General features: G+C 39.8%; 1 protein-coding gene across 2 annotated transcripts; it reads right to left on the reverse strand.

Moving 5' to 3' along the window:
- Window positions 1-23,879: 23,879 nt before the first annotated feature.
- On the reverse strand, window positions 23,880-53,772 carry LOC119721918 (myotubularin-related protein 14-like). 2 transcript variants are annotated; one of them, XM_038191870.1, is made up of 20 exons: window positions 53,448-53,772; window positions 49,373-49,429; window positions 48,196-48,302; window positions 46,134-46,242; window positions 45,648-45,723; window positions 44,208-44,277; window positions 43,030-43,161; window positions 42,246-42,390; window positions 40,784-40,858; window positions 37,621-37,684; window positions 35,289-35,374; window positions 34,395-34,471; window positions 33,912-33,948; window positions 31,675-31,742; window positions 30,880-30,941; window positions 29,073-29,217; window positions 27,652-27,781; window positions 26,632-26,663; window positions 25,708-25,827; window positions 23,880-24,133 (listed from the first exon to the last, which is right to left on the reverse strand). In XM_038191870.1, exons 1-20 carry the CDS (start codon window positions 53,538-53,540, stop codon window positions 23,947-23,949), a joined length of 1,872 nt encoding a protein of 623 aa, XP_038047798.1. In that variant the 5' UTR covers window positions 53,541-53,772; the 3' UTR covers window positions 23,880-23,946. The 2 variants fall into 2 exon arrangements, with proteins under 2 accessions (XP_038047798.1, XP_038047797.1); XM_038191869.1 differs by having other exon boundaries at window positions 43,030-43,164.
- Window positions 53,773-60,567: the final 6,795 nt, after the last annotated feature.

The following is a 60,567-nucleotide window of genomic DNA, read 5'->3' on the forward strand; positions in this document are numbered from 1 at the left end:
GGCCAATTTTTATGAAAAATGTAAGGCTAACCCCTTGCAATTTTTGTCAATTTTTGTAAAAAAATGAAAATGCTCCAAACTTCCTGGAAAGACTCCCAAGGAACCTCGGAACACATTCCCACTCGATTTAGGATAAGATATATCATTAAAAAGAAATTCATATTTAGCCAATTTTTATGAAAACTGTAAGGCTATTAACCTCTTGCAATTTTTGTCAATTTTCGTCAAAAAATGAAATTGCTCCAAATTTCCTGGAAAGGCTCCTAAGGTCCCCTGGAACACATTCCATTGCGATTTAGGGACAGATATATCAATAAAAAGAAAATCATATTTTAGCCTCATTTTATGAAAAATGTAAGGCTAACCCCTTGCAATTTTTGTCAATTTTGGTCAAATAATGAAAATGCTCCAAACTTCCTGGAAAGACTCCTAAGGGACCCTCGAACACATTCCCACTCGATTTAGGGACAGATATACATGTATCATTAAAAAGAAATTCATATTTTAGCCAAATTTTATGAAAAATGTATGGCTAACCTCCTGCAATTTTTGTCAATTTTCTTCCAAAAATGAAAATGCTCCAAACTTTCTGGAAAGACTCGTAAAAGACCCTGGAACACATTCCAATTTGATTTAGGGACAGATATATCATTAAAAAGAAATTCATATTTTGGCCAATTTTTATGAAAAATCCCTGCCCCCCCCCCCCTCTTTAACTGATAAATCAAGAATTTGTTGAGAAATACAAGAATTTTTTGCCCCCCGTTAAAAAAAGTCTTGGCGACGCCCATGGAGCTGAGGCCCCCCCCCACCCCAAATCCGCGCCTGCACCTCCTTGTTGGTATTGCGCAACTCATGATAGAGTAGTGTGCAATGACACTCGGCCTCCGAAAATCAAAAGGTGGTAAAAGGGGGGGGGGGGGGGATCGCACTATACTTTCAATGGGGGCGCTGTTCAAATCCGATGATTTTTAACACTAGGCCTATATCACAGAATGTGCATACACCCCTAACAAAGCTGCCGATGTCCGTATTTTTGGGCAAAGTGGACATTATTACCAGCAAGCAGTTTTTCCGTGTCAGAGCAGTGGTGGGGTCGCATTTTTTGTATGGATTTCAATAGTTTTTATTTGTTTTTTGATAGAGCTGGGGTGGGGTTGACCCCAAACACCCACCCTGGATCCGTGCCTGCACCTCCTCGATCGTTTTGCGCAACACAATGATCGAGTTGGTGTGCAATGACATCGGAGGTGACCCTGCATTTCTTTAGAAGCTTTCGGCCGCAGCACGCACCTTCCGCCGCCGTCTTCTGCAGTGCTGTTTCGGCTCTGAAAGGGAGTATTTTTTTCGTGAGGCGTTAAATCTTAACCCTCTCGAACAAAGCTGATGAAACTCGCCCCATAAAATAATTTGTCGTGCCTTGTCGAAATGATATGAACGTTTAGTTTAATTCCATTGATAAACAACAGGGTTAATTAAGAATAAACAATAGGACATATTTTTGACATGTCGTACCAGAGTGAAAAAGTAAGGATGTTCATCGGACATTTTGAGATTTTTATATTTGTTTGCAAAGTTGGTGTATACGTGTTTTTGGGGTGTGGAATCTTGAGAGATAGATTTTCAAATTGATAATTTTCAAGCATTAAATTACTCTAATGAGCTTTCCTCCCCCCGCCAAAATACCTGGACCCGCACCTGCACGCCTGATGTTACATCTGTTGCAGGGTGGCAAATTGCAACAGATTTTAAGAGCGAGCCAGGCGGGGACGCTGAATGATAGCAGCAAAATCAGGGCGGCGACATCGGCCTGTTGGAAAAAAAGCGTGAACGTCAGACCACAGGGATGAAGAGCGCCGCCTACTGTCCGAGAGTGTCCATGAGTGTCCGCTTTTGACAGTGCCCCTATAGGGCCTGCAAATAAACTGCCATAGACCCCAATGATAAACGCCCCCACTTCAGAAAGTTAGGGAAAATACTCACAATTACTTTCCAAGGTGTTCGAGACACACATCAAAACTACAGCTTATTTTATCACCTTCCATTTTCTTTTCAATTTTCGGGGGTATTCTGATGACTTTTGGGAGAAAGTTCCATCCGAATATGATCACCCCTTCAAAAAGTCCTGAAGTCCATCGCCATTTCGGAAAAACGGTGCCTACACTTTATTGCAAAATAGAGCGCTTTAGTGCCCCAATTTCATCCAAATTGCACAGAAATACAAACTCTCTGTTCTGTGTACGGCTTCCACCCTCATTGTTTTAGAACTTCATGGCCTACAATTTGCTCAAATACTGAAGAATTGAGGGCATGCAAATAATCGTGATTTGGCCAGCGTAGGCAATTTCGGGCCGATTTACTGGCCTGCACCTGGACTGTTTCCCGGCCCATGCACCTAAATATATTTTTGAAGTCCAAAGAACAATGGGGTCTGGGGAACCGGACTAGCCTGCACCCTTTAAACAGCTTCAGAAGCTTTAATTATAGCTTTAGATATGGGCCACGATAAGTTACCCAGAATGCCACCCCCACTGTCCTTCACAAGATTCTGTGAAGCTCGTCAGCCCGCCCAGCGTCCTAGGCCCAAGTTGCAGGGCGGGGGTACGAGCGAAGCGCTATGCACATCGGTATCATGAACAGCGCCCTATGTGAAATGCGGTTCAATGATGTCCTGGTGTAATGTTGTCTACATTTCAATAGTCTTTTTTTTTGGAAATTAAGGATGAGAAATTTCAATCCATATTATTTTTCACGAAAATAATGTTTGATAACAGGCTGACGAAGGACTGTTGGGAACAGCGAACGGAATATGCATATAGGCCTGATATACAGTGTTAACAAACAAATCCGTAAAACAATCCTTGTCTTTTTTAAAGACGTCCGTACGATTTTAAAATAGGAGTAGGGGAGTTGAGAATCTGTGTATGTCAAAATACAAAGAGTAGAAGTCAGGCGCGGAACCCCTGAGAGAGGTTTGAACCCCCCCCCCCCCGCCAACCCCCCACCCACGTTCTGACGCACACAAAAAATGTACATCTATCACAATTATAATAATAATAAGGTCCACCTGTCCGCAACAATCGAATATAAACATATATCTCTAACGGGCCTGAACCCTCCCCCCGCCAAAATTCCTGGATCCGCCCCTGCACGCCTGACGTCATTTGTATTGTTGCGTAACGAAAAGTACGTTTAGCACACGTAGGCCTACGACTAACGAGGCTGCCGTATACAATTGTCCAATCAGTGGGCTGATTATTGCCCGAAATGTCAACTTCTTTTCGTCCATGGGAGCCCAAACAGATGGACCCACCATGTGCCACGTTTCTCCGCCTGTTATTTTTGAGAAGAACGCTAAGAAAGCCGAATGGCCTAGTGGTTAGATTGGCCGTCCACGCATCGCGCAGGGCACGGGTTCGAATCCCGTCGGTGTCTTTTTGGTTTTAATCGCACTCGTTCAGTCATTATATAAGATGTTTAATTTTCCGTCGTAAAACACCAACAGTACCTTAGCTTAACCGGTAAGCACTGCTGCTGGTACTGTCCGCGAGTTCCAGGTTGGCGCCTTCGTACAGGTTCAGGGCATTTGGTCCACTCGGAGGATCAAGGTTTAGGGCCGCCCTGTTCCTCCCTTAGCTCTTTGCTTTTACATGGTGCCTGGCCCTCCGGGGTTATATGGATGGACAGGGAAGGAAGTGTGTATTGGTCGGGGATGCCGAGACCCCGGAAGAGAACTAAGGGATTGGCTGGGGCATTGTTATGGCTCAGACCGATCCCTGAAAGCTTGACTAGCACATAACTTTTTGATTTTTTATTTATCCTCTATCTTTATACTTTGGTTTAGTTTGATATTTACATCTGCTCGGCAGATGTACGAAGCAGAGGTCTATGTCATGAATTAATCAATCATAACTGACTGTAATTAAAACGAAGTTTCGTTCGATCAATATGACTAACATTGTTAATGGCGCAATTTCCAATTTCACGTAAAAACGCCATATTATACCGGGGAAAAATAAAGATGTACATTGTAACATAAACATTATTTACATCTTTCAAATAACGTTTCTTTAATTGTGAACATTCCCAACAAATATAGTCATTCGCAAAATAGGGGGAAAACGCAAGATAACAAAGTCCATCACCCTTAAAACTGGAAATTCAAAATGAAAAACAAAGTCAAGTGGAATACAAGAATGTACATGAAGGGTTTAATGGGAAAACAATTGGTTGGAACCCCTTCCCTGCTCTGACACAAAAAAGCAAACCTATTATACAGCGGTTATTATCACTAGGCCTATATTACAGTATATGCATATACCCCCTAACAAAGCTGCCGATGTCCGTATTTTTGTGCAAAGTGGACATTATTACCAGTAAACAGTTTAAGCGTGTCAGAAAGGGGGAGGGGGGTGTTTCGCACTTTTTTTCACGGAATTCTATGAATGTTTTTTGGACAGAACTGGGCATGGGCATTGCAAGGGGGGCAAGGGGGGGGGGGCGCTTGCCCCCCCCCCCTCGGAAAAGTAAAAAAAAAAAAATAAAAAGAATGAGAAAAAAAAGAGAAAATGAGGCGCGAAGTCATAGTGGTGTAAATGTAATGAGTTGGGGGGGTGCAAAAATGTTCCTGCCACCCTCTTTAACTGATAAATCGAGAATTTGTTGAGAAATACAAGAATTTTGGGGGAAAATTTTTGCCTCCCTCTAGAAAAAGTCCTGGCGACGCCCATTGAGAGTGGGGGATTCCCCCCTCCCCCAGATCCGCGCCTGCACCTCTTCGACCGTTTTGCGCAACACATGATCGAGTAGTGTGCATTGACATCGGGGATGACCCTGCATTTCTTCAGACGCTTTCGGCAGCAGCACGTGCCTTCCGCCGCCGTCTCCTGTAAGGCTAACCCCTTGCATTTTTTGTCAATTTTCGTAAAAAAATGATATTGCTCCAAACTTCCTTGAATGACTCCTAAGGGACTCTGGAACGCATTCCAACTCGATCTAGGGACAGATATATCATGAAAAGAAATTCATATTTTAGCCAATTTTTATGAAAAATGTAAGGCTAACCCCTTGCAGTTTTTGTCAATTTTGTTAAACAAACGAAATTGCTCCAAACTTCCTGGAAAGACTCCTAAGGGACCCTCGAACACATTCCAACTCGATTCAGGAACAGATATATCATTAAAAAGAAATTCATATTTTAGCCTAATTTTATGAGAAATGTAAGGCTAACCCCGTGCAATTTTTGTCAATTTTAGTCAAAAAATGAAAATGCTCCAAACTTCCTGGAAAGACTCCCAAGGAACCTCGGAACACATTCCAACTCAATTGAGGGAAAGATATATCATTCAAAAGAAATTCATATTTAGCCAATTTTTATGAAAACTGTAAGGCTAACCTCTTGCAATTTTTGTCAATTTTCGTAAAAAAATGATATTGCTCCAAACTTCCTTGAATGACTCCTAAGGGACTCTGGAACGCATTCCAACTCGATCTAGGGACAGATATATCATGAAAGAAATTCATTTTTTTGCCAATTTTTATGAAAAATGTAAGGCTAACCCCTTGCAGTTTTTGTCAATTTTGTTAAAAAAACGAAATTGCTCCAAACTTCCTGGAAAGACTCCTAAGGGACCCTCGAACACATTCCAACTCAATTTTCAATTTCAATTTCAAGAACATTTATTTCCATCTTTTCACAACATTTGATTATAATACAAAATAATGAAAAATTATACTGATGGAGGCATGCTAAACTCGATTCAGGAACAGATATATCATTAAAAAGAAATTCATATTTTAGCCTAATTTTATGAGAAATGTAAGGCTAACCCCGTGCAATTTTTGTCAATTTTGGTTAAAAAATGAAATTGCTCCAAACTTCCTGGAAAGACTCGCAAGGGACCCGAAAACACATTCCCACTCGATTTAGGGACAGATATATCATTCAAAAGAAATTCATATTTTAGCCAATTTTTAAGAAAAATGTAAGGCTAACCACTTGCAAATTTTGTTAATTTTCGTCAAAAAATGCAATTGCTCCAAACTTCTTGGAAGGACTCCTAAGGGACCCTGGAATGCATTTCGAATCAATTGAGGGACATGTATATTATTAAAGAGAAATTCATATTTTAGCCAATTATTATGAAAAATGTAAGGCTAACCCCTTGCAATTTTTGTCAATTTTCGTAAAAAAATGATATTGCTCCAAACTTCCTTGAATGACTCCTAAGGGACTCTGGAACGCATTCCAACTCGATCTAGGGACAGATATATCATGAAAAGAAATTCATATTTTAGCCAATTTTTATGAAAAATGTAAGGCTAACACCTTGCAGTTTTTGTCAATTTTGTTAAAAAAACGAAATTGCTCCAAACTTCCTGGAAAGACTCCTAAGGGACCCTCGAACATATTCCAACTCGATTCAGGAACAGATATATCATTAAAAAGAAATTCATATTTTAGCCTAATTTTATGAGAAATGTAAAGCTAACCCCGTGCATTTTTTGTAAATTTTGGTTAAAAAATGAAATTGCTCCAAACTTCCTGGAAAGACTCGCAAGGGACCCGAAAACACATTCCCACTCGATTTAGGGACAGATATATCATTCAAAAGAAATTCATATTTTAGCCAATTTTTAAGAAAAATGTAAGGCTAACCACTCGCAATTTTTGTTAATTTTCGTCAAAAAATGCAATTGCTCCAAACTTCCTTGAATGACTCCTAAGGGACTCTAGAACGCATTCCAACTCGATCTAGGGACAGATATATCATGAAAAGAAATTCATATTTTAGCCAATTTTTATGAAAAATGTAAGGCTAACCCCTTGCAGTTTTTGTCAATTTTGTTAAAAAAACGAAATTGCTCCAAACTTCCTGGAAAGACTCCTAAGGGACCCTCGAACACATTCCAACTCGATTCAGGAACAGATATATCATTAAAAAGAAATTCATATTTTAGCCTAATTGTATGAGAAATGTAAGGCTAACCCCGTGCAATTTTTGTCAATTTTAGTCAAAAAATGAAAATGCTCCAAACTTCCTGGAAAGACTCCCAAGGAACCTCGGAACACATTCCAACTCAATTGAGGGAAAGATATATCATTCAAAAGAAATTCATATTTAGCCAATTTTTATGAAAACTGTAAGGCTGACCTCTTGCAATTTTTGTCAATTTTCGTAAAAAAATGATATTGCTCCAAACTTCCTTGAATGACTCCTAAGGGACTCTGGAACGCATTCCAACTCGATCTAGGGACAGATATATCATGAAAGAAATTCATTTTTTTGCCAATTTTTATGAAAAATGTAAGGCTAACCCCTTGCAGTTTTTGTCAATTTTGTTAAAAAAACGAAATTGCTCCAAACTTCCTGGAAAGACTCCTAAGGGACCCTCGAACATATTCCAACTCGATTCAGGAACAGATATATCATTAAAAAGAAATTCATATTTTAGCCTAATTTTATGAGAAATGTAAAGCTAACCCCGTGCATTTTTTGTAAATTTTGGTTAAAAATTGAAATTGCTCCAAACTTCCTGGAAAGACTCGCAAGGGACCCGAAAACACATTCCCACTCGATTTAGGGACAGATATATCATTCAAAAGAAATTCATATTTTAGCCAATTTTTAAGAAAAATGTAAGGCTAACCACTTGCAATTTTTGTTAATTTTCGTCAAAAAATGCAATTGCTCCAAACTTCCTGGAAGGACTCCTAAGGGACCCTGGAATGCATTTCGAATCAATTGAGGGACATGTATATTATTAAAGAGAAATTCATATTTTAGCCAATTATTATGAAAAATGTAAGGCTAACCCCGTGCAATTTTTGTCAATTTTCGTAAAAAAATGATATTGCTCCAAACTTCCTTGAATGACTCCTAAGGGACTCTGGAACGCATTCCAACTCGATCTAGGGACAGATATATCATGAAAAGAAATTCATATTTTAGCCAATTTTTATGAAAAATGTAAGGCTAACCCCTTGCAGTTTTTGTCAATTTTGTTAAAAAAAACGAAATTGCTCCAAACTTCCTGGAAAGACTCCTAAGGGACCCTCGAACACATTCCAACTCGATTCAGGAACAGATATATCATTAAAAAGGAATTCATATTTTAGCCTAATTTTATGAGAAATGTAAGGCTAACCCCGTGCAATTTTTGTCAATTTTAGTCAAAAAATGAAATTGCTCCAAACATCCTGGAAGGACTCCTAAGGGACCCTAGAACGCATTTCGAATCAATTGAGGGACATGTATATTATTAAAGAGAAATTCATATTTTAGCCAATTATTATGAAAAATGTAAGGCTAACCCCTTGCAATTTTTGTCAATTTTGTAAAAAAACCGAAATTGCTCCAAACTTACTGGAAAGACTCCTAAGGGACCCTCGAACACATTCCAATTCGATTTAGGGACAGATATATCATTAAAAAGAAATTCTTATTTTAGCCAATTGTTATGAAAAATGTAAGGCTAACCCCTTGCAATTTTTGTCAATTTTGTAAAATAAACGAAATTGCTCCAAACTTCCTGGAAAGACTCCTAAGGGACCCTCGAACACATTCCAACTCGATTCCAGGACAGATATATCATTAAAAAGAAATTCATATTTTAGCCTAATTTTATGAAAAATGTAAGGCTAACCCCCTGCAATTTTTGTCAATTTTATACCGGGAAAAAATAAAGATATACATTGTAACATAAACATTATTTACAGCTTTCAAATAACGTTTCTTTAATTGTGAAAATTCCCAACAAATATAGTAATTCGCAAAATAGGGGGGGAAACGCAAGATAACAAAGTCCATCACCTTTAAAACTGTAAATTCAAAATGAAAAACAAAGTCAAGTGGAATACAAGAATGTACATTAAGGGTTGAATTGGAAAAAATCCATTGCATGGGGCTTTATCTGACTTACTTTTTTACAGTCAGTAACATGCAGAAGCGGATCCTGAGCATTTTTTTTTGGGGGGGGGGGTTGGAACCCCTCCCCTGCTCTGACACAAAAAAGTAAACCTATTCTACAGCGGTTATTATCACTAGGCCTATATCAAAGTATAATATGCATATACCCCCTAACAAAGCTGCCGATGTCCGTATTTTTGTGCAAAGTGGACATTATTACCAGTAAACAGTTTAAGCGTGTCAGAAAGGGGAAGGGGGTTGTTTCGCACTTTTTTCACGGAATTCTATGAATTTCTTTTGGACAGAACTGGGCATGGGCATTGCAAGGGGGGCAAGGAGGGGGGGGGGGCGCTTGCCCCCCCCCCCCCATCGGAAAAGCCAAAAAAAAAAAAAAAAAAAAGAATGAGGAAAAAAAGAGAAAATGAGGCGCGAAGTCATAGGCCTAGTGGTGTAAATTTAATGAGTTGGGGGGGGTGCAAAATGTTTCTGCCACCCTCTTTAACTGATAAATCGAGAATTTGTTGAGAAATACAAGCATTTTGGGGGAAATTTTTTGCCTCCCTCTAGTAAATGTCCTGGCGGCGCCCATAGAGATGGGGGATTGCCCCCTCCACCAGATCCGCGCCTGCACCTCTTCGACCGTTTTGCGCAACGCATGATTGAGCAGTGTGCAATGACATCTGGGATGACCCTGCATTTCTTCAGACGCTTTCGGCAGCAGCACGTGCCTTCCGCCGCCGTCTCCTGTACGGCTAACCCCTTGCAATTTTTGTCAGTTTGGTCAAAAAATGATATTGCTCCAAACTTCCTTGAATGACTCCTAAGGGACCCTGGAACGCATTCCAACTCGATCTAGGGACAGATATATCATAAAAAGAAATTCATATTTTAGCCAATTTTTATGAAAAATGTAAGGCTAACCCCTTGCAATTTTTGTCAATTTTGTTAAAAAAACGAAATTGCTCCAAACTTCCTGCAAAGACTCCTAAGGGACCCTCGAACACATTCCAACTCGATTCAGGGACAGATATATCATTAAAAAGAAATTCATATTTTAGCCTAATTTTATGAGTAATGTAAGGCTAACCCCTTGCAATTTTTGTCAATTTTAGTCAAAAAATGAAAATGCTCCAAACTTCCTGGAAAGACTCCCAAGGAACCTCGGAACACATTCCAAATCGATTTAGGGAAAGATTATCATGAAAAAGAAATTCATATTTAGCCAATTTTTATGAAAACTGTGAGGCTAACCTCTTGCAATTTTTGTCAATTTTCGTTAAAAAATGAAATTGCTCCAAACTTCCTGGAAAGACTCCTAATGTCCCCTGGAACACATTCCATTGCTATTTAGGGACAGATATATCATTAAAAAGAAATTCATATTTTAGCCAATTTTTATAAAAAAAAAAAGTAAGGCTAACCCCTTGCAATTTTTGTCAATTTTGGTCAAAAAATGAAAATACTCCAAACTTCCTGGAAAGACTCCTATAAGGGACCCTCGAACACATTCCAACTCGATTCAAGGACAGATATATCATTAAAAAGAAAGTAATGTTTTAGGCTAATTTTATGAAAAATGTAAGGCTAACCCCTTGCAATTTTTGTCAATTTTGGTCAAAAAATGAAATTGCTTCAAACTTCCTGGAAAGACTCCCAAGGGACCCTCGAACACATTCCCACTCGATTTAGGGACAGATATATCATTAAAAAGAAATTCATATTTTAGCCAAATTTTATGAAAAATGTAAGGCTAACCCCTTGCAATTTTTGTCAATTTTGGTCAAAAAAAGGAAATGCTCCAAACTTCCTGCAAGGACTCCTAAGGGACCCTGGAACGCATTTCGACTCAGTTTAGGGACATATATATTATTAAAAAGAAATTCATATTTTAGCCAATTTTTAAGAAAAATGTAAGGTTAACCTCCTGCAATTTTTGTCAATTTTCTTCCAAAAATGAAAATGCTCCAAACTTTCTGGAAAGACTCGTAAAAGTCCCTGGAATACATTCCAATTCGATTTAGGGACAGATATATCATTAAAAAGAAATTCATATTTTGGCCAATTTTTATGAAAAATCCCTGCCCCCCCCCTCTTTAACTGATAAATCGAGAATTTGTTGAGAAATACAAGAATTATTTGTAGACACCCCCCCCCCCCGCCTGCACCTCCTTGTTGGTATTGCGCAACACATGATAGAGTAGTGTGCAATGACACTCGGCCTCCGAAAATCAAAAGGTGGTAAAAGATGTTTAATTTCCCGTCGTAAAATACCAACAGTACCTTAGCTTAATCGGTAAGCACTGCTGCTGGTACTGTCCGCGAGTTCCAGGTTGGCACCTTCGTACAGGTTCAGGGCATGTGGTCCACTCGGAGGATCAGGGCATTCCAACTCGATCTAGGGACAGATATATCATAAAAAGAAATTCATATTTTAGCCAATTTTTATGAAAAATGTAAGGCTAACCCCTTGCAATTTTTGTCAATTTTGTTAAAAAAACGAAATTGCTCCAAACTTCCTGGAAAGACTCCTAAGGGACCCTCGAACACATTCCAAATCGATTTAGGGAAAGATTATCATGAAAAAGAAATTCATATTTAGCCAATTTTTATGAAAACTGTGAGGCTAACCTCTTGCAATTTTTGTCAATTTTCGTCAAAAAATGAAATTGCTCCAAACTTCCTGGAAAGACTCCTAATGTCCCCTGGAACACATTCCATTGCTATTTAGGGACAGATATATCATTAAAAAGAAATTCATATTTTAGCCAATTTTTATAAAAAAAAAAAGTAAGGCTAACCCCTTGCAATTTTTGTCAATTTTGGTCAAGGACAGATATATCATTAAAAAGAAAGTAATGTTTTAGGCTAATTTTATGAAAAATGTAAGGCTAACCCCTTGCAATTTTTGTCAATTTTGGTCAAAAAATGAAATTGCTTCAAACTTCCTGGAAAGACTCCCAAGGGACCCTCGAACACATTCCCACTCGATTTAGGGACAGATATATCATTAAAAAGAAATTCATATTTTAGCCAAATTTTATGAAAAATGTAAGGCTAACCCCTTGCAATTTTTGTCAATTTTGGTCAAAAAATGAAAATGCTCCAAACTTCCTGCAAGGACTCCTAAGGGACCCTGGAACGCATTTCGACTCAGTTTAGGGACATATATATTATTAAAAAGAAATTCATATTTTAGCCAATTTTTAAGAAAAATGTAAGGTTAACCTCCTGCAATTTTTGTCAATTTTCTTCCAAAAATGAAAATGCTCCAAACTTTCTGGAAAGACTCGTAAAAGTCCCTGGAACACATTCCAATTCGATTTAGGGACAGATATATCATTAAAAAGAAATTCAGATTTTGGCCAATTTTTATGAAAAATCCCTGCCCCCCCCCCTCTTTAACTGATAAATCGAGAATTTGTTGAGAAATACAAGAATTATTTGTAGACACCCCCCCCCCCCCGCCTGCACCTCCTTGTTGGTATTGCGCAACACATGATAGAGTAGTGTGCAATGACACTCGGCCTCCGAAAATCAAAAGGTGGTAAAAGATGTTTAATTTCCCGTCGTAAAATACCAACAGTACCTTAGCTTAATCGGTAAGCACTGCTGCTGGTACTGTCCGCGAGTTCCAGGTTGGCGCCTTCGTACAGGTTCAGGGCATGTGGTCCACTCGGAGGATCAGGGCTTAGGGTGCCGCTCTGTTCCTCCCTTAGCTCTTTGCTTTTACATGGTGACTGGCCCTCCGGGGTTACATGGATGGACAGGGAAGGAAGTGTGTATTGGCCGGGACACCCGAGAGCCCAGAAGAGAACTAAGGGGTTGGTTGGGGCATTGTTATGGCTCAGACCGATCCCTGAATGCTTGGCTAGCACGTAACTTTTTGATTTTTTTTTTGCCTCTATTTTTTAAACCTTTGGTTTAATTAGTTTCTGCTCGGCAGGCCTATGGTAATATTAAAAATAAAACAAAGCTCCATGTAATAAATCAATGAATTTTTAATAATTGACTATAATCAAAACGAAGTTTTGTTCCATCAATATGACTTTGCCATTATTAATGTCGCAATTTCCAATGGAAGTAAGAAACGAAGTATGCAATATTGTACCGGGCCAAAATATAAATGTACATTGTTATATGTTTATTACATGTTTCAAAATAATAACGTTCCTTTAATTGTGAACATTCCCCTAATATACAGATATTCGCAAAATAGGAAAACGCAAGAAAACAAAGCCCCTCACCCTTAAAACTGGAAATACAAAATAGAAAAACAAAGTCAAGTGGAAAACCCCAATGTACCTTAAGGATTGAATTGGAAAATTCCATAACATGGGGCTTTTACAGACTTGCCTTTGACTGTCAGTGACATTCATTCACGGATCCAGAGGGGCGGGGGGGGGGGGGGGGTCGAACCCTTCTCCTGCTCTCACATAATAAAGTACGTACATGTGTATCTGAATCTGACGGGCCTGAACCATTCCCCCTCCTCCCAACCCATCCCCAGCAAAAGTTACTAGATCCACCTCTGACGTAAGTTGGTACATTGATATGAAATGTGATATCGACATCACTATTTTGACCCAAATGAAGTTGCTTTGGCTCATGTAGGTATGAAAATGAAATGGGGTAAGCAATTATTGTTGGAGTCCACAGAATGTGGGAAGGCCTGTGGGCCACGACCAAGCAGCTAGGCAGCAGGATATCAGCCGATGGCTCGTCCGTTCATAAGTTGCCTTTTGACACCTTGAAAAACTGCCGATGATGAATCAGCCAAAAGCGTGGAACCCAACAGGCGGCAGGGGCGGAACCAGACATTTTGGCAAGGGGGGGGGAGTCCATCAACCCCCCCAAAAATCTGCAATGTAGACAGGGTTTTTTTTCTCCGGACATTTTTGCCTCCGAAAAACATGGAGGGGGGGGGGGGCTCGCACCATACTATATGGGCGCGGTTCAAATTCGACGATTATTAATGCTATATTCTTACAGAATAGCGTACAAATATCCCACGACGAAGCTGCCTCTGTTGTCCGTATGTTGTGCACAGGCGGACGTTATTAGCAGTATAGATTTTTTTTGGGGTGTCACAGCGGGGGGGGGGGGGGGGGGGGGGGGTTCTGAGAATTTCTACGGAAAACAATTGTTTAACAGAGCTGGGGGTTGCAACACCCGCCCCCCCCCTCCCCCCTCCTGGATAGAGGCCTGGGCGACTCTTGTACAGTGCTAGAATTTGATAGTATCTGCCGGCGCGACGTCTTTCCATAGTCGTCGTGTCAAAAAAGTCTTACTTATGATCGTTAATAACTATGTTGTTTACAATTACAAATGGAATTAAATCCCCAAAATCGAAAATTTCAACGACCTTTCAAATGAGACATCGCACGAAAAAATCGGCCCATACCAAGCAATCAATTATTTAATTTCAACTTTCAAATTTAGAGCGGGACGTTCCTAATTCGTTTTGAATAGTGTGCGCAATTTCAGAACTGGAGCGCGTCAGTTAAAGCCAACTTTCAAATCTGAGCAAAGGCCTGCAAACTCAAACAAGCAGATTTATTTGTTTACAGGATATAATAGTTCCTTCATATTTCGTTCGGAAAAGAAAATTCATATTTTTTAAAAGGCACGTGGGCTCTATCTACAAACTTTTAAAAATGTCATACTTTATAAAAATGTGTGCGTGACGCGTCGATGAAGTATTTCGAAGATCTCTAAAAATGGATGCCGCTGCTTGATATTTGTTCTAAGTTTTGCTGACATTCTTAGCGCCGATAATACCCACCTCAGGGCAGTGTCATAATGGGGGTGGGGTGTTGTTGCAAATTGCAACCGGCGACAGATCTATGAGAGCGAGCCGGCAGGGGAGGGGGAGCGCGAAGGGGCCGGCGACATCATCGGAAAAAGCGAGTCACGTCAGTCGGCAGCGATGGAGAGCGCCACCTACTGTCCGAGAGCGTCCATATAAGGGCCTGCTTTTAACACTGTCCCTATATAGGTGCAATAAAGACCCCAATGATAAATGACCCCACTTCAGAAAGTCAGGAAACATACTCACAATTTACCCTCCAAGGTGTTCGAGACACAGATCAAGCTTAAAGCTTATTTCATGGTCTTTCTTTAACTTGATGAATTTTGGGAGAAATTTCCACCCGAATATAATCATCCCTTAAAATATAGTCCTGAAGCCCATCGCCATTTTGAAAAAACGGTGCCCACACTCCATTGCAAAAAAGAGCGCTTTTAGGTCCCCAATTTCATCCAAATTGTACAGAAATACAAGCTCACGTTTCAGTGCACGGCTCCCATCCTTATTTTGTACGAATCCTCAAGTTCATGTCCCACAGTGTGCTCAAATACTGAATAATTATGAGGGCATGTAAATCGTGATTCGGCCGGCGTAGGCAATTTCGGACCGATTTATTGGCCTGTACCTACAATCCTGGCCAAATCTCGCTGGGCCCCCACGCTCGCGATCCCCCGGCCCCCGTTCAATTTTGTCTCTCATTGTGCGGTGTGTGCTCCATCACCTGGGGAGAACAACACTGACCGGAGAGCGGGGGAGTGGGTGACCGTGGCAAGCTCAAGAAGTGTCCCAACCATTTTGGCCGGGATTGTAGCTGGCCTGCACCCATTCATGAACATGCAACCAATAGCAAAAAAAAAAATGGACTGAAAAAAAGGTACATTTTGAGCAGTAGTTGAAAAATAGTTGTATACAAGTATACCAGTTTCTTGAAAATGACTTCACATCAGGTGCCATAGTTTTACAGGATGCTTATTTAGACTGTCATTTACCAACATCCAAGGTATTTCGTAAAAACTTTGTAGGTTTATTTTTCGATGTTTAGTTGCAAATGTATATTCCCTTTAACTTGCTATAAACCTGCAACGCCTGAGTGTTGAAGTCTGAAGCACTAAATGACAAAATAAAATTAGTCACTCAATTAGTCATTGATACAATGTTCAGTTTCATTTATTTTGTCTTGAATATAAATTAACAGGGGGGCACAGTTGTTAACGTAATAGGTTGGCCAAATTAAGAAAAGAATCCTTTAAAAAGATGGCTGATGTAAAATATTCCCAATTATTAACGGTGTTTATTTATATAGAATTTTTTTTGATAATTCAGAGCATATACCTTTTGATTTCACCAATTATTGACCTGGTTACAGTGACAACACTAAGTTTACCAGTGGAGCAGACAATAGTATGCCTGCTGTGTTTACATTTTAAAGTCCTGCTGCGCAACAATTTTTGACCTTAATTTGCCAAAATGCCAAGCGATAACTACCTATGTAATAGACCACAGCGATCGATGCTGTGGTCTATGATATGTGAGCAGATTCGCTGAATAATTAGGCAAGACAACCGCCTCTTGACCTCTACATTTAACCAATCAGCGGTTGCTTTCTATCTTCGACCATTCACCCGTTGCGCGTCATAGACAATGGATACCAAAAAAAACCTGTGTCAAGCGCTCTGTATCATGTTACATGATAATGCGCCTGGCTGTTGTTGCATTTACAAAACAGTGCATTCAAAGTGACCAATCAAACCATTTAGTTCAGATTTGGGAATGAAATGACGTCACTATTTAGTAAGGTCGACTCCGATTGGCTGCGACTTGCATTATCTGCATGCTTGTCTAGTCATATCAGACATTACACAGTAGACTCTTGGCTCCGTAGATAACGGGTGATACTCAGACTAGCGATAACACTGCAGTGTTCGATTAGCCTCATTTCATGGCCTTTTAGCGTAAACACGGTGTATGCATGGGGAAGCTAATCGAACACACCCTTCTAGAATGAACTCGCTGATATTTTTGGTTGTCCAACAAGGGGGGGGGGGGGACACAGAATAATGAAGAGTGTCTGTGACTCATTGCAGGGAATCACTACATACTCACGAGGTCCCCTTCAATTTCATGGAGAAACCATTGCACACAATTATTGTACAAAGCAACTGCCTCGTGACTGATTATTGGAACAATGCTACAGTAGCACAATGCTTTCGCCATTCAAGGGGGCCTTCGTGATAGAATTGACTGCATGCCCGTGTTGGTCTAGATGCCAACTGATGTATGAAACCCTTTTTTGTGTTTCTGTTGCATGTACTTGTGCATGGTGTATTTTTGTGGGAATCAAAATGCCTGTCATTTAAATGTACGTGTAGAACCGTTATGCAAGACACTTGCTGTGCAATACAGTACCAGCAGTATTGGATGATGCCACACTCCTGTTGCCATGGTTTAACCAATCAGAATTCAGGATTCACATTCGCCTCAAGATCACACTTCTCGTATGAAATTATGCCATGCTTATAACTAGCATGTTCGATTACTTCCCCTGCGCTTACTCGTGCAAGCGCAACTGCCTTCAATTTAACTCCCCCGCGACTTCGCGCACTTACTCGAGCCTGGCCCGAGTAACCGACTCTCTCAGCCGGTTACTTGGGCAAGTATCCCTACTTTTTCATATTTAGTTATTCTGCATTTTCTTTGTAGTTGATTACACACCTGTGAAGGGGTACAAGCCTGCCAGACTGATTCTCTGACCTTACAATTCCTCAAAGTCTATACATTTTTCCATTTCATCTTAAGTGGGGTCAGGGAACTAGTATACAACATGTACAAGAATATGATTGGTTTTCATGGTTTTTCCTGCATCTACAAGCCCAAAAGGTGAAACAAGTTAGTTTAACAATATTTGCTATAACATACTAATCCTTCAAATTTATTTATATCTGAAAATTGCAGCAAAAGCAAATGTTGTACATTCCCTTTAAACAAAACGTAATTAATAACATTTTGTCTCAGGCATATTTAGAATGTTATGGACAAAAATCACTCTCATACTGTTGCAACAGGTCAATCCTGACACTGTTGAAGAGAAACAACAAGGAATGTTTAGAAACTTTCAAATCCAAAGTTACTCATTAAAACTTGTAGTAAACCCAACAAGGGAATAGTTTTGATTGTACTTGTGCAATAATTGGTTATTCAAACTTAAAAAAAAATATGCATTTACAGATATTTCCCTACTTACTCATAAAACGTCTTTTATATTTAATATTGTACAGTCTATTTGGTGAAAATAATATTTGTAAACTTAAAGCAGTAATTGTTTGTATTGTAATACATGTATCTACCTTAATGGTCTTACAGTTTTTCAACTGCATTAAATCTGAATAAATATTTTTGAGAGGTTTGTACAAGGCTTTTTTTCTGCTTTACAGGAACATAGAGAAATTCACAACTTGGACTATACAATGGAGTTACATGTGCCAAAATTTAAAACAAAATCAGGAATTTTGCGATAATTGCAGTTGGCAAGAATCAGATTTGAGGATCTGTGGGATTGGGTGCATCCAATTTAATGGAATGGCCTAGATACCGAGAATCAGTCAAATCATTCCAAACATGTGCACTATGGACACAAAAAGATATAGCATTCGGTTAAATTTGTCTTTGTGAATGCCGAATGCACAATATATTTGAGGACATAAGGTACATGTACAAGTAAGTCTGTTGCCAAAAAACAACCCCTGAATTTGATTCATTAAACTACTAGGTTAATAAGGGCATGAATAAGCTTTCATTTGGAACATTTCACAAGTATTTTGTTGCATTGTTATGTATGTTTCAGTCGGCCAAATTTTCATATTTCTTACAATGTTTCCATTTCAATATACAAGGGAAAAGCGAAAAAAAAAAAAAGAAAAAAAAGGGGAAGCAAATATATCAATATTTGCTTCAAATAATATTTCAATATCTACGACATTCAAAAAAGAAACTGCAACTGCAAATATGCAACAGCAGACTTGTCTACATGTAGCTGCAGAGAGGATCATTTTAATGGCAAAGTAATGGCTATTATACAATTATAACACGGTTTGACGGTGGATAGTCGATGTTATAAAACCTCACTCACAGATTCTGTATCCTGATTGGCCGAGAGAGTGTCATGTGACACCTGCTATTTTTACCACTTTTTACCGACACTCTAAAAAGACTATACCATGCAGCCTTCTTCTGGAAAAAGTACTATACCCATAGCAACACAGGTGCTATACCTGTAGCAACGAAACCACAAATGGAATTCAGATGTGTGTTTCCGCACGAAGCATAAACCTTCGTCTATCACTCTCGAACCCACTGAGCAAGGTGACTTACAAGAAGTTCAATTGGAAAAAAGAAAAAAAGAACTAAGATGCAAATAGTCAGGTGCCCTTTCCAAATGCAAATTCAACATGAGTTGTCCTACATTTGTACGTATACCCTAGCCTATGGCTATTACCAAGATCATCGTTCTCCATCTGAACGTCCAAGGGCTCAGTAGAGCTAAAGAGGGACCTTATCAGATACATCGCTGATCAAGAGGAGGTCAATGTCATCGCCCTCCAAGAAACCCATGTCGAAGATGAAACCAACTTATCCATCGAAGGTTTTAATCTAGTCAACTTCCTTCAACACAAGTACCATGGGATTGCAACATATGCCCACCATGGTTAGAAGTGGAAATCATCAACAAATCATCACTGAACAGTGAAACCCAATGGATAGTCTAGTGACCTAAATGCTAGGTATGCATGTTGCTAACATCTACAAACCACCAAAGACAGTGGTAAGGCACCAGTCCCTTCCTTTCGTCACAATTCCCTCGATCTTCTGTGGCGACTTCCAAGAGCCAGCCCACAATGTGGGGCTACAACGAAACCAACGCAGACAGAACTACTGTTGCTAGCTTGGCAGAGGTCCTGGGATTGTGTCTACAGTACGTGTGCAAAAGATCAAGCAAATGTATACCCCGTACCTCTTGACAAAATGGAGCGCACAAAACATCGATTCGCTCTTCTAAGGGACGAGGAATTGACAGAGTTCCTTGATTACACTGGTTCAAAGAACACCAAGAAAAGTGTGAGACACACCATGAAAATGTTCGAAAAATACCGCAAAGACAGAAACATGACATTGTCGGCAGTTGAGCAAATGAACAACATGGACATCGGTACTTTTTTGCGGAGGTTTTACATTGAAGTTCGTCAAGTCGATGGTAAGCAGTATAGCAAGAAGAGCATGCAGTCGATCAGACGATCAGATATGGTTTGCAGAAACATTTTAAGGACAGAGAAAGCAAGCCGGTCGACATTGTTAAGGATCAAGCATTTGAGAGATCGAATAGTTGTTTCAAAGTGGTCCTAGTGCACTTGAAATAAAAGTGGAAAGGGATATGTGAAACATAAAAAGCCTATTACTCCATGGGACATGGACAAAATAAATGCTTCGCCAGTAACAGATATCTCCACACCAGCTGGTCTTCCGAACAAGGTGTTCATAGACGTTATGATTTATTTCTGCAATCGAGGCAGGGAAAATGTAAGAAACATGAAAAAGAGTCGTATATCATGAAATGCGATCACCTTACAAAAAATATCAGGGAAAATGACAATGACAACAAGAGGCAAGCAGGTGTCATGTATGAAGTGCCAGGAATTACCCACTGTCCTATGAACACATTTCTCCTGTACACTCAGAAGCTGCATCCAAACTGTGAATTTCTTTGGCAAAGACCGACAGACAACTCTTGCACCAACTCAAACAAGTGGTATTGTAATGCTCCGTTTGTAAAAAAATTCTCTCAACAAATTGAAGGTAATTTCTGCGGAAGCCGGATGTGGTAAGATTTAATCACGCTGGGTTCAAATCCGGGGATATCATGACTGTTTCTGGACATCACTCTGAAACAAGCATCAAGAATTATAGCCAAACCAGTGAGAGCAAGAAAAATTACATGAGTGTTTTGAACTCTCAACAGTCTACTGTCGGACCATCATCTTCTCATACAGTCAAGAACCAGCAGCATTCGATTTCACAAAACTTAACGTAACGGCGCAAGTCCACTTGCACCACAATTTATTGCGTAGCAACATCAGTTATGGCAATTTCACGAAAGTTTCTTAGTGCGTAAGTCTGCGACTTGCGAAACAAATAATGGAGTAACTTGCGCTGTCATTTTAGTTGTAGTAAGTTGTGACGTAGTGACTGAAATGACCTATTTTACCAGCAAATCGTGATCGTCGTGGCTCCTGTCATTACACAAGTTATTAAGGTTGATACAAGACACTCGCAACAAAATGTTTACAGTTGCCGCACAATTCCAAAGAAAGTCGGACAAAACTACTCTCAAAATGGCAGGCTGAGGTGATTCAATGACTGTTTCTTGAACAAACATAATTATGCAAAGAGCAGCCGTCTGATCTAGTGAAGCAGGCGCAAGTACTCCTACACCTTGTAGAAGCAGAGTGAAGGTAGGACTCAGGCTCAACGCAAAGAAAACTGAGTATTCCACCTACAACACACCCGAACACACTCCATTGAAGACGCTGGAGGGAAGAGAGCTGAATGAGGTCCCTGACTTTAAGTACCTTGGCGCATGGATCAACTCTAGTGACCAGGACATCAAGGTCAGGAAAGGAAAGGCATGGAGGGCATTGGCTGACATGAAGAAAGTGTGGAGCTCCACCATGAGCTGCAACATAAAAATCTCATTCTTCTTAGCAACCATCAAGTCAGTGCTTCTCTATGGATGCGAAACATGGGACTCGCTCCGACGATGGAGAAGTCGTTCAATGCTACACACGCATGCTCCGAGTGGCGCTCAATATATCCTGGGAGGACCACTTAACCAATGGTGTCCTAGGGTCGGAGAAACAATCGCAGCCTGGCGGATGCAGTCAGCTGGAGGCACACAAAGTCACCGACACAGGAGAAGAGGGAGATAAAAGATGTCTTACACCAGGATGCTGCAAAAGGACACCGGTGTAGAATCGACAGACGAACTGGCCACCCTCACGCAGGGCCGAATCACTTCGAAAAGCCATACTCGAGCCCGCATGTGAACAAGTGAGTTTGAGTCAAGTTGAGCTGTCGTAAATGCTATTATTATCCTCATCCAAGATGTTTAGTTTATTTAAAATGTTGCGCAGCTATGCCAAGCTGCTTGCGCAGCTACGCCAAGTTGCGTGCGCAGCTACGGCAAGTTTCGTGCGCAGCTACGGCAAGTTTCGTGCGCAGCTACGCCAAGTTGCGTGCGCAGCTACGCCAAGTTGCGTGCGCAGCTACGCCAAGTTTTGTGCGCAGCTACGCCAAGTTTTGTGCGCAGCCACAACAAGTTTCCTGCGCAGCTGCGCAACAAATTTGTTGCATAAGTCCTACGCATGGTATAAGTTACCCGCTGTTTCGTGAAATCAGCTGCAGGACTCACTCACCACCGAACACACCAGTGGGTTAGTCTTCCCCATCTCAAGAGTCCCTCATTTTGATAGATATGTTCATAGACCAGTTTACCTAGGCAATACATGTACTACCTCATATTCAGTGGCTACAAATGTGAACATTAATGCTGATGCAACAAGCAACCGTACTTTCCATATTTGAAGGATGCACAGTTAATTTTCACAAATGAAATAGCCCTGCTGTTTTGCAGTCAGTTTGATACGATGAATACAGCATACTACGAGGAGTGGATTTTTTTTTCAATTCACTTTTGAAATTTGAAAGTTTAGTTGAGGTTTATTTGTTTAAGACTGTTTCAGGCATGAACATTTGAGCCTTTTTAAGGCATTCACCCAGCTACTATACTAGATTTTTTTTCCAATTTCTGTTTGCTGAAACTTGCAAAAGTGTTTGGATAGACATTGGTACTGAGAATATAGAAACTGTACAATGTATTGGCCAGTGAAAGTATTCAGTAAATACATGCCTTAAAAACATTGTTGTTCCAGTACAAGTTTTGAATTAAATTTTATGAAGATTCAGATTGATCAATGCATTCGAGCATTGGTGTCTTTTAATTAGTAGGTAGCTTATATTGTGCAGAATCTGTGGGAGAGGCGTTATAAAACAAATATCAGTGATCAATGGAGCATTCAATTTCGCCTCGCGAAAATAGAATGCTCCATAGATCACCTCAGGAGGCTAGTTTTACTATACCACTCGAAGCAGTCAATATTTGTATATTAGCTCCCCGAGGTATTGACAGATGAGGAACTAGTTTGTCTACTTCCAATACCGAGGGGAGCTAATATTGACTATCCACCCAAACTAAATCATGTTATATATGATTTACTATATCTCATACATATTCACAAAACTTTTGGCGGGTTTCAGCAAAACATTGCTGTGTGTAGGCTGCTGTCTTTTCAAGTAGCTAGGGTGATGTTTGCGCATTCATAGTAGATTATCGCACGGGTAACCCATGCGATAGTCATCTCCGCATGCATAAATACATTGTGCATGATTACTCAGCTACGTGCTTGGTAACAAAATAGCAGCTGACATGTGATGGTGAATGGACCATGAAGAAGCTGGCTCGCGTTAATGAAGATGTATGAGGTACAGTAACATTAAAAAAATACAAACATTTTGTGCAATACTGAAGCATCCAAGGACAAACAATCACGTTTGTTTTGTACTCTCAATAATCCCATCTTTATATATATATATATCCTCTGATGACAAAAAAAATTAAAACATGTACAACATGGCTCCTTTAAAGAGGTTGTGGAATGCTCAAAGACATTTCCGTCATTTTTCGGGTATATGTAGCCTAAGGTGTGATGAAATATAAACGACTATTGTGTCTGTCATGAAATGAGTACAAAAGGTACTTTTGAGAGCTGTTTTTCAGGTCCTGTTTCGACCCGAACGTGCAATTTGTGTAAAAGTTGTCGTTGGGGGCAGCAAACAAAACATAGTAAATCGTGACGTAATAAACAGGACTCCCGATGCAGCGTAGTATAAACGAGTCCTGTTTATTACGTCACAATTTACTATGTTTTGTTTGCTGCCCCCAACCCGACTTTTACACAAATTGCACGTTCGGGTCGATACAGGACCTGAAAAACAGCTCTCAAAAGTACCTTTTGTACTCATTTCATGACAGACACAATAGTCCTTTTTATGAAAAATGACGGAAATGTCTTCGAGCATTCCACAACCTCTTTAATTAAAAAAATGTCTAGAACTACCCGACCATTATACCGGTGTACCCCGGCCGGATCTGAACCCTACTTTGGACGCGATGGAGTCGATCATACTGGAAATGCCCCCGGATTCAACGGTGTAGCGGGAACCAATGATGGCACAGTAGAGCTTGTTGAAGGTAATCCGGACTTCGTCTAGCTTGCGTTTCCTCTCCGACTCTTCACAGATGCTGTCGAACCTACAGAGCATTAACAGTTATTATTGCACCTCATGCATATTCATGAGCTGAATGCAGTAGTTTCATTGGTGAATGTTTCAACAGGTCAGGGCAGTAGAGGTAGCTATCCCACACATGCAACGCACATATTATTGCCCAACTCGTTGCAAGTTAGGTTGCCAGTGGTACATACATGTACATTCAAAGGTTGCCAGAAATTCAGTTCTCTTTTGGTGTTTATTTGCTGATTTAGTTCATAACAATCAGTCAAAGAGCAAACTTTATGCAAACCTCAATCCAACTGTGGACACACATAAGCTTAAACACATTGGAATGTTAACAATCAATTGCTGTAACTTTTTACAAAATTAAGTCCAATGGGAACATGGCTTTAGAGGTATACAATGTAGTAGATTATTTGCAGCTATCCCAAAAAATAACCGACAAAATTATTGATGAAAAGCTTACTAAACTCCCTGTGAAATTATTCTTTCTGGCATGCTGTCAGTTTGAAGAAAACAATGAAAGAGGGTCACTTCCAACAATGCGTCAAGTGACGCATTGTCGGACATTTCCATTGGTAGCTGTGATTGGTGCGCGGAAGCGTTGACACGACACACACGTGCGCGCAGTTGCTATTATTCGTCAGTTCAGTGCATGACATCGCGTAGCTGCAATCGGATGAATGTGAACGTGTCCAGCTGCTGATTTCGGACGCAATTCAAAACATGACTAGGCAACTTTTGAATTGAAAACGAGATCCTAGAATACAAGGCGAGTCAAAAAATAAGAAACCCAAATGTCGGGACCATTGTTTTAGTGAAGTTTTGCATGTAGCCTTTTCAAAATCTAGGATACCAAAGCCCAATTCATAGGCTTTCTTTTAGTACAAGAATCGTTCAAATCACTCATGTACTTTTATGGAAGAAGGTAAGTGTTTTTTCAGCAAAATGAAAACAAATCACATAGGGATGTGTGTGAATTGTTTTCATTTTGCTGAAAGAACGCACACCTTTTTTGTGATCCGTGGACAGAACTTTAAAATGGTGGTTGTGTTTAAATTCCGTAACTTGACAAGTACATGAGTGATTTCAATTATTCTTTTACTAAAAGAAGGCTTATGAATTGGGTTTTCATATCATAGATTTACAAAGTGCTACACGCAGAACTTCACTAAAACAATAGTTCTGACATTTAGGTTTCGATTTTTTTGACTCACCCTGCATAGTTTTTTGCTAGGAATATACAGCATTCACAGAGCTAAAACTTCATCAGGTTAGTTGTTAAGCACCTTTCTTTAGGTTTTGAGCACTTTTGTTGCTTCAAACGAAAAAAATGCACAAATGACAAATGATCTACCCTACCTTTAAGAGGCATGCATTTGTCCAATCAAAGCTGTAATTGAACTACTAATTTTCATTTAAAATGCAGTGCAGCATGTGTTGTTGCCCATGCGTGCAGTGAGCAGAGCCTGATAGATATATGTCAATTCGAACGTGTTTTGTCGGTTGAAATTCCTTTCATGACCCGGTAAAGGCACCTTGTTTCCATATTTCAGTTTCTCTTCGATACACATTAAACAAATATGGACTTACACAGCCCCGGTGCTGGCTGTCCCACTCGAGCTACTGGACACATCGGAATGCACACTGAGTGGTGAGTCTCTGGATGACACGTGACCTTTGACACTGCCGGTTTGGGATACCAGTTGCCAACTGCAAAATGATATTCAAGTTATGAATGAGTACCAATGAATTATCAAAAGTCAGTAGGTATTGTAGTCGAGTCTATCACAAGTCTTGGACAAGTAAGTCAAGAGTTAATTCACAAGTCCAGCCATCCTTTGCGGGTAATTTGAAAAATTTGTAATAAAAAGCTGTGTTGTCTTTGAGTAATCTCCGTTTGCCATTTCCTGGGTTTGCAGCATTGCTAATGATGCTAGCATCTTGACTTAGGGCATGATCCCTGGCTACATGGCATATACGGGTTTATGGCTTCTGACTAGCGCCCCCTGAACAAAGACAATGACAAATAATAATTTGGGAGGCTAATCATCCTTACTCGCAGCTGGTATGCTGAATTGCAAAGGACGCGGCTACAACGTGGTCGGGCCGCTGGCACGTAAAGGCGCCTATGGCTGCCGGCCACATCGACCCATATATGACCACGGAGCACAGCCTGAGATCTTAAGTGTTTGATCTTTCCGGAGGGAGGGAAACCGGAGGGCCCAGAGAAAAACCCTCATGGCACAGGAGAGAACCAACGCACAGCTCTACTCACATGTGATCCGCGGCCAGGATTCGAACCGTGGCCACCTTGGTGAGAGGCGAGGGCTTTACACACAAGCCACCCATGCCACCCTAATGGGGGAACCACCAACATAGGGCTGGATAGCTCAGTTGGTAGAGCACCAGAACAGCAATCAGGAGGTCACAGGTTCAAACCCCACTCCGGTCAATTTCTTTGTTCAACTTTAAAAAAAATCAATTAAAAACCAACAGATAAAACAACATGCTCACCTTCCACATGTGGATGATGCTGCCGACTTGGCCTAGAAGATATCCAAAGGAAACGTGGTTTTCTTTTTAAAATTTGTATTTAAATTTCATTCTTTGATAAACCCATTACAACCATACAGTATTGGGGTAGTTTGTGGCAGGATAGGGACTAACAAGCAGGGCGGTTTGGGGCGGTAGAGGAAGTAAACAGTTAACCCTTTATCCATGTGCCACCCAAACCGTCCTTCCCGTCACGTGGGCTTCCGCCCAAAATTGCCCCAGTACTGTGTGGTATCATGGATTCTCACTTTACGGGGGCTTAATACAATGTACATGTAAACCAATGTGGTACCGATGCTAATGGGTCGAGGTGACAGAAAATAACAGCAGCAAAAGTTTGTGCGTAATTCCATGAGAAGGTGGAAATTGTTAAAAAAGGAAATTCGAAATTTTCAAAACTGTAAGCATTACAACCTCAAATGTGGTATCAAAATTAAGGGGACAAGACATTTTATTGAATGGTCTGCCAGCGAGATGGAATATGATGAATTTTCATGTTTTTTTTTTTGGGGGGGGGGGGTTATAAAACCTTTTGGGACTAAAATTATGGACTTCAGACATAATTTTGACACCTTGATTAAACATGCAAATGCAAGTGTTAATGCAAGTTTTTGCTTTTAAGGAAGAGAAAAAGGTTCATATTCTATGCCAAAAAAAGAGTTTTTTTGGTTTAATTATTAGTTTCTTATATCTCACACCCAAGACGGGCAGAAAGTCTGCAACACGAGTTACCGAAATATATCTCTCTAGAAATTAAGGATTGATTACTAAATTGAAATGGTAACATATAACTTACACCCAGAGATTTACAGGCATTACAAAGATTTTTCAATCAGAGCACAGTATGAGGGAAATGTTCAAATGCAGAGTGTTATCCTGCACATTTTATGGGTTAGCTCCATATGTGAGTTTACACCCAATCAGAGACAATGTACTACATATAGTCATGAATTATTCATGAATGAAGTCCTCTGTACTCACTGCTTCTCCTGAGGACCTCCTGATTTGTCGAGGCACGGCTACCGGACTCGTCGCTGAGGTGGCTGGTGGGGACCTGGGTGGTTCCCGGTGGGTTGGGGTGCGGGGTTTGCCATTATCCAAGGCGGGGGACCTGTCAAGTACATGTGGCAGAACTTTGTGAAAATACAGATGTGAAAGTTAAAGGGAATGTACATCATTGGCTTTTGCTGTAATTTTCAGAAATGAACTATTTGAGGGGTTAGTATAATTGATCAAATATTGTTACACTGACAGGTTTAAAGTTTTGTGTTCGAAAATGAGGGAAAAACCAAGAAAAACAAAAATGTTCAAGTAGTCTGGTTCCCTGACTCCACTAAAGATAAATTGGATCAATTTATAGATGCCGGAAAATTGTAAGGTAAGGGAACCAGTTTAGCTGGCCTGCACCCATTCATGAACATGTAACCAATAGCAAACAAACTTTGGACTGAAAAAAAAAGGTAAATCAGGAGCAGAAGTTGAAAAATAGTTAGGTTTTTCCCAACGGTGGTCGGCTGACCACCGTTGGGAAAAACGAAAGAAGGCCTTTCAACGAAAGAAGGCCTTTCCAAGGGTGCATCTTAAGATGCACCGTAGGAATATTTGAATTAGTAGTTCGTTTTGTTATTCGGCGCAGCGCGCGCAAGCATTGGTACGACGCACACACACGTGCGGTTGCTATAATTCGTCGGATCAGTGCGCAACATCGTGTATAGCTGCAATTCAAATAATTCAAAACATGATTCAGCAACGTTTGATTTGAAATTGAGATCCTAGAATGCTGTTTTTCTCGGAATATACAGCTGAAGCTGAACTGAAAATTCATCAGATTAGTTGTTCAGTATCCTCCATTAGATTTTGAACACTTTTGTTGCTTCAAACGAACAAAATGCACAAATTACAAATGATGGACTATATCTTTAATGCTCAAGGGCAAATGATTCCAATCCCCTAACCACATCAGTCTTTTGTTCACAACATGAAGGATTTTACACAGCCTTACATAAAACAGCACTGAAATTGATTAAGGCAAGGAACTTGATCACAGTGTCCAAAAATGTTGCTGTGATCAATTGAAAACTTTGCAGTGAGGCTTAAGGGAATTTAACGAAACTCATAGGGTTTAGGCCAAGGATAAGAGTATCTGCACAATAAAAATGTCAAAAATTACCTTGTGGATTTGTAGTTATTCAAAAATATTTAGACAAACACTTTTTGGGGGACATACTGAATATTTAAGCAAATGCGCGTACGTAAGGATTATATCTGGTCTGAGTGCCAACGTCCCAAGACTATTTTGTCGAAAATGCCCTCTTACTGCTACGGTCGCTTGACCGCGCTTGCTATGAACTGGCTACATTAGGGGAACGAAAACCCAAACTCAGTCCTGGATCGAGACTCACCCATAACACCTGAGGGAGCCGTTGGTGATATCTTCGTGGGGCCCTCCCGTGCAGATGAGGATGGGGGAACTAGTGCTGCTAAGACTGGTGACGCTGATGTTGCTGTTGAGACTGGAGTTACTACCAAGGCACTGTTTGTCCACGTCTGGACAAAAAAATATCCAATTTTAAAACCATTTAGGTTGTCAAGCGAGGAGCTGAGGAGGAGAGTGGGAGTGGAGGGGATCGGCATCGTATTGAGGAGGTACAGGCTGAGGTGGTTTGGTCATGTGGAGAGAAAGGAGGATGTCAACTGGGTCAAGAGGTGTACCAACGTAATTGTGGGTGGGCCCACACCCGTCGGCCGACCGCGCAAGACTTGGCAGAGCTCCGTGTCAGATGACATGCGACTGCTTGGAGTCAATGCGAGGGATGCGACGGACAGGGCCAAGTGGAGGAGAGCCATAGGGAGAAAGCAGGCCAACCCAAAACAGACTGGACAACAGCCTTAAAACCGACATGATGATGATTTAGGTGTTGGGAGTTGGAAGGGAACAGAAAACACATGTGAATTCAGGATAAGGTGTGGCAATTGGACACAAGTTCTATCAAGTGTTCAACAGGGGTGAGATTGGGAGAAAATGAAAAATTCACGAAATGATTAGCAGAGGGTTTTGTGAGCCACTGAGGGACCCAGAGCAATGTACCGGTAGGGTCTATATGTTTGTATTTGCCCTATGCTCTTAAAAAGTTCACTTAAGCTATTCTGCAAATTAAAATTTTGCTACCATTTTCAGGGATTGATTATTGCTACCAGTAAAAGTTTGCGTCCGTAAATGCAAATCTGGATATAACCAGAAGTCTTTAGTCTCCCCCCAAAAAAACCATGATGACATCACAGTAAAGATGTTCTAAAGCAGCCTTTTTGATGTACAGTGTACTTTTGGACAGGGAAGACAATTGACCCTCCTGCTATTTAAGCAGTCACAGGCAGTCAAAATTGGTTCCACTTCCCCTGCTATACTTTGAACAAAGGCTAGTCACAAGCAGTCAGATCATAAGTCAAGCAAATACTTTGTCTAGTCAAACTGGGTCAACAGACAAGGCAGGCAAGTTGTGGTCATAGCTCTCCTGGAGTCAAAGTATAGCTGTATCAAGTTACTTAACGAGGTTGTGGAATGCTCGAAGACATTTCCGTCATTTTTCGGGTGTATGTAGCCTAAGGTGTGATGAAATAAAAATGACTATTGTGTCTGTCATGAATGAGTACAAAGGGTACTTTTGAGAGCTATTTTTCAGGTCCTGTTTCGACCCCAACGTGCAATTTGTGTAAAAGTCGTCGTTGCGGGCAGCAAACAAAACACAGTAAATCGTGACGTAATAAACAGGACTCGTTTATGCTACTCTGCATCGGGAGTCCTGTTTATTACGTCACGATCTACTGTGTTTTGTTTGCTGCCCGCAACGATGACTTTTACACAAATTGCACGTTCGGGTCGAAACAGGCTTGATAGGACTTGAAAAACAGCTCTCAAAAGTACCTTTTGCACTCATTTTATGACAGAAACAATAGTCGTTTTTATTTCATCACACCTTAGGCTACATATACCCGAAAAATGACGGAAATGTCTTCAAGCATTCCACAACCTCTTTAAGCAGTCCAAGGCAGTCGATCCTGCTCTATGTGGGCTGGGAATTCTTGAGGGTTGAAAAACAGTCACTTGATTGATTTGGACTGCAAGGACAACTTGGCACAGAATGTATGTTTGCATAGAAGGGTTAACAACAAGAGTGGCAGTTTGGGTGAAAGTGATTGAAGAATTCTTACCTAGTAAGACCATGCCATCCATACAACTCTCTGAATCTGTTCTACTGACGGACCTCTTGTTTCTGTAGACACGAGCCAAAACACATGTATTGGTTAAATATTGCATTCATTTATCTTGAAAGCAGTAATGCTGCAATCAGTTAAAGAGGTTGTGGAATGCTCGAAGACATTTCCGTCATTTTTGGGGTACATGTAGCCTAAGGTGTGATGAAATAAAAACGACTCTTGTTTCTGTCATAAAATGAGTACAAAGGGTACTTTTAAGAGCTATTTTTCAGGTCCTGTTTCGACCCGAACGTGCAATTTGTGTAAAAGTCGTCGTTGCGGGCAGCAAACAAAACACAGTAAATCGTGATGTAATAAACAGGACTCGTTTATGCTACTCTGCATCGGGAGTCCTGTTTATTACGTCACGATTTACTGTGTTTTGTTTGCTGCCCGCAACGACGACTTTTACACAAATTGCACATTCGGGTCGAAACAGGCATGACAGTACTTGAAAAATAGCTCTCAAAAGTACCTTTTGTACTCATTTTATGACAAACAATAGTCGTTTTTATTTCATCACACCTTAGGCTACATGTACCCAAAAAATGACGGAAATGTCTTCGAGCATTCCACAACCTCTCTAAACCGTATGTCAATCACAAACCAAACCACAAATCATGTCAGAAAAACAGGTGTTAAACAGTTAAGACAAAATTGGCCGTTCGCACTATCCAAACATCTCCATGTTGAACCGTGTTGAAATCAAAGATTTCAGGGACTGTGCAAGTTGATGAACTATTATCCTACCGTTTAACAGCAACTGAGAACTCGTCCGAGGTTATGTGCTTCAGGAAGTTGAAACAAAAGAAGAAAATCTGTGGACAGAGGGAACAGGAAGAAGGGGAATCAATACAACTCGGATCTGACTGCAGAGTAAATACAATTAGAAAGAGCTTACAGTATCCTATTGTTTTGGACTTAACACCGCAAACAAAGAAAGTCCACAGGCATTGGAGGGGTAATATTATTAATCTTATCGTTTTATGTCATCATTTATACAGGGTGTTTAAAAAAAAAAAGGAAACCAAGCTTATTTTGTTGATTTCTTGGGTATGACTAATTATTTAGGAAAATGGTAACCACCATCTGTTACATAACCATGTCTTTTTTTTCTTGACACCACAAACTCTATTTTACCGTCACGGATGACTGAGCACCAAGTGATGTAACTGACATGCCAAAAATGGCCTTGTACCACATGCACCATAAGATCAATTGACAGTTTTCAGCATGTCGAAAATAACAAAACCCAGGACGTACATGATCAAAATCATTTATTCAATCCCAAAAAATTATCAAGGTTGATCACTTTCCCCGTTGATCCCACTGTCCTTCAACATGCCCCCATTCCTTTCAACGCAAATCTCTGCCCTGGTTCTCATTGCTGTGAACGCATTCCTGATAACATCTCTCTCTGATAACTGTCCATTGGTCTTATGGTGCATATGGTACAATGCCATTTTTGGCAGGTCAGTTACATCACTTGGTGCTCAGTCATCCGTGACGGTAAAATGGAGTCCGTGGTAGAAAATGAAGACATGGTTATACAGATGGTGGTTTCCATTTTCCTAAATATTTAGTCGTACTCGAGAAATCAACAAAAATAAGTTTGGTTTCCTTTTTTTTTGAAACACCCTATATAGACCTTTGGGGAATTTTGTCAACTACATTTTGCTACCCCATTTGCTACCAAAGACTGTAAATCGTCCAAGATTGACAACGGTGTATGAAAATCATACAGTTTGAAAAGCTGCAAATTTAAAGATTATGTGAGGAGAAATTGCTAAGCGTAGCCACACATGCCCGTAATTGGCCCCTATTGACCGCACAGTGCCCGAACAAAGCGCAGGTAATTCAGTTCACGTGCTAGCCTCCCATGCATGCAAGCACTGTGCGATCGGTATTCCCTGCCGTTTGTTTTCGGGGAGTGTGAACGCGCACTCTTGAAATTTGCAACTTTTCAAATTGCATCACTTTTCATAAACCGTTGTCAATGTTGGACGATTTACAGTCTTTGGTAGCAAACAGGGTTTCAAAATGTAGCTAACAACATTCCCCAAAGGTCTATATAAATGACGTTATCATAAGACGATCAGATTCAAAATTACGACCCCTCCAATGAGAGTGACTTTCATTTTTTGTGGTTTATATTTCAAAACTCACTTCATCCACTTGTATTGCATTTTCAATAGCAACTTTCCTGAATTATTAACATCCACCAATGTCAGGGAAACCAAACTGAAAGGGACATGAAACCTAATGTAAATAACAGTGGCTACTGCTCTACCTTCCTCAATTGTGAAAAATCCTGCAAAAATCCAATAGTGGATTTTGACAGAATTGAGAATGTAATGCTACTATTGTTGTTGTCCCCAAACGTGGCACGGCCCCTAACATGGCACGCTTTGATTTTTCGCCTCTAGGCCTTCCTAGAGCAAAAGTTTTACCTAAAATCTCACAGAAAATGAAATTTCATCAGGCTGTTATTATTCCTGTTCATAAATCGTGACTTTATCTACCCGTTACAAAGTCAGCAGAGAAATTTATTTTGGCGTGATTTTATTTCGAAGTGCACAGTTAACCTTTTGAAATGCACCCAGGAATAAAAAAAATACATTTCTGACAAACTTCTAGCTGGGTATTGTGAGTAGAGGTAATAATTTATCTTGAAAGAAATTATGAAATGTTAACTTGCGATTTTCCAAGATTTATTCCAGTGTGCCACATTAGGGAACACTATTTTTTGCCCAGTTTCCGAGATGCCACCGTTTTTGAATTCGGAATAAATTTCATGACACTGAAATTGTTCACAAAGGTTCACCAGCAAGCATTGTTAAGGTAAAAGTACCAGTATTTAACTGAATGAATTTGAAGTTTGACAACAAAGAAGATTTGCAACACTGCAAAAGGAAAGTCGGGGGAAACGTCGAAGTGCGCCACGCCAGGGAACACCACTATAATGGACCAACAAACGTTTGACTTACGTCCTCTCCTTTGCCTATCCTGTCCGAAAGGTTGTGTCTGGGGATAAAACAAAAGAACAACATCAATGGGATTTATAAATGGCTGAGGCAGTTTACCCATTCCTATTGGTCGAGAGCCCATCACGTGGGTGGTTTTACAATGCCAGTAAAACACTGCTGCATTCTGCGCCACAGTATGCACCGCGTGTGCCGATTTCCATATAAGGAGATTTTTCAGCACTACGCGAGTGAAGCACATACCATAGACATGGCTAGAGGGGTGTTTCACAAAACATGAGGTAAAATGATGAACAAAACTCTACTGGGGTCCAACATGGGGTACACAGCAAGTCTGTGCCCAGATAAGTCTATAATCTCTTCTCAGAGTACTCAGTATACATGACGCGCTCTTGGCCAATCAAGAAAACAAAATCTGTGGGTGAGGTGTAAGAATGACAAATACAGTGATACAAACAGACACAGATAGATAGATGTTAATCCTACCCAAACAGCATCCAATCGTAGGCAATGGTGAGATACAGGATTTCAGCTGCATTGAGATTCCTATGGGCCACCCCATCCTGTCAAGAATATAAAGAAAATTTATCAATACAATTTTTACATTGTGGCATGGATACTGTTACTGTTAAGCAAATAAGGGCACTGAAATGACGCAGTGTAGGGGTTCAAGTTCAAGGTTTCGCATCCTAACAACCAGAGTGTTGTTTTGCATTGTGTAGCATACACATACACATGGTTATCGGAACCATTACCAATAAAATAAGTACAGGGTATACTGTTCCACAAATCTTGAAAAATACCAGACATTATGCAACCGCATCTAACCCTAAATGGTAGAGTATCATTTGCAGCTTTCCACAAAGTAACTGACAAAATTATTGATGAAAAGTTTACTTGGTTTAACAAAACTCCCTGGGAAATGATTGCATGCTGTCATTTTGAAGAAAACAATAAAAGAAGGTCATTTCCAAAGATGCTTTTCAAGACGCATCTTTGGATATTTCTGTTAGCAGTTTGTTTTTAAATCGGCAAAGCCGTGAATGGGTGTCCGCAAGCATTTACACGATGCACGCGCACACGTGGTTGCTATAATTCGTTGGTTCAGTGCTTAACATTGCGTAGCTTCAATCAGCTGAATGAGAATGTGTCCTGATGCTGATTTCGGGCGCAAATCCAAACATGACTCGGCAACTTTTGAAATGCAATTGAGATCCCAGATTATTGTTTTCTAGGAATAGACAGCACTCACTGAGCTAAAACTTCATCAGGATAGTTGTTCAGCACCTTCTTTAGATTTTGAGCACTTGTGTTGCTTTAAACGAAAAAAATTTTCACAAATGACATATGATATACTCTGCCGTTAACTAAAGCACTTACCGCCCATAATGTTAACCTGAGTAGTGACACAAAGAGAGGTGTGCGGTCCCAGCCAGAGATGCAGTGTACAAGAAGGCCTGTTTCTCCTGATATACAAATGCAAAACAAAATACTTTAAAAATTGACAAAACTAGCTTTTCATATTCTGATTACAGTTAAAGTCACTGATCTGCTATATAAATTGCATCTGATGAAGTAGTTGTAGCTACAAAAGCTTATGCAAACTTTTCGTTTTAATTTCTGTCAGTCATTTAAGTGCTGCAATACTTCCCCATAGATAAGTGTGATCAATATTTGTTACAATTTTAGGTATGTCACAAATGGCAGTTACGACATACATGTACTCTTTAAGAAATACTACCAAGAAATCTGTTTCAAATTAACAAAGTCATTTTTTCACTTTTTAAGCGTGTATGGATACACATGTACAATGAAATATTATCTGTCAGTTATTCTGGCAAAATGAGAACAAACCCCCCCCCCAAAAAAAAACACCCAGAATGGGGGATTTATTTTTCTTCGATTATCAGCTTTTTATTGATATTTGTAATCTTTCATACGTCTACTACACATATATTGAAGAAATCGTATAACAAATGTGAAATAAAGTGTTTTTGAGGAAAAATAAATTGGCATCTTTCATTTTCATGAATACAAAACTCGAAACTTTAAAGGCCTTTTTCTCAGTATTTTAGTTTTATGACATGTTGATACATATCAACTTGGAACAGCCATAACCTGTAAATGGAATGTCCAATTGAAGTGCAACAAACAGTATTGTAAGGAGAATTTGATTCTCTTTCCTTACACCCGCAAACTCTCTTTTCAACCTCTGCCCAGTTCTGTCTCATTATGCCAGAACGCCTCATGTATTTGAACCAGCACTCTGTACATTTGACGATACATCACTGTACAAACTGTAGACTTCTCTTTTTTGCAAAACCCTTCACTACGCATTAGTCTTAAAGGCCAATATTTCATAAAATTTCACACAAAGGCCCTGTAGAAACATTTCTATGTATGCGCTGACCTCAACATCCTCATATTGGGTGCATTCGTTTAGCTCACCCAGGTCGACCCAGGTCAGCCCCATGCCGTTCGATTAACTCTGACGTCATTCAGGGGGCTCAACCGGGTCAGCCACCACAGACCCTGCTTGCTCGTGGAGCAGAGTCAGTGGCGGAAATACATCACACACATGCGTTGTTCATTCCAAGAAATGCACAAAAATGGCAGCCGGACAGCGGTAATCTCAAGTCGACTTAAAAATTAAATTCATTTGAAGTCTAGAGGTAATTATTTAATGAGCTCATTGTGACTTTTTAGGCCACAATTCCAGCCAAACTTTTTTGAGTTTTGCAATCGACTGAAAAGCAGTATATCTCCAACTAAGACCTAATCTGAAACAAGCATTTTGTCAGTGGCTACGGCCACTGCTAAGGGCGTCACGTGAGGATCGTGATGGCCCGTGGTTTAGCTAGTGGTTAGTCGTGGCTAACCCGTCTGCCTTTACCCGAGTGGATCCAGGTGAGCTACTGGAATGCATCCATTGACACTACAAACATTCTCACTTGTGTTTAATATGGCAATACAAGGTGATGGTAATAAGGTGATGGTAATAAACACTGCACATGTTTGCATCATAGGCTACCACAAAAGGAAACTATACTTGAGATTTGAAGGTTTGCATGGTGGAAAGATACTAAGACAAGATAAGTTTGCGGTAGCACCATGTGAATAAATTTCATTTGTGAGTATGTGTGGTTCTGAAAAGAACCAGAGGGACTCAACGTTTCGAACAATATGCTCTGCCCGTCGTCAGGAGAATGAGGGATTCAAACAATGATGTGATGTTATAAGGATGGGTGCGGTGAGGCGTGAGAAGGGTGCAAACTGGTGAAGCTCGAAACTAGTGAAGCTGAGAAGGATGCAAGTTGACTGAGGGATGCTGGATGATCACTGGAGCGTGTCAGTACACAGTGGGGGGGGGGGGGGGGGGGGGGCAAAAGGGGAAGGAGCTCAGTGTGTAGGTGACCCACAGGTGAGAACTGAACCTAAGTTGTCCTAGGGTATAGGAGACCCATCGGACTTGGACTTGAGGATGGGGCGCCAGATGTCGCTGATATAGAAACCGATGTCTTGGGGCACAGTGTTATGTTTGATGATCTTGATGGTTTCTCTGATGAGTCCCTCCGGTTCATTTCAGAACCACACATACTCACAAAAGAGATTTATTCACATGGTGCTTCCGCAAACTTATCTTGTCTTAGAAACTATACTTGTTTATCTTTAGCTGAACTAAAACCCAAAATGAGACGTTCATCTGTTTTACCTTCTTTAACAACATGGAGGAAGAGCTTTAGGTAGTTCTGGGTGATTTTTACAAGGTCCCAAGACTGTGAATAAAAAAGAAAAACAAAGGTATTGTAAGCATAAACAATACAGGATTCTATTTTGAATGTTTAAACTTTTCATAGCAAGAAAAAAACAACTTAATGGACTTTTTTACTTAAAGGGAATGTACATCATTGGCTTTTGCTGTGATTTTCAGAAATGAACTATTTGAGAGGTTAGTATAATAAATAAAATATTGTTACACTGACATTTTTAAAGTTTTGTGTTCGACAAGGTTGGAAAAACCCAGAAAAACTCAACTGTTCAAGTAGTCTGGTTCCCTGACTCCACAAAAGATAAAATGGATCAATTTATAGATGATGGAAAATTGTAAGGCAAGGGAACCAGTCTAGCTGGCCTGCACCCGTTCATGAACATACAACCAATACCAAACAAAATTTGGACTGAAAAAATGGTAAATTTGGAGCAGTAGTTAAAAAATAGTTAGGTTTTTCCAACGCTGGTCGGCCGACCACCGTTGGAAATGTTTACAAAAATACCATTTTCTTGAAAATGACTTCACACCAGGTGCCATAATTTTACAAGATGCTTGAGACTGTCATTTACCAACATCCTTGTAAGGTATTTCGTAAAAACTTGGTAGTTTTATTTTTCGATGTTTGCAAATGTTGTATATTCCCTTTAAAGAAAATACATTTTATACAGCATTTGCTTTTGCTGTAATTTTCAGAAATGGACAGATTTGGGTGATAGTATTTTACGGAACATATTGTTGTGCTGACCCGTTTTAAGTTTTGTGTTAATGGAAAGTGAAAAAAAATTAAAAAAAATACTGTTTACAATGTACATGTATGTAGTCTGGTTCCCTGACCTCATGCTTTAGACGAAATAGAACAATTTATAGACGTCAGGGAATTGTTAGGTCAGGGAATGAGAACTGATTAAAAAATGAAAATCACGAGTACCTGAGACAATTTACCTACTCCTATCGGTCGAGAGCCCGTCACATGGGTGATTTTAAATCACTGATAAAACACTGGCTGCTTTTAAACACAATTCACCTTCGGCTTGGGCTATTATCAGTGACTAAACTAAGATTACGCAAGGAGAATTTACTAGGCGTAAACACACACGCCCGTAATTGACCCCGATCGAATGCGCTTTGCCCCAACAAAGCGCGGGTAATTCAATTCGCGTGCTCTTATGCAAACAAGCACTGTGCGATCCGTATTCCCTGTCGTTCGTTTCAGGCAGCGTAACATTGTCACGCAGCAATTTCCACTCGCGCACTCTTTAAATATGCAACTTTTTATTAAAACTGCTTCATTTTTCATAAACCGTTGTCAATGTTTGATGATTTACAGTCTTTGGTAGCAAACGGGGTATCAAAATGTAGCTACCAACATTCCCCAAATGTCTATATAAATGACGCTATCATAAGATGATCAGATTTAAAATTATGACCCTTCGAATGAGTGTGGACGTTCTTTTATTCACAAGTCCATTCACAAGGATGTCGCGCGCCGGCCCTTCATGTGGCTCGGGGTCGCTCCATATAATTTAAACTATTTGAGGGGTTAGTATAATAGATCAAATATTGTTACACTGACATGTTTGAAGTTTTGTGTTAAAAAATGCTGGAAAAACCAAGAAAAACAAAACTGTTTAAGTAGTCTGGTACCCTGACTGCACTAAATATAAAATGGATCAATTTACAGATGCCGGAAAATTTTAAGGTAAGGGTACCAGTCTAGCTGGCCTGCACCCGTTCATGAACATGTAACCAATAGCAAACAAAATTTGGACTGACCAAAAATGGTAAATTTGGAGCAGTAGTTGAAAAATAGGTTTTTTCAATGGTGGTCGGCCGACCACCGTTGGAAATTTTTACAAAAATACCATTTTCTTGAAAAGGACTTCACACCAGGTGCCATAATTTTACAGGATGCTTTAGACTGTCATTTACCAACATCCTATTAAAGGGAATATACAACATTTGCAAGCATCGAAAAATAAAACTACCAAGTTTTTACGGAATACCTTACTAGGATGTTGGTAAATGACAGTCTAAAGCATCCTGTAAAAATTTTTTGGTTGAAATTTACAACCGGGCAGTAATTGTGTGTCAATGCAACAGAAATCCATTATTTCTGTTAAAAGATGAAAATAATTAATCAATACGCCTAACAATTTTTACACTATATCTTCGCCGTCAAAAACATATATTTTATATAAGTCTGGAACACAAATTTGGCAAGATATTGGACGAGACTAAAAATCACGTTCTATAAATAACGAGCGAAAAACAAGGCCGATGCACTTAGCATCAAACTGTTGGTACGGTAAACAGTAGTAAGTAATATGGGAAAAGTGTGTTCTTCAAATTAAGGACCGACAAATTTATGACAATATAAGAATTAATTGAATAATAAAAGCGAAAAGGGGGGGGGGGGGGGGTCCATATCCGGTACAACAGGGGATGAACCAACAACAAAGGAATGCCTTCTTCAAAGTTCATGTGACTACATGTAGCCAGACCTGCCAACCTTTGGGATCGAAAAACTGTATTCTGAATCTCAAAAAGTTGTATTTTTCATTAAAAAAAATGTATTTTTCAAAAATATGCATATACGAGCTACAAATGTACATGAACATATAAATGTGGCTGCAATGCTCTAACTTTAATACATCTTTATTAAGTTATTAAAAAATATGACCTGAGGTCTCCCTGCGGGTGGTAAACCCAATCAAACAGTTAGAATGAATAAGGATATTGATCATATACCTCATTCATAAACAAACTTGCTTCATGCATTTGTACGTTGATTTAGCCGATTTTATCTAGCATAATCTACACTCACAGCCGCTTCGAACTTGGATTTTTTCAGGTGTGTCAAAATGGTCAAAACCCATATTTTATGGGGGGAAAACGTACGGTTGTATTTTCAACAAATTCCCATATGAAATACAGCAGAATCGTACTAGTTGGCAGGTCTGTGTAGCTTGTGTGTTGACCGGGGACTGGGTAACTTGTGATGGACTCGTGATGACTTGCGATTCCGTCGCAGGTACCTCGATCACAACGCTGTTCCTATTGATTTTACAGATTTTCACAAGTGAGGGTGAAGCATCAAACTTACCCTGTAACTTTTCCAGTCGATACCCAGCTTACTGGAAAGGTTCTCTGGAATGCTTAGTCCGGCATCAACAAAGTCCTACAACAAGATACATCAGTCAAAACACTGAAATGTACACACAACCATGTTTTACTATACTCTTGGGGGAAATAATAATAACAATAATACCGAAGTCTTATATAGCGCACGTATCTACCAACAATTAGGTAATCAAGGCGCTGGAAATTATGTCTAGTATTAGAGACAGGTAAATGAAGTACATGAGAAATATGAGACCCATTATGTAGCACCTTATAAGGGTTTACAAGGTGCTGCGGCGCATTAAGCAGCCACTGCCAGAAACACCGGGGTAAACCCTTTCTCTTAGCAATAAGTGTCACTGGGTTCTTTAACGTGCATTACACAACACACGGGACCTATGGCTTTACATCCCATCCGAAGGACGAAGCAATAATAGTCAAGTGCCTTGCTCAGGAGCGCAATCACCATGTTCCCACGGTCAGGATTCAAACCCATGTACCACAGCACACGAGTCGAACACCGTAACCATTGGACCACAGCACCCCAATGTGTCACTTGACATATATATTTGTGACCTGTTCTGTCAAAAGCAGACGCTTCTGGGCAGAGGTTGAAATCAAGATAGGGCAAACAAATGCTGTGGGGTGATTTTTTTTTGATTTTCTAATTCTTGCATATTTGTTATCCTGCACATGTCTAAAATATACAATGAAAGTTTTAAACAATAATTTGAACTCTAAATATAGTTTTTTTGATGATTGGCTAAGGTATATCAATTAAAGAAATTACTGTTTTGTGATGTTTGTGGCCATTTTCTCCGTTTTCTACTTTTCGACACAATGAACTTCAAAATAGCATAACTCTGCGCAGGAATGACTGGTTTCAAAACTTAAACCACCAGCAAAAGGCAAAAGAACTTTTTGAAACAATATGCAAAAATCTCATTTTTGACTTTATGCCCAGAAAAGTCTGATTTTGACAGAACAGGTCACATTTTGGAAATGGCTTTCTTTTAATGTTTTCTTCATAATGACAGCAATGACAGCATGCAAGAAAGAATAATTTCACAGGGAGTTTAGTGCCATTACTATCTTTAAACCACGTAGGCTTTTCCACAATAATTTGGTCAGTTTCTTTTTGGATAGCTGCAAATGATCTACTCTACCTTTAAGAGCCTTTATATAAGTGGTTCGGTAAAATAATTATTTGTTTATCGTAAAATCCTGCTCAAGGGCATCGACAAGGTTTTTGACAAAGACAGTGCTTCAGTGCTGGTCAGACTACAAGGATATTCAACTCAAGCAATGAAAATCATTCAGATAACTTTAAAAACTAAAAAGGCCTGGTGTGTTAATCCAAGCAGAAATTTTAAAAGAAATCTAATGGACTTCCTAATTGTGTTGGTGTAAAACGATAAACTTTCACAAAGTGAGTGTTCATGTACCTGACTCCAGTCGTAGTACAGCCCCTCAGCATTGAAGCCGTTTTCCCTGTAATCTCGGAAGAACTCACAGCCGGGGTAAGGCACAGACACAAGGTCGAAATCGGCATACCGATGTTCCTTGTCCACCTTCTCTGATGACGAAACACTGAGTAGCAGGGCAAAAAGTTTTTCCAAAACAGTCACACAATCATTTAATTAAAGACATAAACATTAGTCTCATCTTAAAGGGGCACTAGCCCTGAAATTTCATGTTTTGGATTGTTTACCTATCCTATTTCAAACACCTGGTTGAAAGGAAACCAACCTAATGTCTTACCGTTCGCGAGAAAAGACGGAAAAAACCTGGTTGTTTACATCGGACACGACGGAGTACGAATACATTTTTCCTGTCGTTCTCACTGCACGATATACACGTGTGTCTCAGGAACAGCAATGGCCAATCGCCAATGCACAAATTGTTGGTTTCTTTGATGTCCGCAAGAGTTGAACACTTTACGGATGAAATCACAACTAGCACACAAACAGCTCAAGTTTTTGGGGTCGCAAAAGTGGACCCCGAAATTCGTTCTTGCATGCATCATACAGGAATAACACAAAAACGCCCAGTTTTTAAAGGATAGTTGTGTGGATGTTTATATCCTACTTTTACATGTTCTTTCTGATTAACATCATCTCATTCAAAGTGCGTTTTGTAGCCCAATTGGGCTGTTCCAGGACCCAGTGTCCCTTTAAGTTGGAGGGCATACAGGCCTATTTAAAATTTTCTGAACTTTTCTAGACTTACTTCATACCAAACTTGACTTTCTTGTTTTCCACCATCAGATCAGAGATGCAGCCCACTGAGAGCATCTTCAGGAGTTTGATGTCCTGGCCTCGGAATCGGTCAAACAACGGCCACTCATTGCTGCCTGTACTACTGCTGGGGTTATCAATCACAAAATGACAACAGTTATAACCAAGTCATTTTTTTCCAAGTCAAAGCAAGTCCCAAGTCAAATATTAGCAAGTCAAGTCAAGTCAAGTCTCAAGTCCATTTTTTTCCAAGTCAAGTCAAGTCAAGTCCCAAGTCAATTTTTTTTAAACTCAAGTCTCGAGTCATTTTCAATGATACTAGATGCACATACTACGTACGGGAACCAGTTTATGTGTTCAACGACAGAGCTGGAGTAGAGTTTGGAATGGGGTTTATCAAAGCGTGCATCATGTAAGGAGTTCTAAACATTTCTTCATTCAGTAATCAGTTGTTCAATGTCACAATATAATTTTTTCTTGAAATGTATTCAAGAAACGATGTAAAACTTAAAACAGGCGCTAAAAATCACCCCATACAAAATGAATGGATTCGTCCATAACAATTTCAGCATCATTTTGACTGTTTTCGAAGAAAGTTACATTCGCAACTTGAATTTTGACGTTACAAATCAGCATCTGTTGCCACAAAGCAGCATTTGTAGCGCTCCAGTCGGACGACACACGGTGGGTTGCATACTCTCTCAAGTGCTGGGGGAAAATGTTATCATTGGCCGGCGCATGCTGCCGGGCCATGCATTAACTTTTAAGGCCGGGGACCGGACGGGGCAGCCGGCAGCAATTCCCGGCGTTTATTTCTCATCATCAATTTCCATATTTGTTTGTAAGAGTATCAACTGTGAATGATTTGATATAACTTTTGTGGCCCTTTTTATAGCTTTCGTAGTGTAAATGGAACTGGTTCAGAGCATTTTGACTAGAATTTGGAGGCCTTACAAAATTGAAACCGCTGCGGTCGGTGCGGCTTATACGCCGGTGCGGCTTATATGCCGACTTCAAATCTTAATTTGCAGATTTTTGCGTGCTGCGGCTTATACGCTGCGCGGCTTATGTTCCGAAAATTACGGTACATGTATGGGTTTATATATGGCTTCTCATAAGCTTTCACTTTTGTGATTATTTTAAATAAAAACTCCACAAATTGTATGATACCTGGTTGGTGCATTTTGTCTTGCCAACAAATCTTCGCTGTCGGTCGCTTGAGTTCCCAAACTCTCTCCACCTGGTAATAACAAAATTATAAGAAAAGATCCTGCTTGAAATGGGGTTCTAAATGCTGCAGAATGAGCTTCAACAATCTTCACTGAATGTTTTAACCCTAACCGCCCTGAATCCTTCAAATTTCTCTTTGCCAAAGTGGAGGAATTTGGAGGATTGAGGTTACATGGCAAAAGTGCGTCACTGATTTCACAGGATGCACTTTGTCAAGGTCTTGGGCTGGACCTTGTGTTGTTTTTGCTCAGCCATGTGTAAATATAGGCCTGGATTATGCTTGAAATCCTCCGTTCTGCTCCAGGATGTCACTGGACAAGCCTCAACATATTGACAGTCACTGCCGCATAATTTTGCAGGATTCAGGCAGTGGTCATCCCTCCACGGACCATATTCAAGAAATAATGGAGGAATTTGCAGGATTGAGGCTACATGTATATGCTATTTTTCCATGAGGCCAATTGGAGGATTAAGCTTATGCACATCCTAGCAAATAAGGCCTAAGGAGTTACATGTAGGTTAATAAGGGAAAACTGAATGCTTTGCATTTTAAACAATAGTTCTTGTACAGTTTTTCCAATGACGGTTGGCCGGCCATCATTGGAAATTGACACAAAAATTTCAATTTTCTTGAAAGTGACAGCACACCAGGTGCCATGATTTCACAGGATGCTTGAGACTATTATTCACTTGCAGTCAAGTAAGGTATTTCATACTAATTTGGTAGGTTTGTTTATTGATGTTTGCAAATGTTGTATATTATCTTTAAAACAGTTTCAAATAAAGCGCAATTGTAGTTAGTCAGTACGGTTTAATAGTCAGTGTGTTTTTGTTTTTCGAAGAATAATTTTAATAATGCAAGTCTACATTGCCTGACATGTATGTAATAGCAGCGTTGAATAGTCCTAGCCCTGATTGACAAAACAAAAATGTGTTTAAACAAATGGACAAAACCACATCAAACATAAGACCCCCCCAAAAAAGTCTCCGGTTTCTGGTATGCGCGCGCGTCGCCGTAGCCATGCGCGTCGGCAAAATGAAAAAGGTTTTTTTTCAATGAAAGATGATGTCTCAAAACCGCCAAACTCACTGGTATGACTGGAATCCTGCTACTGCACAATTTTAACGTGTTTTTAGATGGGGTTATGATCGAGAATAAGCTTTATGTGGCCTCTCTGGACTCCCATATATTTGCACTAAGTTAAGTCGGGCACCATTTGCAGTCATCAGCCGACATTTGAAGCAAAAAAGTCAGGAAAAAAAAAAAAGAAGCCGCGTCGCCGCACCACTTTTTGGACAAGCTCCATACCAGAAACCGGAGACTTATTTTTTTTGGCCTAACAGCCCAACGGCACATATAAAACACACTGAAATGCTGACCTGAAAAGAAATAATCCAGCCCAGACCGGCCGTAGATTTCTGGTCCACCCGACAGCGTCGCCGATCTACAGATGTGCTACAAAAACAATAAAGAAGTTTCATCTTCAAGCAAACCAGCAATGTTTCTGTCTAGTATCAACGTAAGTTACATGTAAGTCAGCATTTATGTCTGGTTTCCTTGATATAGGATACCTCCATATTGAAAAAGTTTGGGGATTTCGATGGATTCAGGACAGCAAGCCTAGCGGTACTGCAGAATTTGATGGATTCAGGGTACCTCCATATTGAGCAGTTGGGGGACTTTGATGAATTCAGGATCTCAACAGATTTACTCCTGGCTAACTGGTGGATTCCGATGGACTCACTGGCCACCACAATTTTGTTTGCATGGCAAAATTGATGGATTTTGGCGGATTCAGGATACTTTCTAGTAAATATACCCAAGGGGTTAGGGTTAATACATGCCAGGCAGGACATTTACCGTACCTTTCCTTCATACATGATGATGGGGATGACAAAACGCTGCCTGCATCGGGCAAAACGCGACTTCAACATCAGCTCACGGATCTTCTGAATGTCATATAGAGGCTCAATGCTGGAACAGACAGAAAATAGGCTGTCAGTTTGTAAAAAAATAGCTAGAGGAAGCAACTCCATTTTCCCAAACCATCAGACAAGTCTATGAACATTTCACATGAACAAACTGGGGTCAAAGGTCATCATGGGGTCACTGGGGTCAAAAAGCTGATTTTTTTAAAACTCAAAACACTACTTCCAGAAATAACACAGCACAATCACGTGACTCATGCATGAACACGAATTCGTTGGCTCGCAGCTTCTCAGATCCGATCGAGGTTGTTTGGAATGTGAGAAAAGTTGGAGGACTTCTGTGAGCTGATGAACATTTTCAAATTGATCTTGCAACCAGCATGCATAGAGGATATATTTTTTTTTGACTTAAAGGGAATATACATCATTTGCTTTTGCTGTAATTTTCAGAAATGGATGGAATTGGGGGGTTGGAAAAATATAGCAAATATAGTTACACTGACTTTTTTGAGGTTTTGGGTTCGAAAATGCTATAAAAACGAGAAAAACAATCATTTTCCTGTAGTCTGGTTCCCTGACTCCATTTAAGAAGAAACAGAGCAGTTTACATATATTGGGGAATTGTAAGGTCAGGGAACTAGTCTAGCTGGCTTGTACCCGTTCATAGGTGTGTAATCGATTGCAAACAAGTGCGATGGTCAACTGGGGCCAGTATTAGAAAAAAAAGCCAGTTTTTTCCAACGCTGATCTGCCGATTAGCGTTGGAAATTGATACAAAAATACCACTTTTCTTGAAAATGACAGTATACATGTACCAGGTGCCATGATTTTACAGGATGCTTTACACTGTCATTCACTAACAGTCCAGCCAGGTATTTCAAAATGATTTGGTAGTTTTATTTTTTGATGTTTGCAAATGTTGTATTTTCCCTTTAAGACTTCACTGGTATGGATACCAGTGTAGGTACATAACTGAACTGCCTATAGCTTATTTGTTAGTTTTGTTTTAATTAAATACGCATTAATAAGGAAGTCAATTCCAGTTCCACTACAAGGTGGCGCCGGTGGGTGAATTAACTTGTCAACACACATTATAAACCACCTGTGGGCCTATTATGTAAGTGATTCTCAGAGAGCGGGAGTTTGAAAAAAAATTGTCTCCGTTGTTGACAATGCAAGGGCTGGTTTGTGCAGTTTTTGTTTCTAATTCACTTTATGATGTGATGTAGACCTCTGCCCAATATCAAAGATCCAATAAGCAGTAAACAGTGCTTAGCAAAGTTATGCAACTAGCAAAAATCAAGCTGGAAACCAGTTAGAAAAGTACAAGTAGTGTACATGTACATGTACATGACATTTCAGCTGGTAACTTAATTTTTGCTGAGCATATACATTGTATTTTCTGTGTTTTACAACTGTCTGTGTAGTCTAGGGGCTAGATGTTAGTATGGTTGATACGCAATAACCCGCTGCCGTAATAACCCGCCACCGCGAGAGGGCGTTATCATGACCAACCAATATCGCCCACGAACTCGTCAGTAGCAACGTCTAGGCCAAGTCCTAAAAACTAGTGTGCATGCGCGACTTCTGCAGGCAATTACGGTCCGTTTTCAGTCCCGAACATACTGCACACAACAAAAGAGCTGACCAGTGAAGTTGCACAAAACTCTTGCTGCATCTTTTATGTAACTGGAGGAAATTTGAGAGTTTGCTTCAAAACTACTATGAATTTTGTTGAATGCGCGCTGCATATATTAGGCCTAACAGGTGCGCGCGCATTACACAACCAATAGGAATTGACATAGACATTGTTCCTGACAGGCTCGTGGGTGATATTGGTTGGTCGTGATAATGCCCTCTCGCGGCAGCGGGTTATCGCTGTGGCGGGTTATCGCAGCGGCGGGTTATCGTGTATCAAACCGTAACAACGTCTAGCCCCTTGACTACTGTCTGTGCCCAACAGGTCATCAAGGTTAGGCAAATTTTGTCGTTGACGTACCTCTGTTGAGTTTTCTCGTCCTGTCCATTGCCCGACTGCATGTACTCTAGAATGACCAGTTTCTCTGGGTAGTGACCGCACAGCTCACCGTTGGAATTGTAGATCACCTGTCGCATTATTGGACAAATCACAAAACAGCTTAAAGCCTGGTTCATACTCTGCGCGAAAGCGAAAGCGAACGCGAATTTGTGACGTCGTGGCAAGTATTCGCGCTGCGAATTCATAAAAGTTGAACGTCTTTCAACTCGGGCGAATTTCGCAGCGAATGTTTTATGACGTCAAATTCGCTTCGCATTCGCTTTCGCATGAAGTATGAACCGGGCTTAATAAGTCTGTATAGCTAGATATCACCAAAAAGTACAGTTTGCCCCCCAAAATTATCGCGATGCAAAATCTTACACATCAAATGTACATGTATGTGCTACCGGTACTTGTACAATGTATGAACATGTATGCTAACTCCAGGGGAAAACACCCCCCCCCCCAAAAAAAAAAACACCAAAAAAGCAAGCAAAAGAACAAATTTCAAAGTCTTAACCCTAACCCCTTGAGTGAATTTACTAGGAACCTTCCTCACTCTTGCAAAATCCAACACCATATGGTAAGGTCTACACCCAAACTCTTGGACTCAAATTATGGTTGTATGCCTAACCCCAGTAAAGCATTTCAGTTTACCAATGCAGTACTCACTCCAACAGATTCCAAAAAAAGATATGCAGTTGGGTTTTGAAGGGTTGAGAATGGTTAGAGTTAAGGAACACACCAAATGTCTAAAGGAAGGGATATAAAAATAGGACGGGAAGCTCTCAAAAGTTTTGCTTTTTTATCAGGACAAAATTCCTTTAACAAACCCTTAGAACCCTCCCAGATCTATCAAAATCCATCAAGAGATTTGTAGGATCAAGCAACACATATTTATTGCTTAAAATAAAAATTCAAGGAAGTGGGTGTGCCATTGGTTCCTCCTAAGTGGAGGATTTCAAAGGGTTCAGACATTTCTGAATTTCAAACTACTTGACATTTCTGAACATGCTGAATATTCAGGTTTTCAAAATGCCTCAATGCAGTTTGAGAAAGTGCCATCATAAAAGAATCAAAATATAACACTTCTTTGTAATCCATTTATTATATCCTTTAATTACATTTGCAACTTTGAAAGAAGCCTACATGTACTTACGGTGTACTTGTAGTCCTTTCCAAACAGAGCCAGGCACTTTCTCTCAATCAACTCCACCTGAAAGAAAGTAACATGCCTTGAACACTTCAATGAAACCATGATACATGTAGGCCTACTGGTAAATCTCTAGCCATACATGTATATGTAAACAAAATCAGAGGATGTGGTCGGTCATTAAAATCAACTTAATGGTGAACTTCCTTTCATTCCAATCACACACAGGCCTTGAACTATACATGTATACATGTACTTCCGAGGATGATTTTGAATAGTTACAGACCTGCAGCCAATTTCACGAAACAGTGCGACAAATTTATTGTACAGCTGCGCAATAAAGTTAGATCGATTTCACAAAACTTGGCGTAGCTGCGCAACGTTTCAAGCATCTTGTGTGGGGATGATAACAGCATTTACGATGGCTCTTTTCTTATGATTTTGTTCATTTATGAAACAGTTATTGTATCACCTCCTCCCGCAATTTTGATAAAAAGTGTTGTCCAACTTTCTTTGGAATTGTGCGGCACCTCTAAATATTCTGTCACAACTAAAATAGCAATTCATTGACCTCAAGCACAAAACTGTGATTGTCTTGTATCAACCTTGATAAGTTGTGTAATGGCAAGCTCCACGACGATCACGATTTGCTAGTAAAACAATAAAGGTCATTTTCTGTCGCTACGCCACAACTTACGCCACCTAAAATGATACCGTGCAAGTTATGCCATAATTTGTTGTGCAAGCTGCAGACTTACGCACTAGGAATCTTTCGTGAAATTGTCCTGACTGAAATGTTGCTCAGTATGAGATGTTACACAACTTATGCAATAAATTGTGGTACAAGTGGACTTATGCCGTTTCGTAAAAATGGCTGCAGGCCCCCTACAATGCCTACACTAATCAATACTTTCGACTTACATACAAGGGACAGCAGACATGGGGTAAACCAGACATTTACCATCATCATACTTAGTTTCAATTTTTGTCTTTTTTCCCCCTACAATCCTATTTAGCGATTATGCAGTTATATGGGCCCCTATTTCATTTTAGTCAGGGGCATGTTTTACAGTGGTAACCCAAAACTGGTTTAAAAGTTTTTCAGCGTTTTAACATTTAAGCAACTTTGGAAAGTGCAGTTAATACACCTGGTCGTCTCCTATAGCGACCGTTCCAAACAATGTCTGGTTCCCAACTTCGCCGTGCAAAACATATGGGAGATTTAGGTGAACATTTTCCAGTTGAGATTTCTCAGACATTATAGAATAAATAAGACTGGAAATGGGACAGTGCTTCGTAGCTGACTGTAGTCATCCCTCAGAATGGCACGAATGCCGTTATTTTTATTTTCCAACGCGTGAAAAACGATGAAAAAGTGGGCCCATGCTATTGCTACATAAGTTCAGGTTTGTGTGGAACCGTCCTCCCGAGCAACGCGTAACCCGGCGGTGAATGACATTAGCACTTCTACGGCGTATTCACTTGTTATCCGCATACTTCACAACCAAGTTTCCCTAACTATCAACCAATGACAAACCAAGGCGATCGTTGTGTCTCTAAGTCTAAATGTTTTTTTGTTCCTTTTGAGATTAACGCTTGCTGTCTCCATGGTCTCTACCCCTGGAACTATGGGTCTTGCTACACAATACCCATAGACAGGCATATCAACGCAAACCATGCTGTATATTCTATCCTAGCCCCATAAATGTGACCTATTTACTGGACTGCCTCCGTAAACATAGGCCACATATCCACATGTACAAAAACGGGTCGCACTTTGCCAAATTTTGATTTTCGCATTTAGGCTTAGTTTGTAGGGTTTTTTGGCTTTAGAAGCATACTCACCCTCTTTATTGGCTAATCAGAAAGTGCTGCCTTTTTCAGATGTATATTTTCCGTGAAATTTCCAGATTCATTTTTACACGTTTGCGTATCAAAATTTCAACATGAAATTTCACAAAAATTAGACATCTGAAAAAGGCAGCACTTTCTGACTAGCCTATAAAGAGGGTGAGTATGCTTCTAAAGCAAAAAAATCCTATAAACTAAGCTAAATGTGAAAATCAAAATTTGGCAAAGTGCGACACGTTTTTGTACATGTGGATGTGTGGCCTATGTTTACGGAGGCAGTCTAGTAAATAGGCCACATTTATGGGGCTAACTCTATCCTTAATATACAGTCAACCTGGAGTTGAGGTTTGGAGCAGCCGCTGTATATTTTACCCCAAGACTATGCCAAGTACTTCTTGACATACTCACGTTCAGTTCACTAAAAGTATTTGGGTTGAATTGATCCCGATGGTGCAAAAAAATGATGAAAACAGTCCCATTTCAATACTGAAAGCATTCTAGTTGTCTTGCTTTCCGCGACAATGCACCAGACGAAAACTGAACCCACCTGCGGCGCCTGAAAGCGGTGTGGTACTCACATACATCGCGCGCGCAGATTTTTTTCAATGTCATCACGTGATGAATGCATTTACATAATCAACCAAACAAAATGGACGACAGCCGTTGGAACTGGACATTTTTTTAAGGACAAGCCACCGAAATCGTCAAGGTTTTTCACATTTGTTTTTTTTGCGGTCTGTTTCAAGTCGATCATTAGCTTCGTGAATGACTGCTGAATGTATGAGGTACAGGTATGTAAATGAAATCTGGGGTGGGATATTAGAGGTGACAAATTTGGGAGGCCATTCTGGAAGGGTCTCTTGCTACCACACTCTAGCTCCCTAGTTATGTCTCCAGCGCTACATGTGAATAAATATGAGCATGTCAGCTGGAGTTACTCTAGACCCGTGAACGTGGCGTTGTATACAACGCCACGTTCTTGTTTCATTTCGAACCTGGCGAAATCGATCCGACATACATAATTCCGTATGGGTGTTGAGTACTCACCTAGAAATCTAAATTTGCCCGTCCGATTGTTTAGGCTGTGTAATTTCGACGAAATTTGCCCATCAGTAAAGACCCATACGAACGTGTAGAAATTAGATTTTAACCTGACCCTGACAAATAACCCTGGACGCGTCTGAGTCGCTTGGACAGATTGACGGCTGTTTCATGTCGCAACCCCGAAAAAAAAAAACCCGCAGACGATTGGCTGCTCGGCTCATCTCGTGTACAATATGTGTGTGCACACACACGCAGGCGCACGTGCGACCGCGTGCGGTGCGGTGAGAGAGGAAAGGACTTGAAACTTGTCTAAGACGATGTCTGTTTTAGCTGCGACAGTAAACAGCCGTCGAATCATACGAAAATAAAACGCAATGCGCATGCGTCAGTTGGGAGAAAATGGCAGCTAGCAGTAGCGGACGTACTTCATGAACCGGGGCCAGAATTTTCCTCAATTTTCGTCAAATGCAAGTTTTGACGTACAAATAGAATTCAAGACAGCTTCATATGTGAGTACTTATTACATGGGCAAAATAACGTCCAGTGTGTGTAACGGAGGGAGTCAGAGGGACACGTTCGCCAGGTTCGAAAATAGACAACAGCGTGGCGTAGTTTACAAGCCACGTTCACGGGTCTAGAGTTACTCAAGCTATCCGCCAGTTACAAAACATGCAAAACAAGCAGACATTTCGCTGAACTGGATCGTGGGTAATGCACTTTGAGCGGTTTCCAAATTTCTTTTCCCCGACAATGAGGTGTTTCACCTTAATAATGCGCCATCTTGTTCACGGGTCAAACAGAACACACGTTGCTAGACGCGGATGTGCATTTTGGAATGACAGCATGATGTCTTGCAATTGGAAGCTCCAAAGTTTTCCATTGAAGATGCGTACACAACAACATGTGTAAAATTGCCCCGCGGGGAAGATGGGGCATATTTTTATTGAAACACCTTATTCAAGTTATTGCAAAATGATAGCCCTTCAAATTGGTGTAACTTGAAAGAAAATATTAAAAAAAAAAAAAAAAAAAAAAAAAACATGTTTGGTTACTGTTGAATTTATTTTTATTTAAACAAGTGTCCGGAATTGACGATGATCCGGAACTGTCGATGATCCGGAACTTAACTGTCGCCATGGTCGCACTGACTGTGGTGTAGGCTAGGCCTACATACATGTACCGGTACCTTGCTCGATGTCTCCCGTGCTTTGTAACCGGATTTACAGAAGATAAACAGCAGTTGCCGTAGTTCGGAATCGCTGACCAATCCCTCGCCCATACTCGCTGAAATGCGGCCCGTGTTTTCGTGAGCAAATTTAGTTTATGCTAACTTAACACAACCAATATTAAGTGACAGAAGGTTCTTGTTTTAGTGATGACTAGTAGTACTAATTAGTAAACAAATCGTTGATTCAATCCATCATTATCCAGTCATCATCTGGTGCTAGCTCTGCCCACCAAATCATGCAAATGCACTGCATCATACTCGTAAAGTGCACTACTGACTGGTACCAACACCGTTATCACATGATAACACGTTTAGATTATATTACAGGAGTGTAGGTCAAGACTTTCTGAGTTTGCCAATAGAGGGCGGGCTTTACTTTCTGACCAAATCACGTGCGAATCAAAACTTATCACTGTGGCGCGCTTCCGGTGTGGCAGGTAATTCTGTCCCCCCTGGTAAATGTGTCCCCCGGACAGATCTACCGGGTCGTGACCCGGTAAATCTGCCCGGGGGACACTTTTACCTAGGTAAACCTGCCCCCTCTAAATCTGTCCCCCTGCACGACGTTAAAGGTGTCCCCCCTGGTAAATGTGGGCCGTGCAACGTCACAAGTCTAGCACCCAGACTGTATATTAGTGAAGTTATTAACTGTTTTTGCGCGGCGCCTTGCTAAATTCGGGAATGGTGCTTACGTCAAAGCACAACTCCCGTCGCGTTTTGATGACGACTTAGCCTTTCGCCCAGGCCTTCGTGGCTTATTAGAGCGGCGGAGTTGCGAAGACCCGAAGCGACAGGAGCAAAGATTAAGTCAGCACGCACGAGTGGCAAAGCCACGAGGCCTTTTGCAACTTGATTTTGTTGAATTATTCATAGTTTTTATGCAAATAAGAAGCGTGCTGAAGGTTAACCAATCACAACGCGGATTTTGCCTAGTCGCTTCCATTTTTAAAAGAAGGGTGAGTAAGGAAACCGTAAGAGCAAATAACTGTAAGTTCAGATGAAAAATAAGTTCATACCCTCAAATAATTTGTTGAAATACCTTTATAAGTAAAGTTCAAATAAGATAATGTAATAACAATTACGCAGTCACGATCTCGTGGAAAACTAGACTCGCATTTTTTGTTTTTAAATTTTGTGCAAGCATCCGACGTGACGCGTCAACGCGTCCGCGTCGACGCGTCCGGGTGGTAGCCACGCACGCACGAAAAGGCTGATGATTGGTTGGAATTTTGCTACCCTGTTGGGGTAGCAAAAATCGAGATTATAAGGAAAAACATAAGAATTTCTCGACAAGTTGCAAAAGGCCCTCGTGGCTTCGCCACTCGCATGTGTGGTCTCCATCTCCAGTCGCTTCGCGTTCGCCGCTTTGAATGCGGGCAAGTTATAAAGCCACGATGGCGTTGGTGAAAGGCTAATGACGACTCGACTTCGGGAGCGAACGATTTGCATGGTGGGCGTGCGCGCGAGTGTACTGCACCTACGGGGGGCGCCAGGGCCGCGGCCGGGGACAACAGTGCACCAGCAGCAGGCCTGCGGCGCGGTGACTATGGCGTGTCAAACGTTGCAATATTCAATATTTTGCAATATATATGTTGGATGTTCAATATGTGTTTATTATCTTTTACATTTATGTGCGATGTTCAAAGTGTGCGATGTTTTTCATTATTTGCGCGATGTTTAATATATTTGTGCGATGTTTTACAATATATGTGCGATGTTCAATATATGTGTGCGATGTTTTACATTTATATGCGATTTTCAATTTATATGTGCGATGTTTTTGACGATATATATGTGCGATGTTTTCAATATTATGTTCGATTTTTGCATTAAATGTGTGATGTTTTTCGATACAATTGTGTGTGTTGTTTTACAATATATTTGCGATATTCTATATGTGAGCAAGGTTTTACACATATGTTTGACATTTCGAGCTATTTGTATTCGATGTTTCATCGGTATGTTTGCATTCGATCTTTTGCAATATGCATTTGATGTTTCCCTTTTCATTCGATGTTTCGTTAAGAGTCAAAGTCTGGTTACTAGACCGCGAAAGTCTGACTATTTTGCCTAAAGTCAGTGTATGAGACGTCAGGGGATCGCGTAAAGTGATTAGAGCCAGACCTAAACGGTAAAAACCGGAATTGTGGGTAATTCTTTAAGCATATGCAAAGCGTTCATCATTGTTTGGGCAGTACCCCCAGCTATGCCTGTACTACCCATAGTGTTGTGTGCATCATCTATGCATTGAGGAGTGCATGACACATGGTCTGAGCTCTAAGGCCGATGTGCACCTGTCCCGTTTAATGATCCAGTTACCTGATAATTTGTAAGCATAAGCTGATGTAAAATTGGGCAAAATTAGGTGTTTATGAAAAAAAATCAAATTGTAAGGGGTTGACCTTGCATTTTTTTAAAGCAAATTCGGGACAAATCAGATGTTTCTGGAAAATTGCAGATTGTATGGGGTGAGATGTTTATGAAACATTTCCAATTGTAAGGGGTGAACATTGCATATTTTAGCGAAATTGGGCAAAATCAGATGTTTCCGAAACATTTCAGATGTAAGGGATTTACCTTGCTTTTTTTTGTGAAATTTTGCAAAGTTAGATGTTACGAAAAAATTCAAATTGAAAGGGGTTAACCTCGCATTTTTTCAAAGCGAAAATGGGAAAAAATCAAATGATTCTGGAAAATTGCAGATTGTTAGGGCTTAACCTTGTATATCTAGCAAAATTGGGCAAAAAGAAATGTTTATGAAAAATTTTAAATTGTAAGAGGTGTACCTTGTATATTTAGTAAAATTTGATAAAATCAGATTTGTATTAAAAATCTAAAATGGTAGGGGTTAACCTTGCTTTTTTAGCAAAATTTGGAGCATATTTTACTAAAATTGGGCAAAATCAGATGCTTCTAAAAAATCCAGATGTAAAGTTTCCACAAAAACAGCTGTTGAAAAAGAGCCCAATGTTGAACTTTACTGAGTCTGAGGTCTATCGAGGGGACGATCCTTATTTCAACTCCCGGAGATTCGCTGACAGTCTCTATTTTTCTTTTTTAAGAAAGTCGAAATAGCTGAAGAGGGAGGTGAGAATCTATATGTGCCCAGATACAAAGAGAAGAAATCTACGCGTCTGCCTTTTGAAAATACACAATCGCGGTGTTCATTGTTGCGTAATGATCCGCCTAGCACAAGACTGTTTTGCACATTAGGCTGTGTTATGCAGCTTCCTAACAAACCAAACACACTGGGCTCATTATATTGACTTGTTTTTACCCATTAAGGTAAAGCAAATGGACCCAGTAATCTTCCTGGCGCGTTTGCTCACCTATAAAGACAACTTTTCTCAGTTTAAGGAAAATTCTAAGGTAACGAAATGGCCGAGTGGTTACGATTCGTCGTCCACGGTTAGCGGGGTCCCGGGTTCGAATCCCGCTGGTGTCTTTTTTGGTTTTTAACGTGTGAGTTCAATCATTTACTATAAGAGATTTAATTTCCCGTCGTAAAGTACCAACAGTACCTTAGCTTAATCGGTAAGCACTGCTGCTGGTACTGTCCGCGAGTTCCAGGTTGGCGCCTTCGTACAGGTTCAGGGCATGTGGTCCACTCGGAGGATCAGGGCTTAGGGGCCGCCCTGTTCCTCCCTTAGCTCTTTGCTTTTACATGGTGCCTGGCCCTCCGGGGTTATATGGATGGATAGGGAAGGAAGTGTGTATTGGTCGGGGACGCCGAGACCCCGGAAGAGAACTAAGGGATCGGCTGGGGCATTGTTATGGCTCAGACCGATCCCTGAAAGCTTGACTAGCACATAACTTTTTGATTTTTTTTACCCTCTATCTTTTATACTTTGGTTTAGTTTGATATCTACAGCTGCTCGGCAGGTCTACGGGTAGTATCAAAATTGAAACAAAGGTGTATATCATAAATCAATGAATATTTCATAATTGACTATAATCAAAACGGAGTTTCGTTTGATCAATTTGACTATCATTATATAATGACGCGATTGCCAATTGACGTAAGAAACGCCATAAATTATACCGGGAAAGAATAAAGATGTACATTGTAATATAAATATTATTGATACATCTTTCAAATAACGTGTCTTTAATTGTGAGCATTCCAAACAATACAGTAATTCGCAATATAGTAATAGAATGGTATATAGCACGATCATTGCGTCTCTATTAAATTTTAAAAAAATGATTTAGGCCCCTATGTGTGAAATATTCTTTGATTGACTATGAGCATTCCATACGAATGAATTAATTCGCAAAATATAGCAACAACAAAAGAGAAGGGAAAAAGAGAAAATTCCTAAAATTGGGGAAAATCAGATGTTTCTGGAAAATTGCAGCTTGTAAGGGGTTAACCTTGCATTTTTAGTAAAATTTAGATGTTTATGAAACATTTCAAATTGTAAGGGGTGAACCTTGCATTTTTTAGCGAAATTGGGCAAAATGAGATCTTTCTGGAAATTTTCAGATTGTAAGGGGTTAACCTCGCTTTTGTAGTAAAATTTGGCAAAATAAGATGTGTATGAAAAATTTCAAATTCTAAGGTGTTAACCATTGATTTTTTAGCAAAATAGGGCAAAATCAGGTGTTTATGGAAAATTTCAGATTGTAAGGGGTTAACTTTGCATTTTTTTAGCAAAATAGGGCAAAATCACAGGTTTCTAGAAAAGTTCAGATTGTAAGGGGATAACCTTGCATTTTTAGCAAAATTTGACCAAATCAAATTTAAATAAAAAATCAAAAATTGTAATGGATTAACCTTGCCAAACTAGGGCAAAATCAGATGTTTCTCAAAAATTGCAGATTGTAAGGGCTTAACCTCACATTTTTAGCAAAATTGGGCAAAAAGAAATGTTTATGAAATGTTTATTTTTTTTTTTAAATTTGGCAAAGTTGGATATTTATGAAAAATTCAAATTGTAAGGGGTTAACCCTGCATTTTTATCAAAATTGGGCAGAATGAGATGTTTCTGAAAAATTGGAGATGTTAGGGGTTAACCTTGCTTTTCGAATTGTTAGGGGTTAACCTTGCAGTTTTTAGCAAAATAGGGCAAAATCAGGTGTTTATGAAAAATTCAGATTGTAATGGGTTAACCTGGCATTTTTAACAAAATTGGGCTAAATCAGATTTGTATGAAAAATCCAAAATTGTAAGGGGTTAACCTTTGCCAAATTAGGGCAAAATCAGAGGTTTCTAGAAAATTGCAGATTGAAAGGGGTTAACCTTGCAATTTTCTAGAAACTTCTGATTTTGCCCTAATTTGGCAAGGTTAATTCCTTACATCGGATTTGTCATACAATCTGATTTAGCCCAATTTTGCTAAAAATGCAAAGTTAATCCCTTACAATTTGAAATTTTCCATAAACATCTGATTTTGCCCTATTTTGCTAAAAAAAATGGAATCTTAACCCCTTACAATTTGAAATTTTTCATAAACATCTAATAATGCCAAATTTCACTAAAATAGGTAAGGTTAATTCCTTACATCGGATTGTTTTCAAGAAACATCTGATTTTGCCCAATTTTGCTAAAAATGCAAGGTTAACCCCTTTCAATCTACAATTTTCTAGAAACATCTGGTTTTGCCCTAATTTTGCAAAGGTTAAACCCTTACAATTTTAGATTTTTGATACAAATCTGATTTAGCCCAATTTTGCTGAAAATGCAAGGTTAACCCCTTTCAATCTGCATTTTTTCATAAACACCTGATTGTGCCCTAATTTGGCAAAGGTTAACCCCTTACAATTAGAAAATTTTCATAAAAATATCATTTTGCCCAATTTTGCTAAAAATGCAAGGTTAACCCCTGGCCTTTCAATCTGCAATTTTCTAGAAACTTCTGATTTTGCCCTAATTTGGCAAAGGTTAACCCCTTACAATTTTTGATTTTTCATACAAATCTGATTTAGCCCAATTTTGCTAAAAATGCAAGGTTAGGCCTAACCCATTACAATCTGAATTTTTTTCATAAACACCTGATTTTGCTCTATTTTGCTAAATAATGCAAGGTTAACCCCTACAAATTCGAAAAGCAACGTTAACCCCTTACAATTTGAAATTTTTCAGAAACATCTCATTTTGCCCAATTTTGCTAAAAATGCAAGGTTCACCCCTTACAATTCCAGATTTTACAAACAAATCTGATATTGCCCAGTTTTGCTAAAAATGCCAAGTTAACACCATACAATTCTGTAATTTTACAGAAAGATCTGATTTTTCCCAATTTCGTTAAAAAAAAATGCAGAGTTAACCCCTTACAATTTGAAATTTTTCATAAACATCCAACTTTGCCAATTTCACTAAAAAAGCAAAGTTAACCCCTTTCAATCTGCTATTTTCCAGAAACATCTGATTTTGCCCTAATTTGGCAAGGTTAACCCCTTACAATTTTTGATTTTTCATACAAATCTGATTTTCCCCAATTTTGCTAAAACTGCAAAGTTAACCCCTTACAATCTGAAATTTTCCATAAACACCTGATTTTGCCCTATTTTGCTAAAAAATGCAAGGTTAACCACTGACAATTTGAAATTTTTCATAAACATTTAAATTTTCCCAATTTTACTAAAGAACAAAGGTTAACACCTTAGAATTTGAAATTTTTCATACACATCTTATTTTGCCAAATTTTACTACAAAAGCGAGGTTAACCCCTTACAATCTGAAATTTTCCAGAAAGATCTCATTTTGCCCAATTTCGCTAAAAAATGCAAGGTTCACCCGTTACAATTTGAAATGTTTCATAAACATCAAAATTTTACTAAAAATGCAAGGTTAACCCCTTACAAGCTGCAATTTTACAGAAACATCTGATTTTTCCCAATTTTGCTAAAATGTAAGATTAACCCCTTGCAAACTGTTCAATCAATACATGAAGTGTCCCATTTGACTTTTTTAAAACAAATTATTTTTCCAGTTTTTAGGGTATAGGAATTTTCTCTTTTTCCTTTCTCTTTTGTTGTTGCTATATTTTGCGAATTAACTCATTCGTATGGAATGCTCATAGTCAATCAAAGAATATTTCACATATAGGGGCCTAAATCATATTTTTTTTAAAAT

This window comes from Patiria miniata, unplaced genomic scaffold, assembly GCF_015706575.1.
Source record: "Patiria miniata isolate m_02_andy unplaced genomic scaffold, ASM1570657v1 HiC_scaffold_14, whole genome shotgun sequence".
Taxonomy (NCBI): Eukaryota; Metazoa; Echinodermata; class Asteroidea; order Valvatida; family Asterinidae; genus Patiria; species Patiria miniata.

What these genes read in the sequence shown, in the direction of transcription:
- LOC119721918 (XM_038191869.1), bottom strand. Translation starts at nt 53,540, where the DNA reads ATGGGCGAGGGATTGGTCAGCGATTCCGAACTACGGCAACTGCTGTTT. An exon ending in GGAGGTCCTCAGGAGAAGCA is followed by an intron (nt 26,664 to 27,651) that starts GTGAGTACAGAG and finishes GATATCTTCTAG; the next exon opens with GCCAAGTCGGCAGCATCATC. An exon ending in ACAGCCAGCACCGGGGCTGT is followed by an intron (nt 24,134 to 25,707) that starts GTAAGTCCATAT and finishes AATGCTCTGTAG; the next exon opens with GTTCGACAGCATCTGTGAAG.